We start from the raw sequence: 72,089 nt of genomic DNA, 5'->3' as shown, positions 1-72,089 counted from the left end.
TGGAGGCGTGGGTTCAAATCCCACTTCTGACAAAAGTCTTTACATACGTAACCAAGCTCAAGGTTTCACAGTCTCTGTTTTTTTTTGCAGAACTCTGGTGCTTTGTTGTGAATTCTTTATTCAGCAACGTTCACATAGAGTTGCCTTTCCATTCAAAACCAATGTAATTGATGGATTAAATAAAATCAATGCCAATTTCATACTGTTTATTTATTGCTGAACGTTTTATGCACCTTCATTCTGGCCTGTTTTTCAGATTAGCTGTGTCAGGATGGCCGATCGTCTAAGGCGCCAGACTCAAGATTGTTTGTGCTTCTCAGTTTGTGAGGTTTCTAGTCTCCGATTGGAGGCGTGGGTTCAAATCCCACTTCTGACAAAAGTCTTTCCATACTTAGCCAAGCTCAAGGTTTCACAGTCTCTGGGATTTTTGGCAGAACTCTGGTGCTTTGTTATGAATCCTTTATTCAGCAACGTTCATAAAGAGTTGCCTTTCCATTCAAAACCAATGTAATTGATGGATTAAATAAAACCAATGCCAATTTCAAACTGTTTATTTATTGCTGAACGATTTTCTGCAGAACTCTGGTGCTTTGTTATGAATCCTTTATTCAGCAACGTTCATATAGAGTTGCCTTTCCATTAAAAACCAATGTAATTGAGGGATTAAATAAAACCAATGCCAATTTCATGCTGTTTATTTATTGCTGAACGTTTTATGCAGCTTCATTCTGGCCTGTTTTTCACATTAGATGTGTCAGGATGGCCGAGTGGTCTAAGGCGCCAGACTCAAGGTTGTTTGTCCTTCTCAGTTAGTGAGGTTTCTGGTCTCCGATTGGAGGCGTGGGTTCAAATCCCACTTCTGACAAAAGTCTTTGCATACGTAACCAAGCTCAAGGTTTCACAGTCTCTGTTTTTTTTTGCAGAACTCTGGTGCTTTGTTGTGAATTCTTTATTCAGCAACGTTCACATAGAGTTGCCTTTCCATTCAAAACCAATGTAATTGATGGATTAAATAAAACCAATGCCAATTTCATACTGTTTATTTATTGCTGAACGATTTTCTGCAGAACTCTGGTGCTATTTTATGAATCCTTTATTCAGCAACGTTCATATAGAGTTGCCTTTCCATTCAAAACCAATGTAATTGATGGATTAAATAAAATCAATGCCAATTTCATACTGTTTATTTATTGCTGAACGTTTTATGCACCTTCATTCTGGCCTGTTTTTCAGATTAGCTGTGTCAGGATGGCCGAATCGTCTAAGGCGCCAGACTCAAGATTGTTTGTGCTTCTCAGTTTGTGAGGTTTCTAGTCTCCGATTGGAGGCGTGGGTTCAAATCCCACTTCTGACAAAAGTCTTTCCATACGTAGCCAAGCTCAAGGTTTCACAGTCTCTGGGATTTTTGGCAGAACTCTGGTGCTTTGTTATGAATCCTTTATTCAGCAACGTTCATAAAGAGTTGCCTTTCCATTCAAAACCAATGTAATTGATGGATTAAATAAAACCAATGCCAATTTCAAACTGTTTATTTATTGCTGAACGATTTTCTGCAGAACTCTGGTGCTTTGTTATGAATCCTTTATTCAGCAACGTTCATATAGAGTTGCCTTTCCATTAAAAACCAATGTAATTGAGGGATTAAATAAAACCAATGCCAATTTCATACTGTTTATTTATTGCTGAACGTTTTATGCAGCTTCATTCTGGCCTGTTTTTCACATTAGATGTGTCAGGATGGCCGAGTGGTCTAAGGCGCCAGACTCAAGGTTGTTTGTCCTTCTCAGTTAGTGAGGTTTCTGGTCTCCGAATGGAGGCGTGGGTTCAAATCCCACTTCTGACAAAAGTCTTTCCATACGTAACCAAGCTCAAGGTTTCACAGTCTCTGGGATTTTTGGCAGAACTCTGGTGCTTTGTTATGAATCCTTTATTCAGCAACGTTCATAAAGAGTTGCCTTTCCATTCAAAACCAATGTAATTGATGGATTAAATAAAACCAATGCCAATTTCAAACTGTTTATTTACTGCTGAACGATTTTCTGCAGAACTCTGGTGCTTTGTTATGAATACTTTATTCAGCAACGTTCATATAGAGTTGCCTTTCCATTAAAAACCAATGTAATTGATGGATTAAATGAAACCAATGCCAATTTCATACTGTTTATGTGCTGCTGAACGTTTTATGCACCTTCATTCTGGCCTGTTTTTCGCATAGGATGTGTCAGGATGGCCGAGTGGTCTAAGGCGGCAGACTCAAGGTTGTTTGTCCTTCTCAGTTAGTGAGGTTTCTGGTCTCCGATTGGAGGCAGGGGTTCAAATCCCACTTCTGACAAATGTCTTCCATCCAAGCTCAAGGTTTCACAGTCTCTGGGTTTTCTTGCAGAACTCTGCTGCTTTGTTATGAATCCTTTATTCAGCAACGTTCATATAGAGTTGCCTTTCCATTCAAAACCAATGTAGTTGATGGATTAAATAAAACCAATGCCAATTTCATACTGTTTATTTATTGCTGAACGTTTTATGCACCTTCATTCTGGCCCCTTTTTCACATTAGATGTGTCAGGATGGCCGAGTGGTCTAAGGCGCCAGACTCAAGGTTGTTTGTCCTTCTCAGTTAGTGAGGTTTCTGGTCTCCGATTGGAGGCGTGGGTTCAAATCCCACTTCTGACAAAAGTCTTTGCATACGTAACCAAGCTCAAGGTTTCACAGTCTCTGTTTTTTTTTGCAGAACTCTGGTGCTTTGTTGTGAATTCTTTATTCAGCAACGTTCACATAGAGTTGCCTTTCCATTCAAAACCAATGTAATTGATGGATTAAATAAAACCAATGCCAATTTCATACTGTTTATTTATTGCTGAACGATTTTCTGCAGAACTCTGGTGCTATGTTATGAATCCTTTATTCAGCAACGTTCATATAGAGTTGCCTTTCCATTCAAAACCAATGTAATTGATGGATTAAATAAAATCAATGCCAATTTCATACTGTTTATTTATTGCTGAACGTTTTATGCACCTTCATTCTGGCCTGTTTTTCAGATTAGCTGTGTCAGGATGGCCGAATCGTCTAAGGCGCCAGACTCAAGATTGTTTGTGCTTCTCAGTTTGTGAGGTTTCTAGTCTCCGATTGGAGGCGTGGGTTCAAATCCCACTTCTGACAAAAGTCTTTCCATACTTAGCCAAGCTCAAGGTTTCACAGTCTCTGGGATTTTTGGCAGAACTCTGGTGCTTTGTTATGAATCCTTTATTCAGCAACGTTCATAAAGAGTTGCCTTTCCATTCAAAACCAATGTAGTTGATGGATTAAATAAAACCAATGCCAATTTCATACTGTTTATTTATTGCTGAACGTTTTATGCACCTTCATTCTGGCCCCTTTTTCACATTAGATGTGTCAGGATGGCCGAGTGGTCTAAGGCGCCAGACTCAAGGTTGTTTGTCCTTCTCAGTTAGTGAGGTTTCTGGTCTCCGATTGGAGGCGGGGGTTCAAATCCCACTTCTGACAAATGTCTTTCCATCCAAGCTCAAGGTTTCACAGTCTCTGGGTTTTTTTGCAGAACTCTGCTGCTTTGTTATGAATCCTTTATTCAGCAACGTTCATATAGAGTTGCCTTTCCATTCAAAACCAATGTAATTGATGGATTAAATAAAACCAATGCCAATTTCATACTGTTTATTTATTGCTGAACGTTTTATGCACCTTCATTCTGGCCTGTTTTTCACATTAGATGTGTCAGGATGGCCGAGTGGTCTAAGGCGCCAGACTTAAGGTTGTTTGTCCTTCTCAGTTAGTGAGTTTTCTGGTCTCCGATTGGAGGCGTGGGTTCAAATCCCACTTCTGACAAAAGTCTTTACATACGTAACCAAGCTCAAGGTTTCACAGTCTCTGGTTTTTTTTGCAGAACTCTGGTGCTTTGTTGTGAATTCTTTATTCAGCAACGTTCACATAGAGTTGCCTTTCCATTCAAAACCAATGTAATTGATGGATTAAATAAAACCAATGCCAATTTCATACTGTTTATTTATTGCTGAACGTTTTATGCACCTTCATTCTGGCCTTTTTTTCACATTAGATGTGTCAGGATGGCCGAGTGGTCTAAGGTGCCAGACTCAAGGTTGTTTGTCCTTCTCAGTTAGTGAGGTTTCTGGTCTCCGATTGGAGGCGTGGGTTCAAATCCCACTTCTGACAAAAGTCTTTACATACGTAACCAAGCTCAAGGTTTCACAGTCTCTGGTTTTTTTTGCAGAACTCTGGTGCTTTGTTGTGAATTCTTTATTCAGCAACGTTCACATAGAGTTGCCTTTCCATTCAAAACCAATGTAATTGATGGATTAAATAAAATCAATGCCAATTTCATACTGTTTATTTATTGCTGAACGTTTTATGCACCTTCATTCTGGCCTGTTTTTCAGATTAGCTGTGTCAGGATGGCCGATCGTCTAAGGCGCCAGACTCAAGATTGTTTGTGCTTCTCAGTTTGTGAGGTTTCTAGTCTCCGATTGGAGGCGTGGGTTCAAATCCCACTTCTGACAAAAGTCTTTCCATACTTAGCCAAGCTCAAGGTTTCACAGTCTCTGGGATTTTTGGCAGAACTCTGGTGCTTTGTTATGAATCCTTTATTCAGCAATGTTCATAAAGAGTTGCCTTTCCATTCAAAACCAATGTAATTGATGGATTAAATAAAACCAATGCCAATTTCAAACTGTTTATTTATTGCTGAACGATTTTCTGCAGAACTCTGGTGCTTTGTTATGAATCCTTTATTCAGCAACGTTCATATAGAGTTGCCTTTCCATTAAAAACCAATGTAATTGAGGGATTAAATAAAACCAATGCCAATTTCATGCTGTTTATTTATTGCTGAACGTTTTATGCAGCTTCATTCTGGCCTGTTTTTCACATTAGATGTGTCAGGATGGCCGAGTGGTCTAAGGCGCCAGACTCAAGGTTGTTTGTCCTTCTCAGTTAGTGAGGTTTCTGGTCTCCGATTGGAGGCGTGGGTTCAAATCCCACTTCTGACAAAAGTCTTTACATACGTAACCAAGCTCAAGGTTTCACAGTCTCTGTTTTTTTTTGCAGAACTCTGGTGCTTTGTTGTGAATTCTTTATTCAGCAACGTTCACATAGAGTTGCCTTTCCATTCAAAACCAATGTAATTGATGGATTAAATAAAATCAATGCCAATTTCATACTGTTTATTTATTGCTGAACGTTTTATGCACCTTCATTCTGGCCTGTTTTTCAGATTAGCTGTGTCAGGATGGCCGATCGTCTAAGGCGCCAGACTCAAGATTGTTTGTGCTTCTCAGTTTGTGAGGTTTCTAGTCTCCGATTGGAGGCGTGGGTTCAAATCCCACTTCTGACAAAAGTCTTTCCATACTTAGCCAAGCTCAAGGTTTCACAGTCTCTGGGATTTTTGGCAGAACTCTGGTGCTTTGTTATGAATCCTTTATTCAGCAACGTTCATAAAGAGTTGCCTTTCCATTCAAAACCAATGTAATTGATGGATTAAATAAAACCAATGCCAATTTCAAACTGTTTATTTATTGCTGAACGATTTTCTGCAGAACTCTGGTGCTTTGTTATGAATCCTTTATTCAGCAACGTTCATATAGAGTTGCCTTTCCATTAAAAACCAATGTAATTGAGGGATTAAATAAAACCAATGCCAATTTCATGCTGTTTATTTATTGCTGAACGTTTTATGCAGCTTCATTCTGGCCTGTTTTTCACATTAGATGTGTCAGGATGGCCGAGTGGTCTAAGGCGCCAGACTCAAGGTTGTTTGTCCTTCTCAGTTAGTGAGGTTTCTGGTCTCCGATTGGAGGCGTGGGTTCAAATCCCACTTCTGACAAAAGTCTTTGCATACGTAACCAAGCTCAAGGTTTCACAGTCTCTGTTTTTTTTTGCAGAACTCTGGTGCTTTGTTGTGAATTCTTTATTCAGCAACGTTCACATAGAGTTGCCTTTCCATTCAAAACCAATGTAATTGATGGATTAAATAAAACCAATGCCAATTTCATACTGTTTATTTATTGCTGAACGATTTTCTGCAGAACTCTGGTGCTATGTTATGAATCCTTTATTCAGCAACGTTCATATAGAGTTGCCATTCCATTCAAAACCAATGTAATTGATGGATTAAATAAAATCAATGCCAATTTCATACTGTTTATTTATTGCTGAACGTTTTATGCACCTTCATTCTGGCCTGTTTTTCAGATTAGCTGTGTCAGGATGGCCGAATCGTCTAAGGCGCCAGACTCAAGATTGTTTGTGCTTCTCAGTTTGTGAGGTTTCTAGTCTCCGATTGGAGGCGTGGGTTCAAATCCCACTTCTGACAAAAGTCTTTCCATACGTAACCAAGCTCAAGGTTTCACAGTCTCTGGGATTTTTGGCAGAACTCTGGTGCTTTGTTATGAATCCTTTATTCAGCAACGTTCATAAAGAGTTGCCTTTCCATTCAAAACCAATGTAATTGATGGATTAAATAAAACCAATGCCAATTTCAAACTGTTTATTTATTGCTGAACGATTTTCTGCAGAACTCTGGTGCTTTGTTATGAATCCTTTATTCAGCAACGTTCATATAGAGTTGCCTTTCCATTAAAAACCAATGTAATTGATGGATTAAATAAAACCAATGCCAATTTCATACTGTTTATTTATTGCTGAACGTTTTATGCAGCTTCATTCTGGCCTGTTTTTCACATTAGATGTGTCAGGATGGCCGAGTGGTCTAAGGCGCCAGACTCAAGGTTGTTTGTCCTTCTCAGTTAGTGAGGTTTCTGGTCTCCGATTGGAGGCGTGGGTTCAAATCCCACTTCTGACAAAAGTCTTTACATACGTAACCAAGCTCAAGGTTTCACAGTCTCTGGTTTTTTTTGCAGAACTCTGGTGCTTTGTTGTGAATTCTTTATTCAGCAACGTTCACATAGAGTTGCCTTTCCATTCAAAACCAATGTAATTGATGGATTAAATAAAACCAATGCCAATTTCATACTGTTTATTTATTGCTGAACGTTTTATGCACCTTCATTCTGGCCTTTTTTTCACATTAGATGTGTCAGGATGGCCGAGTGGTCTAAGGTGCCAGACTCAAGGTTGTTTGTCCTTCTCAGTTAGTGAGGTTTCTGGTCTCCGATTGGAGGCGTCCAAATCCCACTTCTGACAAAAGTCTTTACATACGTAACCAAGCTCAAGGTTTCACAGTCTCTGGTTTTTTTTGCAGAACTCTGGTGCTTTGTTGTGAATTCTTTATTCAGCAACGTTCACATAGAGTTGCCTTTCCATTCAAAACCAATGTAATTGATGGATTAAATAAAATCAATGCCAATTTCATACTGTTTATTTATTGCTGAACGTTTTATGCACCTTCATTCTGGCCTGTTTTTCAGATTAGCTGTGTCAGGATGGCCGATCGTCTAAGGCGCCAGACTCAAGATTGTTTGTGCTTCTCAGTTTGTGAGGTTTCTAGTCTCCGATTGGAGGCGTGGGTTCAAATCCCACTTCTGACAAAAGTCTTTCCATACTTAGCCAAGCTCAAGGTTTCACAGTCTCTGGGATTTTTGGCAGAACTCTGGTGCTTTGTTATGAATCCTTTATTCAGCAACGTTCATAAAGAGTTGCCTTTCCATTCAAAACCAATGTAATTGATGGATTAAATAAAACCAATGCCAATTTCAAACTGTTTATTTATTGCTGAACGATTTTCTGCAGAACTCTGGTGCTTTGTTATGAATCCTTTATTCAGCAACGTTCATATAGAGTTGCCTTTCCATTAAAAACCAATGTAATTGAGGGATTAAATAAAACCAATGCCAATTTCATGCTGTTTATTTATTGCTGAACGTTTTATGCAGCTTCATTCTGGCCTGTTTTTCACATTAGATGTGTCAGGATGGCCGAGTGGTCTAAGGCGCCAGACTCAAGGTTGTTTGTCCTTCTCAGTTAGTGAGGTTTCTGGTCTCCGATTGGAGGCGTGGGTTCAAATCCCACTTCTGACAAAAGTCTTTGCATACGTAACCAAGCTCAAGGTTTCACAGTCTCTGGTTTTTTTTGCAGAACTCTGGTGCTTTGTTGTGAATTCTTTATTCAGCAACGTTCACATAGAGTTGCCTTTCCATTCAAAACCAATGTAATTGATGGATTAAATAAAACCAATGCCAATTTCATACTGTTTATTTATTGCTGAACGATTTTCTTCAGAACTCTGGTGCTATGTTATGAATCCTTTATTCAGCAACGTTCATATAGAGTTGCCATTCCATTCAAAACCAATGTAATTGATGGATTAAATAAAATCAATGCCAATTTCATACTGTTTATTTATTGCTGAACGTTTTATGCACCTTCATTCTGGCCTGTTTTTCAGATTAGCTGTGTCAGGATGGCCGAATCGTCTAAGGCGCCAGACTCAAGATTGTTTGTGCTTCTCAGTTTGTGAGGTTTCTAGTCTCCGATTGGAGGCGTGGGTTCAAATCCCACTTCTGACAAAAGTCTTTCCATACGTAACCAAGCTCAAGGTTTCACAGTCTCTGGGATTTTTGGCAGAACTCTGGTGCTTTGTTATGAATCCTTTATTCAGCAACGTTCATATAGAGTTGCCTTTCCATTCAAAACCAATGTAGTTGATGGATTAAATAAAACCAATGCCAATTTCATACTGTTTATTTATTGCTGAACGTTTTATGCACCTTCATTCTGGCCCCTTTTTCACATTAGATGTGTCAGGATGGCCGAGTGGTCTAAGGCGCCAGACTCAAGGTTGTTTGTCCTTCTCAGTTAGTGAGGTTTCTGGTCTCCGATTGGAGGCGTGGGTTCAAATCCCACTTCTGACAAAAGTCTTTGCATACGTAACCAAGCTCAAGGTTTCACAGTCTCTGGTTTTTTTTGCAGAACTCTGGTGCTTTGTTGTGAATTCTTTATTCAGCAACGTTCACATAGAGTTGCCTTTCCATTCAAAACCAATGTAATTGATGGATTAAATAAAACCAATGCCAATTTCATACTGTTTATTTATTGCTGAACGATTTTCTGCAGAACTCTGGTGCTATTTTATGAATCCTTTATTCAGCAACGTTCATATAGAGTTGCCTTTCCATTCAAAACCAATGTAATTGATGGATTAAATAAAATCAATGCCAATTTCATACTGTTTATTTATTGCTGAACGTTTTATGCACCTTCATTCTGGCCTGTTTTTCAGATTAGCTGTGTCAGGATGGCCGAATCGTCTAAAGCGCCAGACTCAAGGTTGTTTGTCCTTCTCAGTTAGTGAGGTTTCTGGTCTCCGATTGGAGGCGTGGGTTCAAATCCCACTTCTGACAAAAGTCTTTGCATACGTAACCAAGCTCAAGGTTTCACAGTCTCTGGTTTTTTTTGCAGAAATCTGGTGCTTTGTTGTGAATTCTTTATTCAGCAACGTTCACATAGAGTTGCCTTTCCATTCAAAACCAATGTAATTGATGGATTAAATAAAACCAATGCCAATTTCATACTGTTTATTTATTGCTGAACGATTTTCTGCAGAACTCTGGTGCTATGTTATGAATCCTTTATTCAGCAACGTTCATATAGAGTTGCCATTCCATTCAAAACCAATGTAATTGATGGATTAAATAAAATCAATGCCAATTTCATACTGTTTATTTATTGCTGAACGTTTTATGCACCTTCATTCTGGCCTGTTTTTCAGATTAGCTGTGTCAGGATGGCCGAATCGTCTAAGGCGCCAGACTCAAGATTGTTTGTGCTTCTCAGTTTGTGAGGTTTCTAGTCTCCGATTGGAGGCGTGGGTTCAAATCCCACTTCTGACAAAAGTCTTTCCATACGTAACCAAGCTCAAGGTTTCACAGTCTCTGGGATTTTTGGCAGAACTCTGGTGCTTTGTTATGAATCCTTTATTCAGCAACGTTCATAAAGAGTTGCCTTTCCATTCAAAACCAATGTAATTGATGGATTAAATAAAACCAATGCCAATTTCAAACTGTTTATTTATTGCTGAACGATTTTCTGCAGAACTCTGGTGCTTTGTTATGAATCCTTTATTCAGCAACGTTCATATAGAGTTGCCTTTCCATTAAAAACCAATGTAATTGATGGATTAAATAAAACCAATGCCAATTTCATACTGTTTATTTATTGCTGAACGTTTTATGCAGCTTCATTCTGGCCTGTTTTTCACATTAGATGTGTCAGGATGGCCGAGTGGTCTAAGGCGCCAGACTCAAGGTTGTTTGTCCTTCTCAGTTAGTGAGGTTTCTGGTCTCCGATTGGAGGCGTGGGTTCAAATCCCACTTCTGACAAAAGTCTTTACATACGTAACCAAGCTCAAGGTTTCACAGTCTCTGGTTTTTTTTGCAGAACTCTGGTGCTTTGTTGTGAATTCTTTATTCAGCAACGTTCACATAGAGTTGCCTTTCCATTCAAAACCAATGTAATTGATGGATTAAATAAAACCAATGCCAATTTCATACTGTTTATTTATTGCTGAACGTTTTATGCACCTTCATTCTGGCCTTTTTTTCACATTAGATGTGTCAGGATGGCCGAGTGGTCTAAGGTGCCAGACTCAAGGTTGTTTGTCCTTCTCAGTTAGTGAGGTTTCTGGTCTCCGATTGGAGGCGTCCAAATCCCACTTCTGACAAAAGTCTTTACATACGTAACCAAGCTCAAGGTTTCACAGTCTCTGGTTTTTTTTGCAGAACTCTGGTGCTTTGTTGTGAATTCTTTATTCAGCAACGTTCACATAGAGTTGCCTTTCCATTCAAAACCAATGTAATTGATGGATTAAATAAAATCAATGCCAATTTCATACTGTTTATTTATTGCTGAACGTTTTATGCACCTTCATTCTGGCCTGTTTTTCAGATTAGCTGTGTCAGGATGGCCGATCGTCTAAGGCGCCAGACTCAAGATTGTTTGTGCTTCTCAGTTTGTGAGGTTTCTAGTCTCCGATTGGAGGCGTGGGTTCAAATCCCACTTCTGACAAAAGTCTTTCCATACTTAGCCAAGCTCAAGGTTTCACAGTCTCTGGGATTTTTGGCAGAACTCTGGTGCTTTGTTATGAATCCTTTATTCAGCAACGTTCATAAAGAGTTGCCTTTCCATTCAAAACCAATGTAATTGATGGATTAAATAAAACCAATGCCAATTTCAAACTGTTTATTTATTGCTGAACGATTTTCTGCAGAACTCTGGTGCTTTGTTATGAATCCTTTATTCAGCAACGTTCATATAGAGTTGCCTTTCCATTAAAAACCAATGTAATTGAGGGATTAAATAAAACCAATGCCAATTTCATGCTGTTTATTTATTGCTGAACGTTTTATGCAGCTTCATTCTGGCCTGTTTTTCACATTAGATGTGTCAGGATGGCCGAGTGGTCTAAGGCGCCAGACTCAAGGTTGTTTGTCCTTCTCAGTTAGTGAGGTTTCTGGTCTCCGATTGGAGGAGTGGGTTCAAATCCCACTTCTGACAAAAGTCTTTGCATACGTAACCAAGCTCAAGGTTTCACAGTCTCTGGTTTTTTTTGCAGAACTCTGGTGCTTTGTTGTGAATTCTTTATTCAGCAACGTTCACATAGAGTTGCCTTTCCATTCAAAACCAATGTAATTGATGGATTAAATAAAACCAATGCCAATTTCATACTGTTTATTTATTGCTGAACGATTTTCTTCAGAACTCTGGTGCTATGTTATGAATCCTTTATTCAGCAACGTTCATATAGAGTTGCCATTCCATTCAAAACCAATGTAATTGATGGATTAAATAAAATCAATGCCAATTTCATACTGTTTATTTATTGCTGAACGTTTTATGCACCTTCATTCTGGCCTGTTTTTCAGATTAGCTGTGTCAGGATGGCCGAATCGTCTAAGGCGCCAGACTCAAGATTGTTTGTGCTTCTCAGTTTGTGAGGTTTCTAGTCTCCGATTGGAGGCGTGGGTTCAAATCCCACTTCTGACAAAAGTCTTTCCATACGTAACCAAGCTCAAGGTTTCACAGTCTCTGGGATTTTTGGCAGAACTCTGGTGCTTTGTTATGAATCCTTTATTCAGCAACGTTCATATAGAGTTGCCTTTCCATTCAAAACCAATGTAGTTGATGGATTAAATAAAACCAATGCCAATTTCATACTGTTTATTTATTGCTGAACGTTTTATGCACCTTCATTCTGGCCCCTTTTTCACATTAGATGTGTCAGGATGGCCGAGTGGTCTAAGGCGCCAGACTCAAGGTTGTTTGTCCTTCTCAGTTAGTGAGGTTTCTGGTCTCCGATTGGAGGCGTGGGTTCAAATCCCACTTCTGACAAAAGTCTTTGCATACGTAACCAAGCTCAAGGTTTCACAGTCTCTGGTTTTTTTTGCAGAACTCTGGTGCTTTGTTGTGAATTCTTTATTCAGCAACGTTCACATAGAGTTGCCTTTCCATTCAAAACCAATGTAATTGATGGATTAAATAAAACCAATGCCAATTTCATACTGTTTATTTATTGCTGAACGATTTTCTGCAGAACTCTGGTGCTATTTTATGAATCCTTTATTCAGCAACGTTCATATAGAGTTGCCTTTCCATTCAAAACCAATGTAATTGATGGATTAAATAAAATCAATGCCAATTTCATACTGTTTATTTATTGCTGAACGTTTTATGCACCTTCATTCTGGCCTGTTTTTCAGATTAGCTGTGTCAGGATGGCCGAATCGTCTAAGGCGCCAGACTCAAGGTTGTTTGTCCTTCTCAGTTAGTGAGGTTTCTGGTCTCCGATTGGAGGCGTGGGTTCAAATCCCACTTCTGACAAAAGTCTTTGCATACGTAACCAAGCTCAAGGTTTCACAGTCTCTGGTTTTTTTTGCAGAACTCTGGTGCTTTGTTGTGAATTCTTTATTCAGCAACGTTCACATAGAGTTGCCTTTCCATTCAAAACCAATGTAATTGATGGATTAAATAAAACCAATGCCAATTTCATACTGTTTATTTATTGCTGAACGATTTTCTGCAGAACTCTGGTGCTATTTTATGAATCCTTTATTCAGCAACGTTCATATAGAGTTGCCTTTCCATTCAAAACCAATGTAATTGATGGATTAAATAAAATCAATGCCAATTTCATACTGTTTATTTATTGCTGAACGTTTTATGCACCTTCATTCTGGCCTGTTTTTCAGATTAGCTGTGTCAGGATGGCCGAATCGTCTAAGGCGCCAGACTCAAGATTGTTTGTGCTTCTCAGTTTGTGAGGTTTCTAGTCTCCGATTGGAGGCGTGGGTTCAAATCCCACTTCTGACAAAAGTCTTTCCATACGTAGCCAAGCTCAAGGTTTCACAGTCTCTGGGATTTTTGGCAGAACTCTGGTGCTTTGTTATGAATCCTTTATTCAGCAACGTTCATAAAGAGTTGCCTTTCCATTCAAAACCAATGTAATTGATGGATTAAATAAAACCAATGCCAATTTCAAACTGTTTATTTATTGCTGAACGATTTTCTGCAGAACTCTGGTGCTTTGTTATGAATCCTTTATTCAGCAACGTTCATATAGAGTTGCCTTTCCATTAAAAACCAATGTAATTGAGGGATTAAATAAAACCAATGCCAATTTCATACTGTTTATTTATTGCTGAACGTTTTATGCAGCTTCATTCTGGCCTGTTTTTCACATTAGATGTGTCAGGATGGCCGAGTGGTCTAAGGCGCCAGACTCAAGGTTGTTTGTCCTTCTCAGTTAGTGAGGTTTCTGGTCTCCGATTGGAGGCGTGGGTTCAAATCCCACTTCTGACAAAAGTCTTTCTATACGTAACCAAGCTCAAGGTTTCACAGTCTCTGGGATTTTTGGCAGAACTCTGGTGCTTTGTTATGAATCCTTTATTCAGCAACGTTCATAAAGAGTTGCCTTTCCATTCAAAACCAATGTAATTGATGGATTAAATAAAACCAATGCCAATTTCAAACTGTTTATTTACTGCTGAACGATTTTCTGCAGAACTCTGGTGCTTTGTTATGAATACTTTATTCAGCAACGTTCATATAGAGTTGCCTTTCCATTAAAAACCAATGTAATTGATGGATTAAATAAAACCAATGCCAATTTCATACTGTTTATGTACTGCTGAACGTTTTATGCACCTTCATTCTGGCCTGTTTTTCGCATAGGATGTGTCAGGATGGCCGAGTGGTCTAAGGCGGCAGACTCAAGGTTGTTTGTCCTTCTCAGTTAGTGAGGTTTCTGGTCTCCGATTGGAGGCGGGGGTTCAAATCCCACTTCTGACAAATGTCTTCCATCCAAGCTCAAGGTTTCACAGTCTCTGGGTTTTCTTGCAGAACTCTGCTGCTTTGTTATGAATCCTTTATTCAGCAACGTTCATATAGAGTTGCCTTTCCATTCAAAACCAATGTAGTTGATGGATTAAATAAAACCAATGCCAATTTCATACTGTTTATTTATTGCTGAACGTTTTATGCACCTTCATTCTGGCCCCTTTTTCACATTAGATGTGTCAGGATGGCCGAGTGGTCTAAGGCGCCAGACTCAAGGTTGTTTGTCCTTCTCAGTTAGTGAGGTTTCTGGTCTCCGATTGGAGGCGTGGGTTAAAAAACCCACTTCTGACAAAAGTCTTTGCATACGTAACCAAGCTCAAGGTTTCACAGTCTCTGGTTTTTTTTGCAGAACTCTGGTGCTTTGTTGTGAATTCTTTATTCAGCAACGTTCACATAGAGTTGCCTTTCCATTCAAAACCAATGTAATTGATGGATTAAATAAAACCAATGCCAATTTCATACTGTTTATTTATTGCTGAACGATTTTCTGCAGAACTCTGGTGCTATGTTATGAATCCTTTATTCAGCAACGTTCATATAGAGTTGCCTTTCCATTCAAAACCAATGTAATTGATGGATTAAATAAAATCAATGCCAATTTCATACTGTTTATTTATTGCTGAACGTTTTATGCACCTTCATTCTGGCCTGTTTTTCAGATTAGCTGTGTCAGGATGGCCGAATCGTCTAAGGCGCCAGACTCAAGATTGTTTGTGCTTCTCAGTTTGTGAGGTTTCTAGTCTCCGATTGGAGGCGTGGGTTCAAATCCCACTTCTGACAAAAGTCTTTCCATACTTAGCCAAGCTCAAGGTTTCACAGTCTCTGGGATTTTTGGCAGAACTCTGGTGCTTTGTTATGAATCCTTTATTCAGCAACGTTCATAAAGAGTTGCCTTTCCATTCAAAACCAATGTAGTTGATGGATTAAATAAAACCAATGCCAATTTCATACTGTTTATTTATTGCTACGTAACCAAGCTCAAGGTTTCACAGTCTCTGGTTTTTTTTGCAGAACTCTGGTGCTTTGTTGTGAATTCTTTATTCAGCAACGTTCACATAGAGTTGCCTTTCCATTCAAAACCAATGTAATTGATGGATTAAATAAAACCAATGCCAATTTCATACTGTTTATTTATTGCTGAACGATTTTCTGCAGAACTCTGGTGCTATGTTATGAATCCTTTATTCAGCAACGTTCATATAGAGTTGCCTTTCCATTCAAAACCAATGTAATTGATGGATTAAATGAAATCAATGCCAATTTCATACTGTTTATTTATTGCTGAACGTTTTATGCACCTTCATTCTGGCCTGTTTTTCAGATTAGCTGTGTCAGGATGGCCGAATCGTCTAAGGCGCCAGACTCAAGATTGTTTGTGCTTCTCAGTTTGTGAGGTTTCTAGTCTCCGATTGGAGGCGTGGGTTCAAATCCCACTTCTGACAAAAGTCTTTCCATACGTAGCCAAGCTCAAGGTTTCACAGTCTCTGGGATTTTTGGCAGAACTCTGGTGCTTTGTTATGAATCCTTTATTCAGCAACGTTCATAAAGAGTTGCCTTTCCATTCAAAACCAATGTAATTGATGGATTAAATAAAACCAATGCCAATTTCAAACTGTTTATTTATTGCTGAACGATTTTCTGCAGAACTCTGGTGCTTTGTTATGAATCCTTTATTCAGCAACGTTCATATAGAGTTGCCTTTCCATTAAAAACCAATGTAATTGAGGGATTAAATAAAACCAATGCCAATTTCATACTGTTTATTTATTGCTGAACGTTTTATGCAGCTTCATTCTGGCCTGTTTTTCACATTAGATGTTTCAGGATGGCCGAGTGGTCTAAGGCGCCAGACTCAAGGTTGTTTGTCCTTCTCAGTTAGTGAGGTTTCTGGTCTCCGATTGGAGGCGTGGGTTCAAATCCCACTTCTGACAAAAGTCTTTCCATACGTAACCAAGCTCAAGGTTTCACAGTCTCTGGGATTTTTGGCAGAACTCTGGTGCTTTGTTATGAATCCTTTATTCAGCAACGTTCATAAAGAGTTGCCTTTCCATTCAAAACCAATGTAATTGATGGATTAAATAAAACCAATGCCAATTTCAAACTGTTTATTTATTGCTGAACGATTTTCTGCAGAACTCTGGTGCTTTGTTATGAATACTTTATTCAGCAACGTTCATATAGAGTTGCCTTTCCATTAAAAACCAATGTAATTGATGGATTAAATAAAACCAATGCCAATTTCATACTGTTTATGTACTGCTGAACGTTTTATGCACCTTCATTCTGGCCTGTTTTTCACATAGGATGTGTCAGGATGGCCGAGTGGTCTAAGGCGGCAGACTCAAGGTTGTTTGTCCTTCTCAGTTAGTGAGGTTTCTGGTCTCCGATTGGAGGCGGGGGTTCAAATCCCACTTCTGACAAATGTCTTTCCATCCAAGCTCCTGTTTCACAGTCTCTGGGTTTTCTTGCAGAACTCTGCTGCTTTGTTATGAATCCTTTATTCAGCAACGTTCATTTAGAGTTGCCTTTCCATTCAAAACCAATGTAATTGATGGATTAAATAAAACCAATGCCAATTTCATACTGTTTATTTATTGCTGAACGTTTTATGCACCTTCATTCTGGCCTGTTTTTCACATTAGATGTGTCAGGATGGCCGAGTGGTCTAAGGCGCCAGACTCAAGGTTGTTTGTCCTTCTCAGTTAGTGAGGTTTCTGGTCTCCGATTGGAGGCGTGGGTTCAAATCCCACTTCTGACAAAAGTCTTTGCATACGTAACCAAGCTCAAGGTTTCACAGTCTCTGGTTTTTTTTGCAGAACTCTGGTGCTTTGTTGTGAATTCTTTATTCAGCAACGTTCACATAGAGTTGCCTTTCCATTCAAAACCAATGTAATTGATGGATTAAATAAAACCAATGCCAATTTCATACTGTTTATTTATTGCTGAACGATTTTCTGCAGAACTCTGGTGCTATGTTATGAATCCTTTATTCAGCAACGTTCATATAGAGTTGCCTTTCCATTCAAAACCAATGTAATTGATGGATTAAATAAAATCAATGCCAATTTCATACTGTTTATTTATTGCTGAACGTTTTATGCACCTTCATTCTGGCCTGTTTTTCACATTAGATGTGTCAGGATGGCCGAGTGGTCTAAGGCGCCAGACTCAAGGTTGTTTGTCCTTCTCAGTTTGTGAGGTTTCTAGTCTCCGATTGGAGGCGTGGGTTCAAATCCCACTTCTGACAAAAGTCTTTCCATACGTAGCCAAGCTCAAGGTTTCACTGTCTCTGGGATTTTTGGCAGAACTCTGGTGCTTTGTTATGAATCCTTTATTCAGCAACGTTCATAAAGAGTTGCCTTTCCATTCAAAACCAATGTAATTGATGGATTAAATAAAACCAATGCCAATTTCAAACTGTTTATTTATTGCTGAACGATTTTCTGCAGAACTCTGGTGCTTTGTTATGAATCCTTTATTCAGCAACGTTCATATAGAGTTGCCTTTCCATTAAAAACCAATGTAATTGAGGGATTAAATAAAATCAATGCCAATTTCATACTGTTTATTTATTGCTGAACGTTTTATGCACCTTCATTCTGGCCTGTTTTTCAGATTAGCTGTGTCAGGATGGCCGAATCGTCTAAGGCGCCAGACTCAAGATTGTTTGTGCTTCTCAGTTTGTGAGGTTTCTAGTCTCCGATTGGAGGCGTGGGTTCAAATCCCACTTCTGACAAAAGTCTTTCCATACGTAGCCAAGCTCAAGGTTTCACAGTCTCTGGGATTTTTGGCAGAACTCTGGTGCATTGTTATGAATCCTTTATTCAGCAACGTTCATAAAGAGTTGCCTTTCCATTCAAAACCAATGTAATTGATGGATTAAATAAAACCAATGCCAATTTCAAACTGTTTATTTATTGCTGAACGATTTTCTGCAGAACTCTGGTGCTTTGTTATGAATCCTTTATTCAGCAACGTTCATATAGAGTTGCCTTTCCATTAAAAACCAATGTAATTGAGGGATTAAATAAAACCAATGCCAATTTCATACTGTTTATTTATTGCTGAACGTTTTATGCAGCTTCATTCTGGCCTGTTTTTCACATTAGATGTGTCAGGATGGCCGAGTGGTCTAAGGCGGCAGACTCAAGGTTGTTTGTCCTTCTCAGTTAGTGAGGTTTCTGGTCTCCGATTGGAGGCGTGGGTTCAAATCCCACTTCTGACAAATGTCTTTCCATCCAAGCTCAAGGTTTCACAGTCTCTGGGTTTTTTTGCAGAACTCTGCTGCTTTGTTATGAATCCTTTATTCAGCAACGTTCATATAGAGTTGCCTTTCCATTCAAAACCAATGTAATTGATGGATTAAATAAAACCAATGCCAATTTCATACTTTTTATTTATTGCTGAACGATTTTCTGCAGAACTCTGGTGCTATGTTATGAATCCTTTATTCAGCAACGTTCATATAGAGTTGCCTTTCCATTCAAAACCAATGTAATTGATGGATTAAATAAAATCAATGCCAATTTCATACTGTTTATTTATTGCTGAACGTTTTATGCACCTTCATTCTGGCCTGTTTTTCAGATTAGCTGTGTCAGGATGGCCGAATCGTCTAAGGCGCCAGACTCAAGATTGTTTGTGCTTCTCAGTTTGTGAGGTTTCTAGTCTCCGATTGGAGGCGTGGGTTCAAATCCAACTTTGGACAAAAGTCTTTCCATACGTAGCCAAGCTCAAGGTTTCACAGTCTCTGGGATTTTTGGCAGAACTCTGGTGCTTTGTTATGAATCCTTTATTCAGCAACGTTCATAAAGAGTTGCCTTTCCATTCAAAACCAATGTAATTGATGGATTAAATAAAACCAATGCCAATTTCAAACTGTTTATTTATTGCTGAACGATTTTCTGCAGAACTCTGGTGCTTTGTTATGAATACTTTATTCAGCAACGTTCATATAGAGTTGCCTTTCCATTAAAAACTAATGTAATTGATGGATTAAATAAAACCAATGCCAATTTCATACTGTTTATGTACTGCTGAACGTTTTATGCACCTTCATTCTGGCCTGTTTTTCACATAGGATGTGTCAGGATGGCCGAGTGGTCTAAGGCGCCAGACTCAAGGTTGTTTGTCCTTCTCAATTAGTGAGGTTTCTGGTCTCCGATTGGAGGCGGGGGTTCAAATCCCACTTCTGACAAATGTCTTTCCATCCAAGCTCAAGGTTTCACAGTCTCTGGGTTTTTTTTGCAGAACTCTGCTGCTTTGTTATGAATCCTTTATTCAGCAACGTTCATATAGAGTTGCCTTTCCATTCAAAACCAATGTAATTGATGGATTAAATAAAACCAATGCCAATTTCATACTGTTTATTTATTGCTGAACGTTTTATGCACCTTCATTCTGGCCTGTTTTTCACATTAGATGTGTCAGGATGGCCGAGTGGTCTAAGGCGCCAGACTCAAGGTTGTTTGTCCTTCTCAGTTAGTGAGGTTTCTGGTCTCCGATTGGAGGCGTGGGTTCAAATCCCACTTTTTGCAAAAGTCTTTACATACGTAACCAAGCTCAAGGTTTCACAGTCTCTGGTTTTTTTTGCAGAACTCTGGTGCTTTGTTGTGAATTCTTTATTCAGCAACGTTCACATAGAGTTGCCTTTCCATTCAAAACCAATGTAATTGATGGATTAAATAAAACCAATGCCAATTTCATACTGTTTATTTATTGCTGAACGATTTTCTGCAGAACTCTGGTGCTTTGTTATGAATCCTTTATTCAGCAACGTTCATATAGAGTTGCCTTTCCATTCAAAACCAATGTAATTGATGGATTAAATGAAATCAATGCCAATTTCATACTGTTTATTTATTGCTGAACGTTTTATGCACCTTCATTCTGGCCTGTTTTTCAGATTAGCTGTGTCAGGATGGCCGAATCGTCTAAGGCGCCAGACTCAAGATTGTTTGTGCTTCTCAGTTTGTGAGGTTTCTAGTCTCCGATTGGAGGCGTGGGTTCAAATCCCACTTCTGACAAAAGTCTTTCCATACTTAGCCAAGCTCAAGGTTTCACAGTCTCTGGGATTTTTGGCAGAACTCTGGTGCTTTGTTATGAATCCTTTATTCAGCAACGTTCATAAAGAGTTGCCTTTCCATTCAAAACCAATGTAATTGATGGATTAAATAAAACCAATGCCAATTTCAAACTGTTTATTTATTGCTGAACGATTTTCTGCAGAACTCTGGTGCTTTGTTATGAATCCTTTATTCAGCAACGTTCATATAGAGTTGCCTTTCCATTAAAAACCAATGTAATTGATGGATTAAATAAAACCAATGCCAATTTCATACTGTTTATGTACTGCTGAACGTTTTATGCACCTTCATTCTGGCCTGTTTTTCACATAGGATGTGTCAGGATGGCCGAGTGGTCTAAGGCGGCAGACTCAAGGTTGTTTGTCCTTCTCAGTTAGTGAGGTTTCTGGTCTCCGATTGGAGGCGGGGGTTCAAATCCCACTTCTGACAAATGTCTTTCCATCCAAGCTCAAGGTTTCACAGTCTCTGGGTTTTTTTGCAGAACTCTGCTGCTTTGTTATGAATCCTTTATTCAGCAACGTTCATATAGAGTTGCCTTTCCATTCAAAACCAATGTTGTGATGGATTAAATAAAACCAATGCCAATTTCATACTGTTTATTTATTGCTGAACGTTTTATGCACCTTCATTCTGGCCTGTTTTTCACATTAGATGTGTCAGGATGGCCGAGTGGTCTAAGGCGCCAGACTCAAGGTTGTTTGTCCTTCTCAGTTAGTGAGGTTTCTGGTCTCCGATTGGAGGCGTGGGTTCAAATCCCACTTCTGACAAAAGTCTTTACATACGTAACCAAGCTCAAGGTTTCACAGTCTCTGGTTTTTTTTGCAGAACTCTGGTGCTTTGTTGTGAATTCTTTATTCAGCAACGTTCACATAGAGTTGCCTTTCCATTCAAAACCAATGTAATTGATGGATTAAATAAAACCAATGCCAATTTCATACTGTTTATTTATTGCTGAACGATTTTCTGCAGAACTCTGGTGCTATGTTATGAATCCTTTATTCAGCAACGTTCATATAGAGTTGCCTTTCCATTCAAAACCAATGTAATTGATGGATTAAATGAAATCAATGCCAATTTCATACTGTTTATTTATTGCTGAACGTTTTATGCACCTTCATTCTGGCCTGTTTTTCAGATTAGCTGTGTCAGGATGGCCGAATCGTCTAAGGCGCCAGACTCAAGATTGTTTGTGCTTCTCAGTTTGTGAGGTTTCTAGTCTCCGATTGGAGGCGTGGGTTCAAATCCCACTTCTGACAAAAGTCTTTCCATACTTTGCCAAGCTCAAGGTTTCACAGTCTCTGGGATTTTTGGCAGAACTCTGGTGCTTTGTTATGAATCCTTTATTCAGCAACGTTCATAAAGAGTTGCCTTTCCATTCAAAACCAATGTAATTGATGGATTAAATAAAACCAATGCCAATTTCAAACTGTTTATTTATTGCTGAACGATTTTCTGCAGAACTCTGGTGCTTTGTTATGAATCCTTTATTCAGCAACGTTCATATAGAGTTGCCTTTCCATTAAAAACCAATGTAATTGAGGGATTAAATAAAACCAATGCCAATTTCATGCTGTTTATTTATTGCTGAACGTTTTATGCAGCTTCATTCTGGCCTGTTTTTCACATTAGATGTGTCAGGATGGCCGAGTGGTCTAAGGCGCCAGACTCAAGGTTGTTTTGCCTTCTCAGTTAGTGAGGTTTCTGGTCTCCGATTGGAGGCGTGGGTTCAAATCCCACTTCTGACAAAAGTCTTTGCATACGTAACCAAGCTCAAGGTTTCACAGTCTCTGGGTTTTTTTATAGGAACTCTGCTGCTTTGTTATGAATCCTTTATTCAGCAACGTTCATATAGAGTTGCCTTTCCATTCAAAACCAATGTAATTGATGGATTAAATAAAACCAATGCCAATTTCATACTGTTTATTTATTGCTGAACGATTTTCTGCAGAACTCTGGTGCTATGTTATGAATCCTTTATTCAGCAACGTTCATATAGAGTTGCCTTTCCATTCAAAACCAATGTAATTGATGGATTAAATAAAATCAATGCCAATTTCATACTGTTTATTTATTGCTGAACGTTTTACGCACCTTCATTCTGGGTTCAAATCCCACTTCTGACAAAAGTCTTTCCATACGTAGCCAAGCTCAAGGTTTCACAGTGTCTGGGATTTTTGGCAGAACTCTGGTGCTTTGTTATGAATCCTTTATTCAGCAACGTTCATAAAGAGTTGCCTTTCCATTCAAAACCAATGTAATTGATGGATTAAATAAAACCAATGCCAATTTCAAACTGTTTATTTATTGCTGAACGATTTTCTGCAGAACTCTGGTGCTTTGTTATGAATCCTTTATTCAGCAACGTTCATATAGAGTTGCCTTTCCATTCAAAACCAATGTAATTGATGGATTAAATAAAATCAATGCCAATTTCATACTGTTTATTTATTGCTGAACGTTTTATGCACCTTCATTCTGGCCTGTTTTTCAGATTAGCTGTGTCAGGATGGCCGAATCGTCTAAGGCGCCAGACTCAAGATTGTTTGTGCTTCTCAGTTTGTGAGGTTTCTAGTCTCCGATTGGAGGCGTGGGTTCAAATCCCACTTCTGACAAAAGTCTTTCCATACGTAGCCAAGCTCAAGGTTTCACAGTCTCTGGGATTTTTGGCAGAACTCTGGTGCTTTGTTATGAATCCTTTATTCAGCAACGTTCATAAAGAGTTGCCTTTCCATTCAAAACCAATGTAATTGATGGATTAAATAAAACCAATGCCAATTTCAAACTGTTTATTTATTGCTGAACGATTTTCTGCAGAACTCTGGTGCTTTGTTATGAATCCTTTATTCAGCAACGTTCATATAGAGTTGCCTTTCCATTAAAAACCAATGTAATTGAGGGATTAAATAAAACCAATGCCAATTTCATACTGTTTATTTATTGCTGAACGTTTTATGCAGCTTCATTCTGGCCTGTTTTTCACATTAGATGTGTCAGGATGGCCGAGTGGTCTAAGGCGCCAGACTCAAGGTTGTTTGTCCTTCTCAGTTAGTGAGGTTTCTGGTCTCCGATTGGAGGCGTGGGTTCAAATCCCACTTCTGACAAAAGTCTTTCCATACGTAACCAAGCTCAAGGTTTCACAGTCTCTGGGATTTTTGGCAGAACTCTGGTGCTTTGTTATGAATCCTTTATTCAGCAACGTTCATAAAGAGTTGCCTTTCCATTCAAAACCAATGTAATTGATGGATTAAATAAAACCAATGCCAATTTCAAACTGTTTATTTATTGCTGAACGATTTTCTGCAGAACTCTGGTGCTTTGTTATGAATACTTTATTCAGCAACGTTCATATAGAGTTGCCTTTCCATTAAAAACCAATGTAATTGATGGATTAAATAAAACCAATGCCAATTTCATACTGTTTATGTACTGCTGAACGTTTTATGCACCTTCATTCTGGCCTGTTTTTCACATAGGATGTGTCAGGATGGCGGAGTGGTCTAAGGCGGCAGACTCAAGGTTGTTTGTCCTTCTCAGTTAGTGAGGTTTCTGGTCTCCGATTGGAGGCGGGGGTTCAAATCCCACTTCTGACAAATGTCTTTCCATCCAAGCTCCTGTTTCACAGTCTCTGGGTTTTCTTGCAGAACTCTGCTGCTTTGTTATGAATCCTTTATTCAGCAACGTTCATTTAGAGTTGCCTTTCCATTCAAAACCAATGTAATTGATGGATTAAATAAAACCAATGCCAATTTCATACTGTTTATTTATTGCTGAACGTTTTATGCACCTTCATTCTGGCCTGTTTTTCACATTAGATGTGTCAGGATGGCCGAGTGGTCTAAGGCGCCAGACTCAAGGTTGTTTGTCCTTCTCAGTTAGTGAGGTTTCTGGTCTCCGATTGGAGGCGTGGGTTCAAATCCCACTTCTGACAAAAGTCTTTCCATACGTAACCAAGCTCAAGGTTTCACAGTCTCTGGGATTTTTGGCAGAACTCTGGTGCTTTGTTATGAATCCTTTATTCAGCAACGTTCATAAAGAGTTGCCTTTCCATTCAAAACCAATTTAATTGATGGATTAAATAAAACCAATGCCAATTTCAAACTGTTTATTTATTGCTGAACGATTTTCTGCAGAACTCTGGTGCTTTGTTATGAATCCTTTATTCAGCAACGTTCATATAGAGTTGCCTTTCCATTCAAAACCAATGTAATTGATGGATTAAATAAAATCAATGCCAATTTCATACTGTTTATTTATTGCTGAACGTTTTATGCACCTTCATTCTGGCCTGTTTTTCAGATTAGCTGTGTCAGGATGGCCGAATCGTCTAAGGCGCCAGACTCAAGATTGTTTGTGCTTCTCAGTTTGTGAGGTTTCTAGTCTCCGATTGGAGGCGTGGGTTCAAATCCCACTTCTGACAAAAGTCTTTCCATACGTAGCCAAGCTCAAGGTTTCACAGTCTCTGGGATTTTTGGCAGAACTCTGGTGCTTTGTTATGAATCCTTTATTCAGCAACGTTCATAAAGAGTTGCCTTTCCATTCAAAACCAATGTAATTGATGGATTAAATAAAACCAATGCCAATTTCAAACTGTTTATTTATTGCTGAACGATTTTCTGCAGAACTCTGGTGCTTTGTTATGAATCCTTTATTCAGCAACGTTCATATAGAGTTGCCTTTCCATTAAAAACCAATGTAATTGATGGATTAAATAAAACCAATGCCAATTTCATACTGTTTATGTACTGCTGAACGTTTTATGCACCTTCATTCTGGCCTGTTTTTCACATAGGATGTGTCAGGATGGCGGAGTGGTCTAAGGCGGCAGACTCAAGGTTGTTTGTCCTTCTCAGTTAGTGAGGTTTCTGGTCTCCGATTGGAGGCGGGGGTTCAAATCCCACTTCTGACAAATGTCTTTCCATCCAAGCTCCTGTTTCACAGTCTCTGGGTTTTCTTGCAGAACTCTGCTGCTTTGTTATGAATCCTTTATTCAGCAACGTTCATTTAGAGTTGCCTTTCCATTCAAAACCAATGTAATTGATGGATTAAATAAAACCAATGCCAATTTCATACTGTTTATTTATTGCTGAACGTTTTATGCACCTTCATTCTGGCCTGTTTTTCACATTAGATGTGTCAGGATGGCCGAGTGGTCTAAGGCGCCAGACTCAAGGTTGTTTGTCCTTCTCAGTTAGTGAGGTTTCTGGTCTCCGATTGGAGGCGTGGGTTCAAATCCCACTTCTGACAAAAGTCTTTGCATACGTAACCAAGCTCAAGGTTTCACAGTCTCTGGTTTTTTTTGCAGAACTCTGGTGCTTTGTTGTGAATTCTTTATTCAGCAACGTTCACATAGAGTTGCCTTTCCATTCAAAACCAATGTAATTGATGGATTAAATAAAACCAATGCCAATTTCATACTGTTTATTTATTGCTGAACGATTTTCTGCAGAACTCTGGTGCTATGTTATGAATCCTTTATTCAGCAACGTTCATATAGAGTTGCCTTTCCATTCAAAACCAATGTAATTGATGGATTAAATAAAATCAATGCCAATTTCATACTGTTTATTTATTGCTGAACGTTTTATGCACCTTCATTCTGGCCTGTTTTTCACATTAGATGTGTCAGGATGGCCGAGTGGTCTAAGGCGCCAGACTCAAGGTTGTTTGTCCTTCTCAGTTTGTGAGGTTTCTAGTCTCCGATTGGAGGCGTGGGTTCAAATCCCACTTCTGACAAAAGTCTTTCCATACGTAGCCAAGCTCAAGGTTTCACTGTCTCTGGGATTTTTGGCAGAACTCTGGTGCTTTGTTATGAATCCTTTATTCAGCAACGTTCATAAAGAGTTGCCTTTCCATTCAAAACCAATGTAATTGATGGATTAAATAAAACCAATGCCAATTTCAAACTGTTTATTTATTGCTGAACGATTTTCTGCAGAACTCTGGTGCTTTGTTATGAATCCTTTATTCAGCAACGTTCATATAGAGTTGCCTTTCCATTAAAAACCAATGTAATTGAGGGATTAAATAAAATCAATGCCAATTTCATACTGTTTATTTATTGCTGAACGTTTTATGCACCTTCATTCTGGCCTGTTTTTCAGATTAGCTGTGTCAGGATGGCCGAATCGTCTAAGGCGCCAGACTGAAGATTGTTTGTGCTTCTCAGTTTGTGAGGTTTCTAGTCTCCGATTGGAGGCGTGGGTTCAAATCCCACTTCTGACAAAAGTCTTTCCATACGTAGCCAAGCTCAAGGTTTCACAGTCTCTGGGATTTTTGGCAGAACTCTGGTGCATTGTTATGAATCCTTTATTCAGCAACGTTCATAAAGAGTTGCCTTTCCATTCAAAACCAATGTAATTGATGGATTAAATAAAACCAATGCCAATTTCAAACTGTTTATTTATTGCTGAACGATTTTCTGCAGAACTCTGGTGCTTTGTTATGAATCCTTTATTCAGCAACGTTCATATAGAGTTGCCTTTCCATTAAAAACCAATGTAATTGAGGGATTAAATAAAACCAATGCCAATTTCATACTGTTTATTTATTGCTGAACGTTTTATGCAGCTTCATTCTGGCCTGTTTTTCACATTAGATGTGTCAGGATGGCCGAGTGGTCTAAGGCGCCAGACTCAAGGTTGTTTGTCCTTCTCAGTTAGTGAGGTTTCTGGTCTCCGATTGGAGGCGTGGGTTCAAATCCCACTTCTGACAAAAGTCTTTCCATACGTAACCAAGCTCAAGGTTTCACAGTCTCTGGGATTTTTGGCAGAACTCTGGTGCTTTGTTATGAATCCTTTATTCAGCAACGTTCATAAAGAGTTGCCTTTCCATTCAAAACCAATGTAATTGATGGATTAAATAAAACCAATGCCAATTTCAAACTGTTTATTTATTGCTGAACGATTTTCTGCAGAACTCTGGTGCTTTGTTATGAATACTTTATTCAGCAACGTTCATATAGAGTTGCCTTTCCATTAAAAACCAATGTAATTGATGGATTAAATAAAACCAATGCCAATTTCATACTGTTTATGTACTGCTGAACGTTTTATGCACCTTCATTCTGGCCTGTTTTTCACATAGGATGTGTCAGGATGGCGGAGTGGTCTAAGGCGGCAGACCCAAGGTTGTTTGTCCTTCTCAGTTAGTGAGGTTTCTGGTCTCCGATTGGAGGCGGGGGTTCAAATCCCACTTCTGACAAATGTCTTTCCATCCAAGCTCCTGTTTCACAGTCTCTGGGTTTTCTTGCAGAACTCTGCTGCTTTGTTATGAATCCTTTATTCAGCAACGTTCATTTAGAGTTGCCTTTCCATTCAAAACCAATGTAATTGATGGATTAAATAAAACCAATGCCAATTTCATACTGTTTATTTATTGCTGAACGTTTTATGCACCTTCATTCTGGCCTGTTTTTCACATTAGATGTGTCAGGATGGCCGAGTGGTCTAAGGCGCCAGACTCAAGGTTGTTTGTCCTTCTCAGTTAGTGAGGTTTCTGGTCTCCGATTGGAGGCGTGGGTTCAAATCCCACTTCTGACAAAAGTCTTTCCATACGTAACCAAGCTCAAGGTTTCACAGTCTCTGGGATTTTTGGCAGAACTCTGGTGCTTTGTTATGAATCCTTTATTCAGCAACGTTCATAAAGAGTTGCCTTTCCATTCAAAACCAATGTAATTGATGGATTAAATAAAACCAATGCCAATTTCAAACTGTTTATTTATTGCTGAACGATTTTCTGCAGAACTCTGGTGCTTTGTTATGAATACTTTATTCAGCAACGTTCATATAGAGTTGCCTTTCCATTAAAAACCAATGTAATTGATGGATTAAATAAAACCAATGCCAATTTCATACTGTTTATGTACTGCTGAACGTTTTATGCACCTTCATTCTGGCCTGTTTTTCACATAGGATGTGTCAGGATGGCGGAGTGGTCTAAGGCGGCAGACTCAAGGTTGTTTGTCCTTCTCAGTTAGTGAGGTTTCTGGTCTCCGATTGGAGGCGGGGGTTCAAATCCCACTTCTGACAAATGTCTTTCCATCCAAGCTCCTGTTTCACAGTCTCTGGGTTTTCTTGCAGAACTCTGCTGCTTTGTTATGAATCCTTTATTCAGCAACGTTCATTTAGAGTTGCCTTTCCATTCAAAACCAATGTAATTGATGGATTAAATAAAACCAATGCCAATTTCATACTGTTTATTTATTGCTGAACGTTTTATGCACCTTCATTCTGGCCTGTTTTTCACATTAGATGTGTCAGGATGGCCGAGTGGTCTAAGGCGCCAGACTCAAGGTTGTTTGTCCTTCTCAGTTAGTGAGGTTTCTGGTCTCCGATTGGAGGCGTGGGTTCAAATCCCACTTCTGACAAAAGTCTTTGCATACGTAACCAAGCTCAAGGTTTCACAGTCTCTGGTTTTTTTTGCAGAACTCTGGTGCTTTGTTGTGAATTCTTTATTCAGCAACGTTCACATAGAGTTGCCTTTCCATTCAAAACCAATGTAATTGATGGATTAAATAAAACCAATGCCAATTTCATACTGTTTATTTATTGCTGAACGATTTTCTGCAGAACTCTGGTGCTATGTTATGAATCCTTTATTCAGCAACGTTCATATAGAGTTGCCTTTCCATTCAAAACCAATGTAATTGATGGATTAAATAAAACCAATGCCAATTTCAAACTGTTTATTTATTGCTGAACGATTTTCTGCAGAACTCTGGTGCTTTGTTATGAATCCTTTATTCAGCAACGTTCATATAGAGTTGCCTTTCCATTAAAAACCAATGTAATTGATGGATTAAATAAAACCAATGCCAATTTCATACTGTTTATGTACTGCTGAACGTTTTATGCACCTTCATTCTGGCCTGTTTTTCACATAGGATGTGTCAGGATGGCCGAGTGGTCTAAGGTGGCAGACTCAAGGTTGTTTGTCCTTCTCAGTTAGTGAGGTTTCTGGTCTCCGATTGGAGGCGGGGGTTCAAATCCCACTTCTGACAAATGTCTTTCCATCCAAGCTCAAGGTTTCACAGTCTCTGGGTTTTTTTGCAGAACTCTGCTGCTTTGTTATGAATCCTTTATTCAGCAACGTTCATATAGAGTTGCCTTTCCATTCAAAACCAATGTTGTGATGGATTAAATAAAACCAATGCCAATTTCATACTGTTTATTTATTGCTGAACGTTTTATGCACCTTCATTCTGGCCTGTTTTTCACATTAGATGTGTCAGGATGGCCGAGTGGTCTAAGGCGCCAGACTCAAGGTTGTTTGTCCTTCTCAGTTAGTGAGGTTTCTGGTCTCCGATTGGAGGCGTGGGTTCAAATCCCACTTCTGACAAAAGTCTTTGCATACGTAACCAAGCTCAAGGTTTCACAGTCTCTGGTTTTTTTTGCAGAACTCTGGTGCTTTGTTGTGAATTCTTTATTCAGCAACGTTCACATAGAGTTGCCTTTCCATTCAAAACCAATGTAATTGATGGATTAAATAAAACCAATGCCAATTTCATACTGTTTATTTATTGCTGAACGATTTTCTGCAGAACTCTGGTGCTATGTTATGAATCCTTTATTCAGCAACGTTCATATAGAGTTGCCTTTCCATTCAAAACCAATGTAATTGATGGATTAAATAAAACCAATGCCAATTTCAAACTGTTTATTTATTGCTGAACGATTTTCTGCAGAACTCTGGTGCTTTGTTATGAATCCTTTATTCAGCAACGTTCATATAGAGTTGCCTTTCCATTAAAAACCAATGTAATTGATGGATTAAATAAAACCAATGCCAATTTCATACTGTTTATGTACTGCTGAACGTTTTATGCACCTTCATTCTGGCCTGTTTTTCACATAGGATGTGTCAGGATGGCCGAGTGGTCTAAGGCGGCAGACTCAAGGTTGTTTGTCCTTCTCAGTTAGTGAGGTTTCTGGTCTCCGATTGGAGGCGGGGGTTCAAATCCCACTTCTGACAAATGTCTTTCCATCCAAGCTCAAGGTTTCACAGTCTCTGGGTTTTTTTGCAGAACTCTGCTGCTTTGTTATGAATCCTTTATTCAGCAACGTTCATATAGAGTTGCCTTTCCATTCAAAACCAATGTTGTGATGGATTAAATAAAACCAATGCCAATTTCATACTGTTTATTTATTGCTGAACGTTTTATGCACCTTCATTCTGGCCTGTTTTTCACATTAGATGTGTCAGGATGGCCGAGTGGTCTAAGGCGCCAGACTCAAGGTTGTTTGTCCTTCTCAGTTAGTGAGGTTTCTGGTCTCCGATTGGAGGCGTGGGTTCAAATCCCACTTCTGACAAAAGTCTTTACATACGTAACCAAGCTCAAGGTTTCACAGTCTCTGGTTTTTTTTGCAGAACTCTGGTGCTTTGTTGTGAATTCTTTATTCAGCAACGTTCACATAGAGTTGCCTTTCCATTCAAAACCAATGTAATTGATGGATTAAATAAAACCAATGCCAATTTCATACTGTTTATTTATTGCTGAACGATTTTCTGCAGAACTCTGGTGCTATGTTATGAATCCTTTATTCAGCAACGTTCATATAGAGTTGCCTTTCCATTCAAAACCAATGTAATTGATGGATTAAATGAAATCAATGCCAATTTCATACTGTTTATTTATTGCTGAACGTTTTATGCACCTTCATTCTGGCCTGTTTTTCAGATTAGCTGTGTCAGGATGGCCGAATCGTCTAAGGCGCCAGACTCAAGATTGTTTGTGCTTCTCAGTTTGTGAGGTTTCTAGTCTCCGATTGGAGGCGTGGGTTCAAATCCCACTTCTGACAAAAGTCTTTCCATACTTTGCCAAGCTCAAGGTTTCACAGTCTCTGGGATTTTTGGCAGAACTCTGGTGCTTTGTTATGAATCCTTTATTCAGCAACGTTCATAAAGAGTTGCCTTTCCATTCAAAACCAATGTAATTGATGGATTAAATAAAACCAATGCCAATTTCAAACTGTTTATTTATTGCTGAACGATTTTCTGCAGAACTCTGGTGCTTTGTTATGAATCCTTTATTCAGCAACGTTCATATAGAGTTGCCTTTCCATTAAAAACCAATGTAATTGAGGGATTAAATAAAACCAATGCCAATTTCATGCTGTTTATTTATTGCTGAACGTTTTATGCAGCTTCATTCTGGCCTGTTTTTCACATTAGATGTGTCAGGATGGCCGAGTGGTCTAAGGCGCCAGACTCAAGGTTGTTTTGCCTTCTCAGTTAGTGAGGTTTCTGGTCTCCGATTGGAGGCGTGGGTTCAAATCCCAATTCTGACAAAAGTCTTTGCATACGTAACCAAGCTCAAGGTTTCACAGTCTCTGGGTTTTTTTATAGGAACTCTGCTGCTTTGTTATGAATCCTTTATTCAGCAACGTTCATATAGAGTTGCCTTTCCATTCAAAACCAATGTAATTGATGGATTAAATAAAACCAATGCCAATTTCATACTGTTTATTTATTGCTGAACGATTTTCTGCAGAACTCTGGTGCTATGTTATGAATCCTTTATTCAGCAACGTTCATATAGAGTTGCCTTTCCATTCAAAACCAATGTAATTGATGGATTAAATAAAATCAATGCCAATTTCATACTGTTTATTTATTGCTGAACGTTTTACGCACCTTCATTCTGGGTTCAAATCCCACTTCTGACAAAAGTCTTTCCATACGTAGCCAAGCTCAAGGTTTCACAGTCTCTGGGATTTTTGGCAGAACTCTGGTGCTTTGTTATGAATCCTTTATTCAGCAACGTTCATAAAGAGTTGCCTTTCCATTCAAAACCAATGTAATTGATGGATTAAATAAAACCAATGCCAATTTCAAACTGTTTATTTATTGCTGAACGATTTTCTGCAGAACTCTGGTGCTTTGTTATGAATCCTTTATTCAGCAACGTTCATATAGAGTTGCCTTTCCATTCAAAACCAATGTAATTGATGGATTAAATAAAATCAATGCCAATTTCATACTGTTTATTTATTGCTGAACGTTTTATGCACCTTCATTCTGGCCTGTTTTTCAGATTAGCTGTGTCAGGATGGCCGAATCGTCTAAGGCGCCAGACTCAAGATTGTTTGTCCTTCTCAGTTAGTGAGGTTTCTGGTCTCCGATTGGAGGCGTGGGTTCAAATCCCACTTCTGACAAAAGTCTTTCCATACGTAACCAAGCTCAAGGTTTCACAGTCTCTGGGATTTTTGGCAGAACTCTGGTGCTTTGTTATGAATCCTTTATTCAGCAACGTTCATAAAGAGTTGCCTTTCCATTCAAAACCAATTTAATTGATGGATTAAATAAAACCAATGCCAATTTCAAACTGTTTATTTATTGCTGAACGATTTTCTGCAGAACTCTGGTGCTTTGTTATGAATCCTTTATTCAGCAACGTTCATATAGAGTTGCCTTTCCATTCAAAACCAATGTAATTGATGGATTAAATAAAATCAATGCCAATTTCATACTGTTTATTTATTGCTGAACGTTTTATGCACCTTCATTCTGGCCTGTTTTTCAGATTAGCTGTGTCAGGATGGCCGAATCGTTTAAGGCGCCAGACTCAAGATTGTTTGTGCTTCTCAGTTTGTGAGGTTTCTAGTCTCCGATTGGAGGCGTGGGTTCAAATCCCACTTCTGACAAAAGTCTTTCCATACGTAGCCAAGCTCAAGGTTTCACAGTCTCTGGGATTTTTGGCAGAACTCTGGTGCTTTGTTATGAATCCTTTATTCAGCAACGTTCATAAAGAGTTGCCTTTCCATTCAAAACCAATGTAATTGATGGATTAAATAAAACCAATGCCAATTTCAAACTGTTTATTTATTGCTGAACGATTTTCTGCAGAACTCTGGTGCTTTGTTATGAATCCTTTATTCAGCAACGTTCATATAGAGTTGCCTTTCCATTAAAAACCAATGTAATTGAGGGATTAAATAAAACCAATGCCAATTTCATACTGTTTATTTATTGCTGAACGTTTTATGCAGCTTCATTCTGGCCTGTTTTTCACATTAGATGTGTCAGGATGGCCGAGTGGTCTAAGGCGCCAGACTCAAGGTTGTTTGTCCTTCTCAGTTAGTGAGGTTTCTGGTCTCCGATTGGAGGCGTGGGTTCAAATCCCACTTCTGACAAAAGTCTTTCCATACGTAACCAAGCTCAAGGTTTCACAGTCTCTGGGATTTTTGGCAGAACTCTGGTGCTTTGTTATGAATCCTTTATTCAGCAACGTTCATAAAGAGTTGCCTTTCCATTCAAAACCAATGTAATTGATGGATTAAATAAAACCAATGCCAATTTCAAACTGTTTATTTATTGCTGAACGATTTTCTGCAGAACTCTGGTGCTTTGTTATGAATACTTTATTCAGCAACGTTCATATAGAGTTGCCTTTCCATTAAAAACCAATGTAATTGATGGATTAAATAAAACCAATGCCAATTTCATACTGTTTATGTACTGCTGAACGTTTTATGCACCTTCATTCTGGCCTGTTTTTCACATAGGATGTGTCAGGATGGCGGAGTGGTCTAAGGCGGCAGACTCAAGGTTGTTGGTCCTTCTCAGTTAGTGAGGTTTCTGGTCTCCGATTGGAGGCGGGGGTTCAAATCCCACTTCTGACAAATGTCTTTCCATCCAAGCTCCTGTTTCACAGTCTCTGGGTTTTCTTGCAGAACTCTGCTGCTTTGTTATGAATCCTTTATTCAGCAACGTTCATTTAGAGTTGCCTTTCCATTCAAAACCAATGTAATTGATGGATTAAATAAAACCAATGCCAATTTCATACTGTTTATTTATTGCTGAACGTTTTATGCACCTTCATTCTGGCCTGTTTTTCACATTAGATGTGTCAGGATGGCCGAGTGGTCTAAGGCGCCAGACTCAAGGTTGTTTGTCCTTCTCAGTTAGTGAGGTTTCTGGTCTCCGATTGGAGGCGTGGGTTCAAATCCCACTTCTGACAAAAGTCTTTGCATACGTAACCAAGCTCAAGGTTTCACAGTCTCTGGTTTTTTTTGCAGAACTCTGGTGCTTTGTTGTGAATTCTTTATTCAGCAACGTTCACATAGAGTTGCCTTTCCATTCAAAACCAATGTAATTGATGGATTAAATAAAACCAATGCCAATTTCATACTGTTTATTTATTGCTGAACGATTTTCTGCAGAACTCTGGTGCTTTGTTATGAATCCTTTATTCAGCAACGTTCATATAGAGTTGCCTTTCCATTCAAAACCAATGCAATTGATGGATTAAATAAAACCAATGCCAATTTCATACTGTTTATTTATTGCTGAACGTTTTATGCACCTTCATTCTGGCCTGTTTTTCAGATTAGCTGTGTCAGGATGGCCGAGTCGTCTAAGGCGCCAGACTCAAGGTTGTTTGTGCTTCTCAGTTTGTTAGGTTTCTAGTCTCCGATTGGAGGCGTGGGTTCAAATCCCACTTCTGACAAAAGTCTTTCCATACGTAACCAAGCTCAAGGTTTCACAGTCTCTGGGTTTTTTTGCAGAACTCTGGTGCTTTGTTATGAATCCTTTATTCAGCAACGTTCATATAGAGTTGCCTTTCCATTCAAAACCAATGTAATTGATGGATTAAATAAAACCAATGCCAATTTCATACTGTTTATTTATTGCTGAACGTTTTATGCACCTTCATTCTGGCCTGTTTTTCAGATTAGCTGTGTCAGGATGGCCGAGTCGTCTAAGGCGCCAAACGCAAGGTTGTTTGTGCTTCTCAGTTTGTGAGGTTTCTGTTCTCCAATTGGAGGCGTGGCTTCAAATCCCACTTCTGACAAAAGTATTTCCATTCAAAAACAAGGTATCTGGGATTTTCTAAAGAACTCTGGTGCTTTGTTATGAATCCTTTATTATTAATATTTGCTAAATAACACAGAAAGCATCAGAATCCTCTGATCCATATGCTCTTGTGTCTTGAGCCCAGCTATCGGGTGCCTTAAGTTTGCTATCAGGCAAACAAAGGCAGCTGCTTTTCCAAGCATGTTTTTTTACTCATTGTAAATCTGAGCCAGACACCTTGAGCGGACTTGCTGCGAGAGAGAACGTTGCATGTTTCTCAATTCAGTGGGCAATAGCAGAGGATGGTCCGTCGACCTCTGGGTTATGGGCCCAGCACGCTTCCGCTGCGCCACTCTGCTGTGACACACTGGTGTCAGGACTTGAAGTCACAATCCTTGGCTCAGAAAGTGAGAAAGTGAAAACCTGCAGATTTTTCTATGCTCTTCTCTCTAAACCCATTGTGGAAGGGCAAATGTTTGGCACAGTTTCTGTGGAACAGTTGTTCATTAATAATGGGTTAGCAGAGGATGTTTTCGATCCATCGACCTCTGGGTTATGGGCCCAGCACGCTTCCGCTGCGCCACTCTGCTGTGACACACTGATGTCGGGACTTGAAGCCACAATCCTTGGCTTTGAAGGTCAATGGCTTTTCCATTAGGCCTCTGATGCTCTATTGGCTGGCCTATCACCAGTAAAATATCTGTTGTATTTGGCTTGGATTGCATGGTAGTCAAAAAGACAGCACGTTGACATTTGTTCACAGTACAACCTATTTACAAAGCTTAAAAATCCATGTCAGCATTGTTCCTGAGCCTGAACGGAGAGTAAGGCTCATTTATTCTAGGAATATTCACAGAGAAACATTAATTAGCTTAGCATTGTTTTGACCCAACAACTTTTGTTTAATGGGCACAGCTCTCAGGAGCCTTTAATTTACTCTGAGAAAGTGAAATCCTGCTGCTTTTTCTATGCTCTTCTCTCTAAACCCATTGTGGAAGGGCAAATGTTTGGCACAGTTTTTCATCAAAAATGTGTTAGCAGAGGATGGTTTCGATCCATCGACCTCTGGGTTATGGGCCCAGCACGCTTCCGCTGCGCCACTCTGCTGAACAACACCCCAGACGGGACTCGAACACGCAATCCCTGGCTTAGGAGGCCAGTGCCTTATCCATTAGGCCACTGGGGCTCAGTTGCCTATACCGTCAACAACAAGCGACAACACACTGGTATTTGGACACATTTGAACTAATTTACAAAGCATCTAATTATGTTTTCGCTGTGATTCTGAGTATTACGCGAGAGTGCTGCAAATAAAGGCTGGTAATATTTGCTGAATAACACAGACAGCATCAGAATCCTCTGATCCATATGCTCTTGTGTCTTGAGCCCAGCTATCGGGTGCCTTAAGTTTGCTATCTGGCAAACGAAGGCAGCTACTTTTCCAAGCATGTTTTTTTACTCATTGTAAATCTGAGCCAGACACCTTGAGCGGACTTGCTGCGAGAGAGAACGTTGCACGTTTCTCAATTCAGTGAGTAGTAGCAGAGGATGGTTTCGATCCATCGACCTCTGGGTTATGGGCCCAGCACGCTTCCGCTGCGCCACTCTGCTGTGACACACTGATGTCGGGACTTGAAGCCACAATCCTTGGCTTTGAAGGTCAATGGCTTTTCCATTAGGCCTCTGATGCTCTATTGGCTGGCCTATCACCAGTAAAAGATCTGTTGTATTTGGCTTGGATTGCATGGTGGTCAAAAAGACAGCACGTTGACATTTGTTCACAGTACAACCTATTTACAAAGCTTAAACATTCATGTCAGCATTGTTCCTGAGCCTGAACGGAGAGTAAGGCTCATTTATTCTAGGAATATTCACAGAGAAACATTAATTAGCTTAGCATTGTTTTGACCCAACAACTTTTGTTTAATTGGCACAGCTCATAGGAGCCTTTAATTTACTCTGAGAAAGTGAAATCCTGCTGATTTTTCTATGCTCTTCTCTCTAAACCCATTGTGGAAGGGCAAATGTTTGGCACAGTTGTTCATTAAAAATGATTAGCAGAGGATGGTTTCGATCCATCGACCTCTGGGTTATGGGCCCAGCACGCTTCCGTTGCGCCACTCTGCTGAACAACACCCCTTACGGGACTCGAACCCACAATCCCTGGCTTAGGAGGCCATTGCCTTATCCATTAGGCCACTGGGGCTCCGTTGCCTATACGGTCAACAACAAGCGACAACACAATGGTATTTTGACACATTTGAACTAATTTACAAAGCATCTAATTATGTTTTCGCTGTGATTCTGAGTATTACGCGAGAGTGCTGCAAATAAAGGCTGGTAATATTTGCTGAATAACACAGACAGCATCAGAATCCTCTGATCCATATGCTCTTGTGTCTTGAGCCCAGCTATCGGGTGCCTTAAGTTTGCTATCTGGCAAACGAAGGCAGCTACTTTTCCAAGCATGTTTTTTTACTCATTGTAAATCTGAGCCAGACACCTTGAGCGGACTTGCTGCGAGAGAGAACGTTGCACGTTTCTCAATTCAGTGAGTAGTAGCAGAGGATGGTTTCGATCCATCGACCTCTGGGTTATGGGCCCAGCACGCTTCCGCTGCGCCACTCTGCTGTGACACACTGATGTCGGGACTTGAAGCCACAATCCTTGGCTTTGAAGGTCAATGGCTTTTCCATTAGGCCTCTGATGCTCTATTGGCTGGCCTATCACCAGTAAAAGATCTGTTGTATTTGGCTTGGATTGCATGGTGGTCAAAAAGACAGCACGTTGACATTTGTTCACAGTACAACCTATTTACAAAGCTTAAACATTCATGTCAGCATTGTTCCTGAGCCTGAACGGAGAGTAAGGCTCATTTATTCTAGGAATATTCACAGAGAAACATTAATTAGCTTAGCATTGTTTTGACCCAACAACTTTTGTTTAATTGGCACAGCTCATAGGAGCCTTTAATTTACTCTGAGAAAGTGAAATCCTGCTGATTTTTCTATGCTCTTCTCTCTAAACCCATTGTGGAAGGGCAAATGTTTGGCACAGTTGTTCATTAAAAATGATTAGCAGAGGATGGTTTCGATCCATCGACCTCTGGGTTATGGGCCCAGCACGCTTCCGTTGCGCCACTCTGCTGAACAACACCCCTTACGGGACTCGAACCCACAATCCCTGGCTTAGGAGGCCATTGCCTTATCCATTAGGCCACTGGGGCTCCGTTGCCTATACGGTCAACAACAAGCGACAACACAATGGTATTTTGACACATTTGAACTAATTTACAAAGCATTTAATTATGTTTTCGCTGTGTTTCTGAGTATGAAGCGAGAGTGCTGCAAATAAAGGCTGGTAATATTTGCTGAATATCACAGACAGCATCAGAATCCTCTGATCCATATGCTCTTGTGTCTTGAGCCCAGCTATCGGGTGCCTTAAGTTTGCTATCTGGCAAACAAAGGCAGCTACTTTTCCAAGCATGTTTTTTTACTCATTAAAAATCTGAGCCAGACACCTTGAGCGGACTTGCTGCGAGAGAGAACGTTGCACGTTTCTCAATTCAGTGGGTAGTATCAGAGGATGGTTTCGATACATCGACCTCTGGGTTATGGGCCCAGCACGCTTCCGCTGCGCCACTCTGCTGTGACACACTGATGTCGGGACTTGAAGCCACAATCCTTGGCTTGGAAGGTAAATGGCTTTTCCATTAGGCCTCTGATGCTCTATTGGCTGGCCTATCACCAGTAAAAGATCTGTTGTATTTGGCTTGGATTGCATGGTGGTCAAAAAGACAGCACGTTGACATTTGTTCACAGTACAACCTATTTACAAAGCTTAAACATTCATGTCAGCATTGTTCCTGAGCCTGAACGGAGAGTAAGGCTCATTTATTCTAGGAATATTCACAGAGAAACATTAATTAGCTTAGCATTGTTTTGACCCAACAACTTTTGTTTAATGGGCACAGCTCTCAGGAGCCTTTAATTTACTCTGAGAAAGTGAAATCCTGCTGCTTTTTCTATGCTCTTCTCTCTAAACCCATTGTGGAAGGGCAAATGTTTGGCACAGTTGTTCATCAAAAATGTGTTAGCAGAGGATGGTTTCGATCCATCGACCTCTGGGTTATGGGCCCAGCACGCTTCCGCTGCGCCACTCTGCTGAACAACACACCAGACGGGACTCGAACACGCAATCCCTGGCTTAGGAGGCCAGTGCCTTATCCATTAGGCCACTGGGGCTCAGTTGCCTATACCGTCAACAACAAGCGACAACACACTGGTATTTGGACACATTTGAACTAATTTACAAAGAATCTAATTATGTTTTCGCTGTGATTCTGAGTATTACGCGAGAGCGCTGCAAATAAAGGCTGGTAATATTTGCTGAATAACACAGACAGCATCAGAATCCTCTGATCCATATGCTCTTGTGTCTTGAGCCCAGCTATCGGGTGCCTTAAGTTTGCTATCTGGCAAACGAAGGCAGCTACTTTTCCAAGCATGTTTTTTTACTCATTGTAAATCTGAGCCAGACACCTTGAGCAGACTTGCTGCGAGAGAGAACGTTGCACGTTTCTCAATTCAGTGAGTAGTAGCAGAGGATGGTTTCGATCCATCGACCTCTGGGTTATGGGCCCAGCACGCTTCCGCTGCGCCACTCTGCTGTGACTCACTGATGTCGGGACTTGAAGCCACAATCCTTGGCTTGGAAGGTCAATGGCTTTTCCATTAGGCCTCTGATGCTCTATTGGCTGGCCTATCACCAGTAAAAGATCTGTTGTATTTGGCTTGGATTGCATGGTGGTCAAAAAGACAGCACGTTGACATTTGTTCACAGTACAACCTATTTACAAAGCTTAAACATTCATGTCAGCATTGTTCCTGAGCCTGAACGGAGAGTAAGGCTCATTTATTCTAGGAATATTCACAGAGAAACATTAATTAGCTTAGCATTGTTTTGACCCAACAACTTTTGTTTAATGGGCACAGCTCTCAGGAGCCTTTAATTTACTCTGAGAAAGTGAAATCCTGCTGCTTTTTCTATGCTCTTCTCTCTAAACCCATTGTGGAAGGGCAAATGTTTGGCACAGTTTTTCATCAAAAATGTGTTAGCAGAGGATGGTTTCGATCCTTCGACCTCTGGGTTATGGGCCCATTACGCTTCCGCTGCGCCACTCTGCTGAACAACACCCCAGACGGGACTCGAACACGCAATCCCTGGCTTAGGAGGCCAGTGCCTTATCCATTAGGCCACTGGGGCTCAGTTGCTTATACCTTCAACAACAAGCGACAACACACTGGTATTTGGACACATTTGAACTAATTTACAAAGCATCTAATTATGTTTTCGCTGTGATTCTGAGTCTTACGGGAGAGTGCTGCAAATAAAGGCTGGTAATATTTGCTGAATAACACAGACAGCATCAGAATCCTCTGATCCATATGCTCTTGTGTCTTGAGCCCAGCTATCGGGTGCCTTAAGTTTGCTATCTGGCAAACGAAGGCAGCTACTTTTCCAAGCATGTTTTTTTACTCATTGTAAATCTGAGCCAGACACCTTGAGCGGACTTGCTGCGAGAGAGAACGTTGCACGTTTCTCAATTCAGTGAGTAGTAGCAGAGGATGGTTTCGATCCATCGACCTCTGGGTTATGGGCCCAGCACGCTTCCGCTGCGCCACTCTGCTGTGACACACTGATGTCGGGACTTGAAGCCACAATCCTTGGCTTTTAAGGTCAATGGCTTTTCCATTAGGCCTCTGATGCTCTATTGGCTGGCCTATCACCAGTAAAAGATCTGTTGTATTTGGCTTGGATTGCATGGTGGTCAAAAAGACAGCACGTTGACATTTGTTCAAAGTACAACCTATTTACAAAGCTTAAACATTCATGTCAGCATTGTTCCTGAGCCTGAACGGAGAGTAAGGCTCATTTATTCTAGGAATATTCACAGAGAAACATTAATTAGCTTTGCATTGTTTTGACCCAACAACTTTTGTTTAATGGGCACAGCTCTCAGGAGCCTTTAATTTACTCTGAGAAAGTGAAATCCTGCTGCTTTTTCTATGCTCTTCTCTCTAAACCCATTGTGGAAGGGCAAATGTTTGGCACAGTTTTTCATCAAAAATGTGTTAGCAGAGGATGGTTTCGATCCTTCGACCGCTGGGTTATGGGCCCAGCACGCTTCCGCTGCGCCACTCTGCTGAACAACACCCCAGACGGGACTCGAACACGCAATCCCTGGCTTAGGAGGCCAGTGCCTTATCCATTAGGCCACTGGGGCTCAGTTGCCTATACCTTCAACAACAAGCGACAACACACTGGTATTTGGACACATTTGAACTAATTTACAAAGCATCTAATTATGTTTTCGCTGTGATTCTGAGTATTACGCGAGAGTGCTGCAAATAAAGGCTGGTAATATTTGCTGAATAACACAGACAGCATCAGAATCCTCTGATCCATATGCTCTTGTGTCTTGAGCCCAGCTATCGGGTGCCTTAAGTTTGCTATCTGGCAAACGAAGGCAGCTACTTTTCCAAGCATGTTTTTTTACTCGTTGTAAATCTGAGCCAGACACTTTGAGCGTACTTGCTGCGAGAGAGAACGTTGCACGTTTCTCAAAGGTAGTTGCACAGGATGGTTTCGATCCATCGACCTCTGGCCCCAGCACGCTTCCGCTGCGCCACTCTGCTGTGACACACTGATGTCGGGACTTGAAGCCACAATCCTTGGCTTTGAAGGTCAATGGCTTTTCCATTAGGCCTCTGATGCTCTATTGGCTGGCCTATCACCAGTAAAAGATCTGTTGTTTTTGGCTTGGATTGCATGGTGGTCAAAAAGACAGCACGTTGACATTTGTTCACAGTACAACCTATTTACAAAGCTTAAACATTCATGTCAGCATTGTTCCTGAGCCTGAACGGAGAGTAAGGCTCATTTATTCTAGGAATATTCACAGAGAAACATTAATTAGCTTAGCATTGTTTTGACCCAACAACTTTTGTTTAATGGGCACAGCTCTCAGGAGCCTTTAATTTACTCTGAGAAAGTGAAATCCTGCTGATTTTTCTATGCTCTTCTCTCTAAACCCATTGTGGAAGGGCAAATGTTTGGCACAGTTGTTCATTAAAAATGATTAGCAGAGGATGGTTTCGATTCATCGACCTCTGGGTTATGGGCCCAGCACGCTTCCGCTGCGCAACTCTGCTGAACAACACACCAGAAGGGACTCAAACCCAAAATCCCTGGCTTAGGAGGCCAGTGCCTTATCCATTAGGCCACTGGGGCTCCGTTGCCTATACAGTCAACAACACACTGGTATTTTGACACATTTGAACTAATTTACAAAGCATCTAATTATGTTTTCGCTGTGTTTCTGAGTATTAAGCGAGAGTGCTGCAAATTAAGGCTGGTAATATTTGCTGAATAACACAGACAGCATCAGAATCCTCTGATCCACATGCTCTTGTGTCTTCAGCCCAGCTATCGGGTGCCTTAAGTTTGCTATCAGGCAAACAAAGGCAGCTGCTTTTCCAAGCAAGTTTTTTTACTCATTTTAAATCTGAGCCAGACACCTTGAGCGGACTTGCTGCGAGAGAGAACGTTGCACGTTTCTCAATTCAGTGGGTAGTAGCAGAGGATGGTTTCGATCCATCGACCTCTGGGTTATGGGCCCAGCACGCTTCCGCTGCGCCACTCTGCTGTGACACACTGATGTCGGGACTTGAAGCCACAATCCTTGGCTTTGAAGGTCAATGGTTTTTCCATTAGGCCTCTGATGCTCTATTGGCTGGCCTATCACCAGTAAAAGATCTGTTGTATTTGGCTTGGATTGCATGGTGGTCAAAAAGACAGCACGTTGACATTTTTTCACAGTACAACCTATTTACAAACCTTAAACATTCATGTCAGCATTGTTCCTGAGCCTGAACGGAGAGTAAGGCTCATTTATTCTAGGAATATTCACAGAGAAACATTAATTAGCTTAGCATTGTTTTGACCCAACAACTTTTGTTTAATGGGCACAGCTCTCAGGAGCCTTTAATTTACTCTGAGAAAGTGAAATCCTGCTGATTTTTCTATGCTCTTCTCTCTAAACCCATTGTGGAAGGGCAAATGTTTGGCACAGTTGTTCATTAAAAATGATTAGCAGGGGATGGTTTCGATACATCGACCTCTGGGTTATGGGCCCAGCACGCTTCCGCTGCGCCACTCTGCTGAGCAACACCCCAGACGGGACTCGAACCCACAATCCCTGGCTTAGGAGGCCAGTGCCTTATCCATTAGGCCACTGGGGCTCCGTTGCCTATACAGTCAACAACAAGCGACAACACACTGGTATTTTGACACATTTGAACTAATTTACAAAGCATTTAATTGTGTTTTCGCTGTGTTTCTGAGTATGAAGCGAGAGTGCTGCAAATAAAGGCTGGTAATATTTGCTGAATAACACAGACAGCAACAGAAACCTCTGATCCATATGCTCTTGTGTCTTGAGCCCAGCTATCTGGTGCCTTAAGTTTGCTATCTGGCAAACAAAGGCAGCTACTTTTCCAAGCATGTTTTTTTACTCATTGTAAATCTGAGCCAGACACCTTGAGCGGACTTGCTGCAAGAGAGAACGTTGCACGTTTCTCAATTCAGTGGGTAGTAGCAGAGGATGGTTTCGATCCATCGACCTCTGGGTTATGGGCCCAGCACGCTTCCGCTGCGCCACTCTGCTGTGACACACTGATGTCGGGACTTGAAGCCACAATCCTTGGCTTTGAAGGTCAATGGCTTTTCCATTAGGCCTCTGATGCTCTATTGGCTGGCCCATCACCAGTAAAAGATCTGTTGTATTTGGCTTGGATTGCATGGTGGTCAAAAAGACAGCACGTTGACATTTGTTCACAGTACAACCTATTTACAAAGCTTAAACATTCATGTCAGCATTGTTCCTGAGCCTGAACGGAGAGTAAGGCTCATTTATTCTAGGAATATTCACAGAGAAACATTAATTAGCTTAGCATTGTTTTGACCCAACAACTTTTGTTTAATGGGCACAGCTCTCAGGAGCCTTTAATTTACTCTGAGAAAGTGAAATCCTGCTGATTTTTCTATGCTCTTCTCTCTAAACCCATTGTGGAAGGGCAAATGTTTGGCACAGTTGTTCATTAAAAATGATTAGCAGAGGATGGTTTCGATTCATCGACCTCTGGGTTATGGGCCCAGCACGCTTCCGCTGCGCAACTCTGCTGAACAACACACCAGAAGGGACTCAAACCCAAAATCCCTGGCTTAGGAGGCCAGTGCCTTATCCATTAGGCCACTGGGGCTCCGTTGCCTATACAGTCAACAACACACTGGTATTTTGACACATTTGTACTAATTTACAAAGCATCTAATTATGTTTTCGCTGTGTTTCTGAGTATTAAGCGAGAGTGCTGCAAATTAAGGCTGGTAATATTTGCTGAATAACACAGACAGCATCAGAATCCTCTGATCCACATGCTCTTGTGTCTTCAGCCCAGCTATCGGGTGCCTTAAGTTTGCTATCAGGCAAACAAAGGCAGCTGCTTTTCCAAGCAAGTTTTTTTACTCATTTTAAATCTGAGCCAGACACCTTGAGCGGACTTGCTGCGAGAGAGAACGTTGCACGTTTCTCAATTCAGTGGGTAGTAGCAGAGGATGGTTTCGATCCATCGACCTCTGGGTTATGGGCCCAGCACGCTTCCGCTGCGCCACTCTGCTGTGACACACTGATGTCGGGACTTGAAGCCACAATCCTTGGCTTTGAAGGTCAATGGTTTTTCCATTAGGCCTCTGATGCTCTATTGGCTGGCCTATCACCAGTAAAAGATCTGTTGTATTTGGCTTGGATTGCATGGTGGTCAAAAAGACAGCACGTTGACATTTTTTCACAGTACAACCTATTTACAAACCTTAAACATTCATGTCAGCATTGTTCCTGAGCCTGAACGGAGAGTAAGGCTCATTTATTCTAGGAATATTCACAGAGAAACATTAATTAGCTTAGCATTGTTTTGACCCAACAACTTTTGTTTAATGGGCACAGCTCTCAGGAGCCTTTAATTTACTCTGAGAAAGTGAAATCCTGCTGATTTTTCTATGCTCTTCTCTCTAAACCCATTGTGGAAGGGCAAATGTTTGGCACAGTTGTTCATTAAAAATGATTAGCAGGGGATGGTTTCGATACATCGACCTCTGGGTTATGGGCCCAGCACGCTTCCGCTGCGCCACTCTGCTGAGCAACACCCCAGACGGGACTCGAACCCACAATCCCTGGCTTAGGAGGCCAGTGCCTTATCCATTAGGCCACTGGGGCTCCGTTGCCTATACAGTCAACAACAAGCGACAACACACTGGTATTTTGACACATTTGAACTAATTTAAAAAGCATTTAATTGTGTTTTCGCTGTGTTTCTGAGTATGAAGCGAGAGTGCTGCAAATAAAGGCTGGTAATATTTGCTGAATAACACAGACAGCAACAGAAACCTCTGATCCATATGCTCTTGTGTCTTGAGCCCAGCTATCTGGTGCCTTAAGTTTGCTATCTGGCAAACAAAGGCAGCTACTTTTCCAAGCATGTTTTTTTACTCATTGTAAATCTGAGCCAGACACCTTGAGCGGACTTGCTGCAAGAGAGAACGTTGCACGTTTCTCAATTCAGTGGGTAGTAGCAGAGGATGGTTTCGATCCATCGACCTCTGGGTTATGGGCCCAGCACGCTTCCGCTGCGCCACTCTGCTGTGACACACTGATGTCGGGACTTGAAGCCACAATCCTTGGCTTTGAAGGTCAATGGCTTTTCCATTAGGCCTCTGATGCTCTATTGGCTGGCCCATCACCAGTAAAAGATCTGTTGTATTTGGCTTGGATTGCATGGTGGTCAAAAAGACAGCACGTTGACATTTGTTCACAGTACAACCTATTTACAAAGCTTAAACATTCATGTCAGCATTGTTCCTGAGCCTGAACGGAGAGTAAGGCTCATTTATTCTAGGAATATTCACAGAGAAACATTAATTAGCTTAGCATTGTTTTGACCCAACAACTTTTGTTTAATGGGCACAGCTCTCAGGAGCCTTTAATTTACTCTGAGAAAGTGAAATCCTGCTGATTTTTCTATGCTCTTCTCTCTAAACCCATTGTGGAAGGGCAAATGTTTGGCACAGTTGTTCATTAAAAATGATTAGCAGAGGATGGTTTCGATTCATCGACCTCTGGGTTATGGGCCCAGCACGCTTCCGCTGCGCAACTCTGCTGAACAACACACCAGAAGGGACTCAAACCCAAAATCCCTGGCTTAGGAGGCCAGTGCCTTATCCATTAGGCCACTGGGGCTCCGTTGCCTATACAGTCAACAACACACTGGTATTTTGACACATTTGAACTAATTTACAAAGCATCTAATTATGTTTTCGCTGTGTTTCTGAGTATTAAGCGAGAGTGCTGCAAATTAAGGCTGGTAATATTTGCTGAATAACACAGACAGCATCAGAATCCTCTGATCCACATGCTCTTGTGTCTTCAGCCCAGCTATCGGGTGCCTTAAGTTTGCTATCAGGCAAACAAAGGCAGCTGCTTTTCCAAGCAAGTTTTTTTACTCATTTTAAATCTGAGCCAGACACCTTGAGCGGACTTGCTGCGAGAGAGAACGTTGCACGTTTCTCAATTCAGTGGGTAGTAGCAGAGGATGGTTTCGATCCATCGACCTCTGGGTTATGGGCCCAGCACGCTTCCGCTGCGCCACTCTGCTGTGACACACTGATGTCGGGACTTGAAGCCACAATCCTTGGCTTTGAAGGTCAATGGTTTTTCCATTAGGCCTCTGATGCTCTATTGGCTGGCCTATCACCAGTAAAAGATCTGTTGTATTTGGCTTGGATTGCATGGTGGTCAAAAAGACAGCACGTTGACATTTTTTCACAGTACAACCTATTTACAAACCTTAAACATTCATGTCAGCATTGTTCCTGAGCCTGAACGGAGAGTAAGGCTCATTTATTCTAGGAATATTCACAGAGAAACATTAATTAGCTTAGCATTGTTTTGACCCAACAACTTTTGTTTAATGGGCACAGCTCTCAGGAGCCTTTAATTTACTCTGAGAAAGTGAAATCCTGCTGATTTTTCTATGCTCTTCTCTCTAAACCCATTGTGGAAGGGCAAATGTTTGGCACAGTTGTTCATTAAAAATGATTAGCAGGGGATGGTTTCGATACATCGACCTCTGGGTTATGGGCCCAGCACGCTTCCGCTGCGCCACTCTGCTGAGCAACACCCCAGACGGGACTCGAACCCACAATCCCTGGCTTAGGAGGCCAGTGCCTTATCCATTAGGCCACTGGGGCTCCGTTGCCTATACAGTCAACAACAAGCGACAACACACTGGTATTTTGACACATTTGAACTAATTTACAAAGCATTTAATTATGTTTTCGCTGTGTTTCTGAGTATGAAGCGAGAGTGCTGCAAATAAAGGCTGGTAATATTTGCTGAATAACACAGACAGCATCAGAAACCTCTGATCCATATGCTCTTGTGTCTTGAGCCCAGCTATCTGGTGCCTTAAGTTTGCTATCTGGCAAACAAAGGCAGCTACTTTTCCAAGCATGTTTTTTTACTCATTGTAAATCTGAGCCAGACACCTTGAGCGGACTTGCTGCAAGAGAGAACGTTGCACGTTTCTCAATTCAGTGGGTAGTAGCAGAGGATGGTTTCGATCCATCGACCTCTGGGTTATGGGCCCAGCACGCTTCCGCTGCGCCACTCTGCTGTGACACACTGATGTCGGGACTTGAAGCCACAATCCTTGGCTTTGAAGGTCAATGGCTTTTCCATTAGGCCTCTGATGCTCTATTGGCTGGCCCATCACCAGTAAAAGATCTGTTGTATTTGGCTTGGATTGCATGGTGGTCAAAAAGACAGCACGTTGACATTTGTTCACAGTACAACCTATTTACAAAGCTTAAACATTCATGTCAGCATTGTTCCTGAGCCTGAACGGAGAGAGTAAGGCTCATTTATTCTAGGAATATTCACAGAGAAACATTAATTAGCATAGCATTGTTTTGACCCAACAACTTTTGTTTAATGGGCACAGCTCTCAGGAGCCTTTAATTTACTCTGAGAAAGTGAAATCCTGCTGATTTTTCTATGCTCTTCTCTCTAAACCCATTGTGGAAGGGCAAATGTTTGGCACAGTTGTTCATTAAAAATGATTAGCAGAGGATGGTTTCGATCCATCGACCTCTGGGTTATGGGCCCAGCACGCTTCCGCTGCCCCACTCTGCTGAACAACACCCCAGACGGGATTCGAACCCACAATCCCTGGCTTAGGGGGCCAGTGCCTTATCCATTATGCCACTGGGGCTCCGTTGCCTATACAGTCAACAACAAGCGACAACACACTAGTATTTTGACACATTTGAACTAATTTACAAAGCATCTAATTATGTTTTCGCTGTGTTTCTGAGTATTAAGCGAGGGTGCTGCAAATTAAGGCTGGTAATATTTGCTGAATAACACAGACAGCATCAGAATCCTCTGATCCACATGCTCTTTTGTCTTCAGCCCAGCTATCGGGTGCCTTAAGTTTGCTATCAGGCAAACAAAGGCAGCTGCTTTTCCAAGCAAGTTTTTTTACTCATTGTAAATCTGAGCCAGACACCTTGAGCGTACTTGCTGCGACAGAGAAGGTTGCACGTTTCTCAAAGGTAGTAGCAGAGGATGGTTTCGATCCATCGACCTCTGGGCCCAGCACGCTTCCGCTGCGCCACTCTGCTGTGACACACTGATGTCGGGACTTGAAGCCACAATCCTTGGCTTTGAAGGTCAATGGCTTTTCCATTAGGCCTCTGATGCTCTATTGGCTGGCCTATCACCAGTAAAAGATCTGTTGTATTTGGCTTGGATTGCATGGTGGTCAAAAAGACAGCACGTTGACATTTGTTCACAGTACAACCTATTTACAAACCTTAAACATTCATGTCAGCATTGTTCCTGAGCCTGAACGGAGAGTAAGGCTCATTTATTCTAGGAATATTCACAGAGAAACATTAATTAGCTTAGCATTGTTTTGACCCAACAACTTTTGTTTAATGGGCACAGCTCTCAGGAGCCTTTAATTTACTCTGAGAAAGTGAAATCCTGCTGATTTTTCTATGCTCTTCTCTCTAAACCCATTGTGGAAGGGCAAATGTTTGGCACAGTTGTTCATTAAAAATGATTAGCAGAGGATGGTTTCGATCCATCGACCTCTGGGTTATGGGCCCAGCACGCTTCCGCTGCGCCACTCTGCTGAACAACACCCCAGACGGGACTCGAACCCACAATCCCTGGCTTAGGAGGCCAGTGCCTTATCCATTAGGCCACTGGGGCTCCGTTGCCTATACAGTCAACAACAAGCGACAACACACTGGTATTTTGACACATTTGAACTAATTTACAAAGCATTTAATTATGTTTTCGCTGTGTTTCTGAGTATGAAGCGAGAGTGTTGCAAATAAAGGCTGGTAATATTTGCTGAATTACACAGACAGCATCAGAATCCTCTGATCCATATGCTCTTGTGTCTTGAGCCCAGCTATCGGGTGCCTTAAGTTTGCTATCTGGCAAACAAAGGCAGCTACTTTTCCAAGCATGTTTTTTTACTCATTGTAAATCTGAGCCAGACACCTTGAGCGGACTTGCTGCGAGAGAGAACGTTGCACGTTTCTCAATTCAGTGGGTAGTAGCAGAGGATGGTTTCGATCCATCGACCTCTGGGTTATGGGCCCAGCACGCTTCCGCTGCGCCACTCTGCTGAACAACACCCCAGAAGGGACTCGAACCCACAATCCCTGGCTTAGGAGGCCAGTGCCTTATCCATTAGGCCACTGGGGCTCCGTTGCCTATACAGTCAACAACAAGCGACAACACACTGGTATTTTGACACATTTGAACTAATTTACAAAGCATCTAATTATGTTTTCGCTGTGTTTCTGAGTATTAAGCGAGAGTGCTGCAAATTAAGGCTGGTAATATTTGCTGAATAACACAGACAGCTTTAGAATCCTCTGATCCACATGCTCAGAGAGAGCAAAGATGGCGCCTGTGTTCGGCTTTGCCTCTGCTCGGTCTCTGTCCTCACCTGTATTTGTGGTTTTTCTAGTGTTGTTCTTTGTTTTATCAGCACTGATAACAAATAGCTGTGTCTCAGCTGTTTTAAAATATGATCGTCACACGCTTTTCCGCATTAAGGAGACTATGAAGGACCTCTCAGTTACCTGGGCTGGGTCCTCGAAGTTTTTCCCTCCTAACATTGAATATTCTACGTCATCGCCGGTGTACTTGCTAGTCAACAAGCATCACGGTAGGAGGAGGAAGCGGGGATCCAGGGCTGGTGTCCAGGCCAGGGGGAGAAAACAACGCGGAGGGCCACCATATCCAATTGGTACCGGAGCTTTCTGGGTCGAGAGGTGCTTGCGGTCAATTCCTGTCTGCAAGGTGTCGTGTGCGCCTCTGTTGCTTTGGAGTAAGGTTAGTCAATCGGACCTGAGCTTCCTGACTCGGTGGCCCCGAAATCCATTTCCGCGTGAGCGGATTCTGAGTGCTGTGACATACCAGCGAGCAAATGCCGACCCATCGGAACGTGCCCAGCTGGCGCGATTTGCTCTGTTTAATGCGCGCTCCATTGCCAACAAGGCGTTTATACTCAATGATTTATTTATAAAGGAACAAATTGACTTTATGTTCCTAACTGAGACTTGGCAGCAAGATATGGAATACACTCATCTCAATGAACTGTGTCCGCCGGACTGTTCTGTGTATGGGACACCGCGTGTGTCGCGGCGAGGAGGCGGGCTCGCACTCGTGTACCGGGACCGTTTCTGTTGCAGGTTGATAAATTCAGACTCTTTCGACTCCTTTGAGCTACAGATGACTAAGGTTGGAAATACTGATTCATTTTACTGTGTCTTAATTTACCGACCTCCTGGTTCTGCTCGCTTGTTTTTAGATGATTTTGCAGAGTTTTTATCATCAATTATCAAACTTGAAAAAGTATTGATACTTGGGGATTTTAACTTGCATGTTGATGACTCTTCATGTTCTGTGGCATCTGAGTTCTTAACACTCACTGAATCATTTCATTTTAAACAATGTGTTTCTGGGCCTACACATATAAAAGGTCATACTCTGGACCTTGTTTTTTCATTAGGTCTGTGCATCAACCAATTGAGTGTTTTGGACATTAATGTGACAGATCACTGTTGCATATTTTTTAATCTGTCTTCTAATGTTGACTGTCTTCCTTGTAGACCGATGCTGCAAAGACGCATTATTACTCAAGCCACAGCTGAAAAATTTTCTGAGTCATTTGACCCTAGTTCTTTTATTGATTGTAGTGATGCTGAACGATTTTTTCAGTTATTTAATAATCATTGTCTGTCGGTTTTAAATTTAGTTGCTCCTTTGAAAAGTAAAAGCACATTCCCAAATAATATTTGCCCTTGGATGAATGATGAAATAATGTCTTTCAGGAGAACGTGCCGTAAAGTTGAACGTTTATGGAAATCCACAAGTCTGGAAGTACACAGATTGCATCTGAAGGAGCTTATCACATTGCTAAATGTTAAGATAAAACAGGCAAGGTCAGATTATTTTACAAATCTTGTAACTCAGAACAAGAATAATTCTAAGGTCCTGTTTGATACAATATCTAAGATAGTATCTCCCCTTGCTTCCCAAGTGCCTGTACACTCTAAGAGTGATTGCAATAGGTTTTTACATGCTTTTGTAAACAAGGTGCAAGATATTAGAATGACTATAAATCCATCTCTTGATGTCATATCATGTGGGTCAACTGCCTCATACTCCTGGGATACTTTTTCACCTATCACTCTAGATGATATTATGAGCCTATTAAGTAAAGTAAAACCATCTGCAAGCCCGCTCGATGTATTGCCGACTTCGTTGCTCTTAAATGTGTTTGATTTACTTGGACCATTTGTTGTTAAAATGATAAACCTTTCCCTTTTCAGCGGATCAGTCCCCAGTCATTTTAAACAAGCAGTTGTCAGCCCTTTACTAAAGAAACCAAATTTGGATTCTTCTGTACCAACTAATTACAGGCCGATATCTAAAATGCCTTTTTTATCTAAAATTCTTGAGAGAGTGGTCGCTGGCCAGCTGACTACATTTCTTGATGGAAAAAAATATATACTTGATAAATTTCAGTCAGGTTTCCGGAAAAGTCATTCAACGGAGACGGCGCTTCTTAAAGTATCGAATGACATTCTGATGGCTGCTGACTCAGGACAGTACACGGTGTTGATTTTACTTGACTTATCGTCTGCGTTCGATACATTGGACCATACGGTCCTGTTAAATCGGTTACGCAATGAAATGGGGTTTTCTGGTGATGTTCTTAGATGGTTTACCTCTTACCTGACTGACAGATCATTTTGTGTGTCTATCAACAACATTCTGTCAGATATGACCCCTCTGTTATATGGAGTTCCTCAGGGTTCGGTTTTAGGTCCTCTTTTGTTTTTGTTATATATTAGCCCTCTTGGTGAAATAATTAGAAATTTTAATACTGTGTCTTATCACTTTTATGCTGATGACATTCAGTTGTACTGCACATTCAATGAATCAGAGTTCGGAAAATTAACAGATTTGTTGGAATGTCTGTCTTGCATTAAGACTTGGTTATATAACAATTATCTACAACTAAATACAAAAAAGACAGAAACTCTGATCATTGCTCCAGAACAAAAAATTCCCCAAATCAAACAACACCTACACTCCTTGGACTCCTCCGTCCAGACGAGCCTAAGAAACCTTGGTGTTCTGTTCGACCAATCAATGTCTCTAGATGGTCATTCTAGACAGCTGGTCAGAAGCTGTTTCTATCATTTGCGAAATATCTCTAAATTGAGAACAATACTGCCAAAAACTAATATGGAGATGATCATTCATGCTTTTATTTCTTCACGGTTGGATTATTGTAATTCTCTTTTTATTTGTTTTAACAAATGTTCTCTCAAACGTCTCCAACTGGTCCAAAATGCTGCAGCCAGGCTTTTAACGGGAACAAACAGAAGGGCACACATTACTCCAATTTTATTTAGTCTCCACTGGCTTCCGGTAAAATACAGAATTGATTATAAAATTTTAATTTTAACTTTTAAAGCAATACATGGACAGACACCTCAATATATCGCAGACATGTTGACCCCCCACTCTTCTTCTCGCATTCTTCGCTCCTCAGGTCAAAATCTCCTGATGGTACCTAAAACCCGCCTTAAAACTCGGGGAGACCGCTCCTTCCAGGCAGTTGCTCCAAAATTGTGGAATGCACTGCCCTTGTCGTTGCGTGTGGCCGATTCTATTGATTCTTTTAAAAAACAGCTGAAGACACTACTGTTTAGACATGCTTTTAGTTGATTGAGTTTTTATGTTTGTTTTTATGTTTGTATGATGCTTATTATATTGTTTTGCTTGCTACATGTAAAGCACTCTGTGATTCTTTCTGTGATGGGTGCTATATAAATAAAGCTTACTTACTTACTTACTTACTCTTGTGTCTTCAGCCCAGCTATCGGTTGCCTTAAGTTTGCTATCAGGCAAACAAAGGCAGCTGCTTTTCCAAGCAAGTTTTTTTACTCATTGTAAATCTGAGCCAGACACCTTGAGCGGACTTGCTGCGACAGAGAACGTTGCACGTTTCTCAATTCAGTGGGTAGTAGCAGAGGATGTTTTCGATCCATCGACCTCTGGGTTATGGGCCCAGCACGCTTCCGCTGCGCCACTCTGCTGTGACACACTTATGTCGGGACTTGAAGCCACAATCCTTGGCTTTGAAGGTCAATGGCTTTTCCATTAGGCCTCTGATGCTCTATTGGCTGGCCTATCACCAGTAAAAGATCTGTTGTATTTGGCTTGGATTTCATGGTGGTCAAAAAGACAGCACGTTGACTGTTCTGCCTTCCATAAGAATGCATCCTATTTTGTATGTGATTACCTTATTTCTCATTCCTTTGTGTATGCTGCCACCTTCTGGTCTTTTGAGGTAACTGTTTAGTAATTAAGTACTACTTCCTGTTAACTTCCTGATTCACGTTTCAGTCGACCGCGAGTTTACACAGATGAACACGGTGCCAGCTATTTTCCATTTTACGTTTGAGCTTTGGACATTATTTGTCTAAGTAGATGATTTGTGTTAGAGTAATATTCCTCGTCATATCTCTTTAGTTTTCTTACTTCTGTAACTTAGATATATGTTTTGTGCATACTTTAGTTAGCTAAGTTATGCTAGCTCTCGTTGGTCATGTTGTAAACGCTATTCCTAGCGATCTGTATGTGCTGAAGCTATGTGGTTAGCAACATAGCTGACTTGTATTTCATTTGTATCGTAATGTAAAACTTATATGTATTTTCTGAATTCTTTTACAGTTTTACACAAAAAAGACAAAAAAGACAAAGAATAAACAAATTCAATCAGTCCTTGGATTTATTTGGAGCTTTGTCAAAGTGTTATCTAGCTGTCTAGTTCTGCCTGCTGGTGACGCAGTACGAGGGCAGCATAGTAAAAAGACAACAGCGCAACGAGTTCAAACTCAAGAAGATAGCCCAGGAAGATGTCGCTACACATGGACAGACTGGAGGTGGATGCCGCCGAACAGGCACAGGGCGCAGCACCCCTAGAGCTACCCAAAGACGGCCATGAGGCAACCGAGAGGTTAGAGCCTTTCCGAACACCTGACTCCCGGTCTCAGATATCCAGAAGGTCCGGTGGATCAGCAATATCGTCAGCGGCTGCCAGAGCACGTGCCAAGTCAAAAGCAGCACAAGCCCAGGTGACTTTCGCTGAAAAAGAAGCAAGCGTGATGAGGCAGAAAGCTGAACTCGAAGCCAGTCTCCACGTTCTCATGAGCCAGAAGATGGCCGCTGCCGCCGAAGCAGCAGCTGCAGCATATGAGGATGAGGAGATTGAAAGCGGGGAGAAGCACTACGAGCCATACGTCCCAAGTAAGCCTTTCAGTGCCTATGAACGTACAGGCAACTACGTCCAGCAGCACTCAGCGATGTTCGGCAGAGAACCACCGCCGCCAACGCATGCGCCACTGGATGCCTACAGACAACACCATCGACACACTGGAGCAGCTGCTCGCACGAACCCAATGCCGAGAGTCAACAACATAAAGAAAGAACAGCTAAGTGAACCGTCTCCATTCAAGTCTTGCCCGCAGCCGCCTCATCCAACTCCCAGTCCGAACAATAGATACTCCCCCGAGCCACAGCCAGCACAAGACCTCGCCAGGTACCTCATGCGGCGAGACCTGGTGAGCTCCGGTCTCCTACAGTTCGATGACCGTCCTGAACACTACTGGTCATGGAAAGCATCCTTCCTCAGTGCCACCCAGGACTTGAATCTGACACCTAGGGAAGAACTGGACCTGCTGGTAAAGTGGCTAGGTGCAGACTCAGCAGAGCAAGCGCAGAGAATCCGCTCAGTGCATGTCCTTAATCCTGCTGCAGGCCTCCGCATGGTGTGGCAACGTGTGGAGGAATGCTATGGGACACCAGAAGCCGTAGAACACGCACTTTTTAAAAAGATAGAAGAGTTTCCCAAGCTAACCAACAAGGACAATGCCAAACTCAGAGAACTCGGTGATATCCTCCTTGAACTGGAGTGTGCCAAAGAAGAAGGATACCTACCAGGCCTCGCCTGTCTAGATACAGCTAGCGGCGTGAATCCGATCGCGGAAAAGCTACCCTATAGCCTGCAAGAGAGGTGGATAACCATGGGATCCAAGTTCAAAGAAGAGCATGGAGTAGCCTTCCCGCCATTCTCTCTCTTCTCTCAATTCGTCCGGCGACAGGCCAAAGTGAGGAATGACCCAAGCTTCGCCATCGCCACCTCCAACAGCAACGTGCCACAGAAAGCAGAAAAAGCCACGAGGCACAGCCACAAAGCCCCAGTAAGTGTGCACAAGACCGATGTCACACCCAAGTACACTGAAGGTGACGGCTCTGTGGAGAAGAGAACGAGTGGACCAGACCGTGAGTGCCCGATACACAGGAAGCCTCACCCACTCAAAAAGTGTAGGACCTTTAGATCCAAACCTATTGAAGAACGTAAGGCTTACCTGAAAGACAACCGCATCTGCTTTAAGTGCTGTGGGTCAACTCAGCATATAGCGAAAGACTGCAAAGCATCAATCAAATGTGATGAGTGCAACAGTGAGAGGCACATCACGGCTCTACACCCAGGCCCTCCTACATCCAGCGAGAGAGCTCACACGGAGAAGGAGGAAAGCGGGAAGCCAGATGAAGACGCACCCACAGTTACATCCAAGTGCACAGAGATATGCGGCAATGCAGACAGCCCACGCTCATGTGCTAAGATCTGCCTGATTAATGTCTATCCTGCTGGGAGAAAAGACAAAGCTGTCAAGATGTATGCAGTGCTGGATGAACAGAGTAACAAGTCACTCGCAAAGTCAGAGTTCTTCAGCCTCTTCGGCATCAAAGCCAGTCCAGCTCCTTACACACTGAAGACCTGCGCGGGGACAACAGAGACCTCCGGCAGGCGAGTCAATAACTTCATGCTTGAATCTATGGATGGGAAACTGCAACTCCCTCTCCCCACACTAATCGAGTGTGACATGGTGCCAGATGATAGATCTGAAATCCCGTCTCCTGATGTCGCATAGCACCACCCTCACCTACAGCCTGTGGCGAACAAGATTCCAGCTGTGGACCCAGACACCCCCATCCTCATGCTCCTGGGAAGAGACATCCTCAGAGTTCACAAGGTGCGTGAGCAAATCAACGGGCCACACAACGCTCCTTATGCGCAACGGCTGGACCTGGGCTGGGTCATCGTGGGTGTCGTCTGTCTGGGGGCAGCCCACAAACCAGCCGAAGTCAACGTGTACAAAGCCAATGTGCTGCATAACGGAAGAACATCCTTCCTCCATCCCTGTCCAAACAACATCCAGGTAAAGGAAGGCCACAGCAGCACATCGCAGCGACACAACCCTCTCTCACACACCCGTGAAGAAGACACAGGCTGGGCAACGAGCACAGACAGCCTCGGCCTTTCTGTGTTTGAGAGCTCCAGAGACGACAACAAGACAGCGTTGTCAGTGGATGACAAAGCGTTCCTGACCATCATGGACAGAGAGGTCTTCCAGGAGGACGACCACAGCTGGGTAGCACCCCTGCCGTTCCGGTCGCCACGACGACCCCTTCCAAGCAACAGGGAACAAGCAGTCAAACGCTTTGGATCGCTCATAAAGACCCTGGAGAAAAAGCCAGAAATGAAAAGCCACTACACAGAGTTCATACAGAAAATGATGAACAACGACCAAGCCGAGCAGGCGCCAGCTCTGGAGGCAGGTAAAGAACACTGGTACCTCCCCTCCTTCGGTGTTTACCATCCAAAGAAGCCGGGTCAAATAAGAGTAGTATTTGACTCTAGCGCTGAATGTGATGGCGTATCCCTGAATGATGTACTCCTCAGCGGCCCAGACTTGAACAACACGCTGTTGGGAGTGCTTCTGAGGTTCCGCAAAGAGCCAGTAGCTGTTACAGCAGATGTGCAGCAAATGTTTTACTGCTTTGTGGTCAGAAGCGATCATAGAGACTACCTCCGCTACCTCTGGTATGAGGACAATGACTTTGACAAGAACGTGGTGGAGTACAGGATGAAAGTCCACGTATTTGGAAACACCCCATCACCCGCCATCGCCATATACTGCATGAGACGTGCTGCCGAGAAAGGTGAAGCAGAATACGGCTCTGATGCAAGACAGTTCGTGGAGCGTCAGTTTTATGTAGATGATGGGCTGACTTCTGTTGCCTCACCTGAGCTGGCAATCGACCTCCTCACGAGAACCAGAAAGATGCTGGCAGAGTCTAACCTGAGGCTACATAAAGTGGCATCAAACAGTGAACAGGTAATGGAAGCCCTACCTGAGGAAGACCGTGCCAAAGACTTGAAAGATGTGGAACTCGGCGTAGATCCTCTTCCCCTCCAGCGAAGCCTGGGCCTCTCCTGGAACCTGGAAACAGACAGCTTCACATTCCTGGTGTCCCGGGAGACGAAGCCATACACACGGAGAGGTATCCTGTCCACCGTGAACAGTCTATACGACCCCCTGGGTTTCGTTGCTCCCATAATTATGCAGGGAAAAGCATTAGTACGGGAACTCTCAACAGAGCAGGGGTGGGACACTCCACTCGACCCCGGGAAAGAGACAGAGTGGAACACGTGGAGAGATTCACTCAAAGCTCTGGAAGACCTGCAAATAAAGAGGTGTTATATACCCGTCCTACTGTCTTCAACACAGAGGAGAGAACTCTGCATTTTCTCTGACGCGTCGACAGTGGCGATAGGGGCTGTGGCTTACCTGAGAGCAATCGACGCTGATGGCAAAGCACACATGGGATTCATCATGGGGAAGTCCAAGCTGGCTCCCCGGCCTGCACACACCATTCCCCGCCTCGAACTTTGTGCAGCCGTGCTCGCTGTTCAAATGTATGAGCTGATCCGAGATGAGATGGACATCCATGTGGACGATGTCAGATTCTTCACAGACAGTAAAATCGTACTTGGGTATGTCCATAACTCGTCCAGAAGATTTTATGTGTATGTGTCCAACAGGGTGAACCGCATAAGACGATCCACTCATCCAGACCAGTGGTCCTACGTCCCCACGGACCGGAATCCTGCGGACCATGCGACAAGGTACATGCCTGCAGCACAGCTACAGCAAAGCAGTTGGCTCTCTGGCCCCAGTTTCCTGACACGCAGCAACACAGAGGAATCCTGGGAGCCCCACATCTTCACCCTGGTGGAGCCAGATGCAGACTCTGACATTCGACCTGAGGTCACCGCTCTGTCCACCAGGGCCTCGGACGCTCAGCTAGGCTCAGAGCGTTTTGAAAGGTTTTCAAGCTGGAGAAACCTCTGCAATGCTACAGCCAGACTCATCCACGTTGCTGCGTCTTTCAAGGGAAATCCAGTCAGCGCAAAATGCAGAGGCTGGAGGCATTTCAAAGACACACTCACCACAAGCGAACTGTCACAGGCAAAGTGTGTGATAATTCGCGCTGTTCAGCATGAGGTCTTTGAAAACGAACTGAAATGCCTAAAAGAGGGTAAGACAATTCCTAACCAAAGCCCACTCAAAAAGCTTAATCCAGTGACTGATGGAGACGGCCTGCTTCGGGTTGGCGGTCGCATAACATCCGCCCCAGACCTGTCCCGTGAAGAAAAGCACCCACTGCTTATTCCACGCACCCACTACATCACAACACTCCTGGTGAGATTTTACCATGAGCAGGTGGTACATCAGGGGCGACACATAACAGAGGGAGCTGTCAGAGCAGCAGGCTACTGGATCCTTGGCGGTAAGCATCTGGTGTCGTCCGTCATCCACAGGTGCGTGACCTGCCGCAAGCTGCGTGGGCGGCTACAGGATCAGAAGATGGCAGACTTACCTGCTGACAGACTCGCACCCGAGCCTCCGTTCACCAACGTAGGCCTTGATGTCTTCGGGCCTTGGGCCATCATGACACGGAGAACAAGAGGAGGAAGTGCAGACAGTAAGCGCTGGGCAGTGATATTCACTTGCATGGCAACCAGAGCTGTCCACTTCGAGCTCATTGAATCCATGACAACTGACAGCTTCATCAATGCGCTCAGAAGATTTTTTGCAAACCGTGGCCCTGCCAGACTTCTCCGTTCTGACAGAGGGACTAACTTTGTGGGAGCCTGCAAAGAACTGGGCATTAACACGGAAGACACAACCATAACAGCCTACCTTCAAAGCAAGGAGTGCTCTTGGGTTTTCAACCCGCCACACTCCTCACATATGGGGGGCTCATGGGAAAGGCTTATCGGCGTCGCCAGACGCATCCTGGATGCCATGCTGCTTCAGGCTGGGCACACCCGCCTCACACACGAGGTCCTGAGCACACTCATGGCCGAAGTGATGGCAATCATGAACGCCAGGCCCCTGGTGCCTGTGTCCTCTGATCCCGATATGCCTACAGTGCTCACTCCTGCGATGCTGCTTACCCAAAAGATGAGTAATGTCGCAGCCCCCTCCGGAAACTTCCAAATGGCTGATCTACACGAGAAGCAATGGAAACATGTCCAGTGCCTTGCAAACACCTTTTGGAAGAGATGGAGGAGGGACTACTTGTCAACACTGCAAGGCCGCCGAAAGTGGACTGATGAAAGGCCTAATGTCAAGACCGGCGACGTTGTCCTGCTGAAGGACAGCCAAGCCCACAGAAACGAATGGCCTGTGGGAGTGGTTGTCAACACTCTGCCAAGCGGTGACAAGAGGATCCGGAAAGTGGAGGTCAAAATAGTTAAAGGAGGGACTGCTAAAGTGCTTTTGAGGCCTATCTCAGAAATAGTCGTTCTTCTCTCTGAGTGAGATAGAAAATTTAGTTTGTCACTCATGTTTAAGTTGAGTTTTAATGTTATATAGTGGCATAATAATATTATACCAAGCGGGGAGTGTTCTGCCTTCCATAAGAATGCATCCTATTTTGTATGTGATTACCTTATTTCTCATTCCTTTGTGTATGCTGCCACCTTCTGGTCTTTTGAGGTAACTGTTTAGTAATTAAGTACTACTTCCTGTTAACTTCCTGATTCACGTTTCAGTCGACCGCGAGTTTACACAGATGAACACGGTGCCAGCTATTTTCCATTTTACGTTTGAGCTTTGGACATTATTTGTCTAAGTAGATGATTTGTGTTAGAGTAATATTCCTCGTCATATCTCTTTGGTTTTCTTACTTCTGTAACTTAGATATATGTTTTGTGCATACTTTAGTTAGCTAAGTTATGCTAGCTCTCGTTGGTCATGTTGTAAACGCTATTCCTAGCGATCTGTATGTGCTGAAGCTATGTGGTTAGCAACATAGCTGACTTGTATTTCATTTGTATCGTAATGTAAAACTTATATGTATTTTCTGAATTCTTTTACAGTTTTACACAAAAAAGACAAAAAAGACAAAGAATAAACAAATTCAATCAGTCCTTGGATTTATTTGGAGCTTTGTCAAAGTGTTATCTAGCTGTCTAGTTCTGCCTGCTGGTGACGCAGTACGAGGGCAGCATATTGACATTTGTTCACAGTACAACCTATTTACAAAGCTTAAACATTCATGTCAGCATTGTTCCTGAGCCTGAACGGAGAGTAAGGCTCATTTATTCTAGGAATATTCACAGAGAAACATTAATTAGCTTAGCATTGTTTTGACCCAACAACTTTTGTTTAATGGGCACAGCTCTCAGGAGCCTTTAATTTACTCTGAGAAAGTGAAATCCTGCTGATTTTTCTATGCTCTTCTCTCTAAACCCATTGTGGAAGGGCAAATGTTTGGCACAGTTGTTCATAAAAAATGATTAGCAGAGGATGGTTTCGATCCATCGACCTCTGGGTTATGGGCCCAGCACGCTTCCGCTGCGCCACTCTGCTGAACAACACCCCAGACGGGACTTGAACCCACAATCCCTGGCTTAGGAGGCCAGTGCCTTATCCATTAGGCCACTGGGGCTCCGTTGCCTATACAGTCAACAAAAAGCGACAACACACTGGTATTATGACACATTTGAACTAATTTACAAAGCATTTAATTATGTTTTCGCTGTGTTTCTGAGTATGAAGCGAGAGTGCTGCAAATAAAGGCTGGTAATATTTGCTGAATAACACAGACAGCATCAGAATCCTCTGATCCATATGCTCTTGTGTCTTGAACCCAGCTATCGGGTGCCTTAAGTTTGCTATCTGGCAAACAAAGGCAGCTACTTTTCCAAGCATGTTTTTTTACTCATTGTAAATCTGAGCCAGACACCTTGAGCGGACTTGCTGCGACAGAGAACGTTGCACGTTTCTCAAAGGTAGTAGCAGAGGATGGTTTCGATCCATCGACCTCTGGGTTATGGGCCCAGCACGCTTCCGCTGCGCCACTCTGCTGTGACACACTGATGTCAGGACTTGAAGCAATAATCCTTGGCTTTTAATGTCAATGGCTTTTCCTTTGGGCCTCTGATGCTCTATTGGCTGGCCTATCACCAGTAAAAGATCTGTTGTATTTGGCTTGGATTGCATGGTGGTCAAAAAGACAGCACGTTGACATTTGTTCACAGTACAACCTATTTACAAAGCTTAAACATTCATGTCAGCATTGTTCCTGAGCCTGAACGGAGAGTAAGGCTCATTTATACTAGGAATATTCACAGAGAAACATTAATTAGCTTAGCATTGTTTTGACCCAACAACTTTTGTTTAATGGGCACAGCTCTCAGGAGCCTTTAATTTACTCTGAGAAAGTAAAATCCTGCTGATTTTTTTATGCTCTTCTCTCTAATCCCATTGTGGAAGGGCAAATGTTTGGCACAGTTGTTCATTAAAAATGGTTAGCAGAGGATGGTTTCGATCCATCGACCTCTGGGTTATGGGCCCAGCACGCTTCCGCTGCGCCACTCTGCTGAACAACACCCCAGAAGGAACTCGAACCCACAATCCCTGGCTTAGGAGTCCAGTGCCTTATCCATTAGGCCACTGGGGCTCCGTTGCCTATACAGTCAACAACAAGCGACAACACACTGGTATTTTGACACATTTGAACTAATTTACAAAGCATTTAATTATGTTTTCGCTGTGTTTCTGAGTATGAAGCGAGAGTGCTGCAAATAAAGGCTGGTAATATTTGCTGAATAACACAGACAGCATCAGAATCCTCTGATCCATATGCTCTTGTGTCTTGAGCCCAGCTATCGGGTGCCTTAAGTTTGCTATCTGGCAAACAAAGGCAGCTAATTTTCCAAGCATGTTTTTTTACTCATTGTAAATCTGAGCCAGACACCTTGAGCGGACTTGCTGCGACAGAGAACGTTGCACGTTTCTCAAAGGTAGTAGCAGAGGATGGTTTCGATCCATCGACCTCTGGGTTATGGGCCCAGCACACTTCCGCTGCGCCACTCTGCTGTGACACACTGATGTCAGGACTTGAAGCAATAATCCTTGGCTTTTAAGGTCAATGGCTTTTCCATTGGGCCTCTGATGCTCTATTGGCTGGCCTATCACCAGTAAAAGATCTGTTGTATTTGGCTTGGATTGCATGGTGGTCAAAAAGACAGTACGTTGACATTTGTTCACAGTACAACCTATTTACAAAGCTTAAACATTCATGTCAGCATTGTTCCTGAGCCTGAACGGAGAGTAAGGCTCATTTATTCTAGAGAAACATTAATTAGCTTAGCATTGTTTTGACCCAACAACTTTTGTTTAATGGGCACAGCTCTCAGGAGCCTTTAATTTACTCTGAGAAAGTAAAATCCTGCTGATTTTTCTATGCTCTTCTCTCTAATCCCATTGTGGAAGGGCAAATGTTTGGCACAGTTGTTCATTAAAAATGGTTAGCAGAGGATGGTTTCAATTCATCGACCTCTGGGTTATGGGCCCAGCACGCTTCCGCTGCGCAACTCTGCTGAACAACACCCCAGACGGGACTCAAACCCACAATCCCTGGCTTAGGAGGCCAGTGCCTTATCCATTAGGCCACTGGGGCTCCGTTGCCTATACAGTCAACAACAAGCGACAACACACTGGTATTTTGACACATTTGAACTAATTTACAAAGCATCTAATTATGTTTTCGCTGTGTTTCTGAGTATTAAGCGAGAGTGCTGCAAATTAAGGCTGGTAATATTTGCTGAATAACACAGACAGCATCAGAATCCTCTGATCCACATGCTCTTGTGTCTTCAGCCCAGCTATCGGGTGCCTTAAGTTTGCTATCAGGCAAACAAAGGCAGCTGCTTTTCCAAGCAAGTTTTTTTACTCATTTTAAATCTGAGCCAGACACCTTGAGCGGACTTGCTGCGAGAGAGAACGTTGCACGTTTCTCAATTTAGTGGGTAGTAGCAGAGGATGGTTTCGATCCATCGACCTCTGGGTTATGGGCCCAGCACGCTTCCGCTGCGCCACTCTGCTGTGACACACTGATGTCGGGACTTGAAGCCACAATCCTTGGCTTTGAAGGTCAATGGCTTTTCCATTAGGCCTCTGATGCTCTATTGGCTGGCCTATCACCAGTAAAAGATCTGTTGTATTTGGCTTGGATTGCATGGTGGTCAAAAAGACAGCACGTTGACATTTGTTCACAGTACAACCTATTTACAAACCTTAAACATTCATGTCAGCATTGTTCCTGAGCCTGAACGGAGAGTAAGGCTCATTTATTCTAGGAATATTCACAGAGAAACATTAATTAGCTTAGCATTGTTTTGACCCAACAACTTTTGTTTAATGGGCACAGCTCTCAGGAGCCTTTAATTTACTCTGAGAAAGTGAAATCCTGCTGATTTTTCTATGCTCTTCTCTCTAAACCCATTGTGGAAGGGCAAATGTTTGGCACAGTTGTTCATTAAAAATGATTAGCAGAGGATGGTTTCGATCCATCGACCTCTGGGTTATGGGCCCAGCACGCTTCCGCTGCGCCACTCTGCTGAACAACACCCCAGACGGGACTCGAACCCACAATCCCTTGCTTAGGAGGCCAGTGCCTTATCCATTATGCCACTGGGGCTCCGTTTCCTATACAGTCAACAACAAGCGACAACACACTGGTATTTTGACACATTTGAACTAATTTACAAAGCATCTAATTATGTTTTCGCTGTGTTTCTGAGTATTAAGCGAGAGTGCTGCAAATTAAGGCTGGTAATATTTGCTGAATAACACAGACAGCATCAGAATCCTCTGATCCACATGCTCTTGTGTCTGCAGCCCAGCTATCGGGTGCCTTAAGTTTGCTATCAGGCAAACAAAGGCAGCTGCTTTTCCAAGCAAGTTTTTTTACTCATTGTAAATCTGAGCCAGACACCTTGAGCGTACTTGCTGCGACAGAGAAGGTTGCACGTTTCTCAAAGGTAGTAGCAGAGGATGGTTTCGATCCATCGACCTCTGGGCCCAGCACGCTTCCGCTGCGCCACTCTGCTGTGACACACTGATGTCGGGACTTGAAGCCACAATCCTTGGCTTTGAAGGTCAATGGCTTTTCCATTAGGCCTCTGATGCTCTATTGGCTGGCCTATCACCAGTAAAAGATCTGTTGTATTTGGCTTGGATTGCATGGTGGTCAAAAAGACAGCAAGTTGACATTTGTTCACAGTACAACCTATTTACAAAGCTTAAACATTCATGTCAGCATTGTTCCTGAGCCTGAACGGAGAGTAAGGCTCATTTATTCTAGGAATATTCACAGAGAAACATTAATTAGCTTAGCATTGTTTTGACCCAACAACTTTTGTTTAATGGGCACAGCTCTCAGGAGCCTTTAATTTACTCTGAGAAAGTGAAATCCTGCTGCTTTTTCTATGCTCTTCTCTCTAAACCCATTGTGGAAGGGCAAATGTTTGGCACAGTTGTTCTTAAAAAATGATTAGCAGAGGATGGTTTCGATCCATCGACCTCTGGGTTATGGGCCCAGCACGCTTCCGCTGCGCCACTCTGCTGAACAACACCCCAGACGGGACTTGAACCCACAATCCCTGGCTTAGGAGGCCAGTGCCTTATCCATTAGGCCACTGGGGCTCCGTTGCCTATACAGTCAACAACAAGCGACAACACACTGGTATTTTGACACATTTGAACTAATTTACAAAGCATCTAATTATGTTTTCGCTGTGTTTCTGAGTATTAAGCGAGAGTGCTGCAAATTAAGGCTGGTAATATTTGCTGAATAACACAGACAGCATCAGAATCCTCTGATCCACATGCTCTTGTGTCTTCAGCCCAGCTATCGGTTGCCTTAAGTTTGCTATCAGGCAAACAAAGGCAGCTGCTTTTCCAAGCAAGTTTTTTTACTCATTGTAAATCTGAGCCAGACACCTTGAGCGGACTTGCTGCGAGAGAGAGAACGTTTCACGTTTCTCAATTCAGTGGGTAGTAGCAGAGGATGGTTTCGATCCATCGACCTCTGGGTTATGGGCCCAGCACGCTTCCGCTGCGCCACTCTGCTGTGACACACTGATGTCGGGACTTGAAGCCACAATCCTTGGCTTTGAAGGTCAATGGCTTTTCCATTAGGCCTCTGATGCTCTATTGGCTGGCCTATCACCAGTAAAAGATCTGTTGTATTTGGCTTGGATTGCATGGTGGTCAAAAAGACAGCACGTTGACATTTGTTCACAGTACAACCTATTTACAAACCTTAAACATTCATGTCAGCATTGTTCCTGAGCCTGAACGGAGAGTAAGGCTCATTTATTCTAGGAATATTCACAGAGAAACATTAATTAGCTTAGCATTGTTTTGACCCAACAACTTTTGTTTAATGGGCACAGCTCTCAGGAGCCTTTAATTTACTCTGAGAAAGTGAAATCCTGCTGATTTTTCTATGCTCTTCTCTCTAAACCCATTGTGGAAGGGCAAATGTTTGGCACAGTTGTTCATTAAAAATGATTAGCAGAGGATGGTTTCGATCCATCGACCTCTGGGTTATGGGCCCAGCACGCTTCCGCTGCGCCACTCTGCTGAACAACACCCCAGACGGGACTCGAACCCACAATCCCTGGCTTAGGAGGCCAGTGCCTTATCCATTAGGCCACTGGGGCTCCGTTGCCTATACAGTCAACAACAAGCGACAACACACTGGTATTTTGACACATTTGAACTAATTTACAAAGCATTTAATTATGTTTTCACTGTGTTTCTGAGTATGAAGCGAGAGTGCTGCAAATAAAGGCTGGTAATATTTGCTGAATAACACAGACAGCATCAGAATCCTCTGATCCATATGCTCTTGTGTCTTGAGCCCAGCTATCGGGTGCCTTAAGTTTGCTATCTGGCAAACAAAGGCAGCTACTTTTCCAAGCATGTTTTTTTACTCATTGTAAATCTGAGCCAGACACCTTGAGCGGACTTGCTGCGAGAGAGAACGTTGCACGTTTCTCAATTCAGTGGGTAGTAGCAGAGGATGGTTTTGATCCATCGACCTCTGGGTTATGGGCCCAGCACGCTTCCGCTGCGCCACTCTGCTGTGACACACTGATGTCGGGACTTGAAGCCACAATCCTTGGCTTTGAAGGTCAATGGCTTTTCCATTAGGCCTCTGATGCTCTATTGGCTGGCCTATCACCAGTAAAAGATCTGTTGTATTTGGCTTGGATTGCATGGTGGTCAAAAAGACAGCACGTTGACATTTGTTCACAGTACAACCTATTTACAAAGCTTAAACATTCATGTCAGCATTGTTCCTGAGCCTGAACGGAGAGTAAGGCTCATTTATTCTAGGAATATTCACAGAGAAACATTAATTAGCTTAGCATTGTTTTGACCCAACAACTTTTGTTTAATGGGCACAGCTCTCAGGAGCCTTTAATTTACTCTGAGAAAGTGAAATCCTGCTGATTTTTCTATGCTCTTCTCTCTAAACCCATTGTGGAAGGGCAAATGTTTGGCACAGTTGTTCATTAAAAATGCTTAGCAGAGGATGGTTTCGATCCATCGACCTCTGGGTTATGGGCCCAGCACGCTTCCGCTGCGCCACTCTGCTGAACAACACCCCAGACGGGACTCGAACCCACAATCCCTGGCTTAGGAGGCCAGTGCCTTATCCATTAGGCCACTGGGGCTCCGTTGCCTATACAGTCAACAACAAGCGACAACACACTGGTATTTTGACACATTTGAACTAATTTACAAAGCATCTAATTATGTTTTCGCTGTGTTTCTGAGTATTAAGCGAGAGTGCTGCAAATTAAGGCTGGTAATATTTGCTGAATAACACAGACAGCATCAGAATCCTCTGATCCACATGCTCTTGTGTCTTCAGCCCAGCTATCGGTTGCCTTAAGTTTGCTATCAGGCAAACAAAGGCAGCTGCTTTTCCAAGCAAGTTTTTTTACTCATTGTAAATCTGAGCCAGACACCTTGAGCGGATTTGCTGCGACAGAGAACGTTGCACGTTTCTCAATTCAGTGGGTAGTAGCAGAGGATGGTTTCGATCCATCGACCTCTGGGTTATGGGCCCAGCACGCTTCCGCTGCGCCACTCTGCTGTGACACACTTATGTCGGGACTTGAAGCCACAATCCTTGGCTTTGAAGGTCAATGGCTTTTCCATTAGGCCTCTGATGCTCTATTGGCTGGCCTATCACCAGTAAAAGATCTGTTGTATTTGGCTTGGATTTCATGGTGGTCAAAAAGACAGCACGTTGACATTTGTTCACAGTACAACCTATTTACAAAGCTTAAACATTCATGTCAGCATTGTTCCTGAGCCTGAACGGAGAGTAAGGCTCATTTATTCTAGGAATATTCACAGAGAAACATTAATTAGCTTAGCATTGTTTTGACCCAACAACTTTTGTTTAATGGGCACAGCTCTCAGGAGCCTTTAATTTACTCTGAGAAAGTGAAATCCTGCTGATTTTTCTATGCTCTTCTCTCTAAACCCATTGTGGAAGGGCAAATGTTTGGCACAGTTGTTCATAAAAAATGATTAGCAGAGGATGGTTTCGATCCATCGACCTCTGGGTTATGGGCCCAGCACGCTTCCGCTGCGCTACTCTGCTGAACAACACCCCAGACGGGACTTGAACCCACAATCCCTGGCTTAGGAGGCCAGTGCCTTATCCATTAGGCCACTGGGGCTCCATTGCCTATACAGTCAACAACAAGCGACAACACACTGGTATTTTGACACATTTGAACTAATTTACAAAGCATTTAATTATGTTTTTGCTGTGTTTCTGAGTATGAAGCGAGAGTGCTGCAAATAAAGGCTGGTAATATTTGCTGAATAACACAGACAGCATCAGAATCCTCTGATCCATATGCTCTTGTGTCTTGAGCCCAGCTATCGGGTGCCTTAAGTTTGCTATCTGGCAAACAAAGGCAGCTACTTTTCCAAGCATGTTTTTTTACTCATTGTAAATCTGAGCCAGACACCTTGAGCGGACTAGCTGCGACAGAGAACGTTGCACGTTTCTCAAAGGTAGTAGCAGAGGATGGTTTCGATCCATCGACCTCTGGGTTATGGGCCCAGCACGCTTCCGCTGCGCCACTCTGCTGTGACACACTGATGTCAGGACTTGAAGCAATAATCCTTGGCTTTTAAGGTCAATGGCTTTTCCATTGGGCCTCTGATGCTCTATTGGCTGGCCTATCACCAGTAAAAGATCTGTTGTATTTGGCTTGGATTGCATGGTGGTCAAAAAGACAGCACGTTGACATTTGTTCACAGTACAACCTATTTACAAAGCTTAAACATTCATGTCAGCATTGTTCCTGAGCCTGAACGGAGAGTAAGGCTCATTTATTCTAGGAATATTCACAGAGAAACATTAATTAGCTTAGCATTGTTTTGACCCAACAACTTTTGTTTAATGGGCACAGCTCTCAGGAGCCTTTAATTTACTCTGAGAAAGTGAAATCCTGCTGATTTTTCTATGCTCTTCTCTCTAAACCCATTGTGGAAGGGCAAATGTTTGGCACAGTTGTTCTTAAAAAATGATTAGCAGAGGATGGTTTCGATCCATCGACCTCTGGGTCATGGGCCCAGCACGCTTCCGCTGCGCCACTCTGCTGAACAACACCCCAGACGGGACTTGAACCCACAATCCCTGGCTTAGGAGGCCAGTGCCTTATCCATTAGGCCACTGGGGCTCCGTTGCCTATACAGTCAACAACAAGCGACAACACACTGGTATTTTGACACATTTGAACTAATTTACAAAGCATCTAATTATGTTTTCGCTGTGTTTCTGAGTATTAAGCGAGAGTGCTGCAAATTAAGGCTGGTAATATTTGCTGAATAACACAGACAGCATCAGAATCCTCTGATCCACATGCTCTTGTGTCTTCAGCCCAGCTATCGGTTGCCTTAAGTTTGCTATCAGGCAAACAAAGGCAGCTGCTTTTCCAAGCAAGTTTTTTTACTCATTGTAAATCTGAGCCAGACACCTTGAGCGGACTTGCTGCGAGAGAGAGAACGTTGCACGTTTCTCAATTCAGTGGGTAGTAGCAGAGGATGGTTTCGATCCATCGACCTCTGGGTTATGGGCCCAGCACGCTTCCGCTGCGCCACTCTGCTGTGACACACTGATGTCGGGACTTGAAGCCACAATCCTTGGCTTTGAAGGTCAATGGCTTTTCCATTAGGCCTCTGATGCTCTATTGGCTGGCCTATCACCAGTAAAAGATCTGTTGTATTTGGCTTGGATTGCATGGTGGTCAAAAAGACAGCACGTTGACATTTGTTCACAGTACAACCTATTTACAAACCTTAAACATTCATGTCAGCATTGTTCCTGAGCCTGAACGGAGAGTAAGGCTCATTTATTCTAGGAATATTCACAGAGAAACATTAATTAGCTTAGCATTGTTTTGACCCAACAACTTTTGTTTAATGGGCACAGCTCTCAGGAGCCTTTAATTTACTCTGAGAAAGTGAAATCCTGCTGATTTTTCTATGCTCTTCTCTCTAAACCCATTGTGGAAGGGCAAATGTTTGGCACAGTTGTTCATTAAAAATGATTAGCAGAGGATGGTTTCGATCCATCGACCTCTGGGTTATGGGCCCAGCACGCTTCCGCTGCGCCACTCTGCTGAACAACACCCCAGACGGGACTCGAACCCACAATCCCTGGCTTAGGAGGCCAGTGCCTTATCCATTAGGCCACTGGGGCTCCGTTGCCTATACAGTCAACAACAAGCGACAACACACTGGTATTTTGACACATTTGAACTAATTTACAAAGCATTTAATTATGTTTTCACTGTGTTTCTGAGTATGAAGCGAGAATGCTGCAAATAAAGGCTGGTAATATTTGCTGAATAACACAGACAGCATCAGAATCCTCTGATCCATATGCTCTTGTGTCTTGAGCCCAGCTATCGGGTGCCTTAAGTTTGCTATCTGGCAAACAAAGGCAGCTACTTTTCCAAGCATGTTTTTTTACTCATTGTAAATCTGAGCCAGACACCTTGAGCGGACTTGCTGCGACAGAGAACGTTGCACGTTTCTCAAAGGTAGTAGCAGAGGATGGTTTCGATCCATCGACATCTGGGTTATGGGCCCAGCACGCTTCCGCTGCGCCACTCTGCTGTGACACACTGATGTCAGGACTTGAAGCAATAATCCTTGGCTTTTAAGGTCAATGGCTTTTCCATTGGGCCTCTGATGCTCTATTGGCTGGCCTATCACCAGTAAAAGATCTGTTGTATTTGGCTTGGATTGCATGGTGGTCAAAAAGACAGCACGTTGACATTTGTTCACAGTACAACCTATTTACAAAGCTTAAACATTCATGTCAGCATTGTTCCTGAGCCTGAACGGAGAGTAAGGCTCATTTATTCTAGGAATATTCACAGAGAAACATTAATTAGCTTAGCATTGTTTTGACCCAACAACTTTTGTTTAATGGGCACAGCTCTCAGGAGCCTTTAATTTACTCTGAGAAAGTGAAATCCTGCTGATTTTTCTATGCTCTTCTCTCTAAACCCATTGTGGAAGGGCAAATGTTTGGCACAGTTGTTCATTAAAAATGATTAGCAGAGGATGGTTTCGATCCATCGACCTCTGGGTTATGGGCCCAGCACGCTTCCGCTGCGCCACTCTGCTGAACAACGCCCCAGACGGGACTCGAACCCACAATCCCTGGCTTAGGAGGCCAGTGCCTTATCCATTAGGCCACTGGGGCTCCGTTGCCTATACAGTCAACAACAAGCGACAACACACTGGTATTTTGACACATTTGAACTAATTTACAAAGCATCTAATTATGTTTTCGCTGTGTTTCTGAGTATTAAGCGAGAGTGCTGCAAATTAAGGCTGGTAATATTTGCT

This window comes from Barbatula barbatula (genome assembly GCF_947034865.1).
Source record: "Barbatula barbatula genome assembly, chromosome: 3".
Taxonomy (NCBI): Eukaryota; Metazoa; Chordata; class Actinopteri; order Cypriniformes; family Nemacheilidae; genus Barbatula; species Barbatula barbatula.
Note: the sequence above shows the minus strand (reverse complement) of the source record.